The 69223-nt window shown below is 34.8% G+C and overlaps 13 protein-coding genes and 2 pseudogenes across 14 annotated transcripts; 8 read left to right on the top strand and 7 right to left on the bottom strand.

Annotated features, from left to right (window-relative positions):
* Positions 1–4123: 4123 nt before the first annotated feature.
* LOC106302588 (dof zinc finger protein DOF4.4-like) lies at positions 4124–4858 on the top strand. Its single transcript, XM_013739063.1, has one exon. The coding sequence runs from the start codon at positions 4124–4126 to the stop codon at positions 4856–4858; it is 735 nt and encodes a 244-aa protein (XP_013594517.1).
* A 2701-nt stretch (positions 4859–7559) lies between these two features.
* On the top strand, positions 7560–8231 carry LOC106302844 (dof zinc finger protein DOF4.4-like). The gene has a single exon (XM_013739257.1). The coding sequence runs from the start codon at positions 7560–7562 to the stop codon at positions 8229–8231; it is 672 nt and encodes a 223-aa protein (XP_013594711.1).
* A 13571-nt stretch (positions 8232–21802) lies between these two features.
* LOC106330654 (zinc-finger homeodomain protein 9-like) lies at positions 21803–22204 on the bottom strand. Its single transcript, XM_013769093.1, has one exon. The coding sequence runs from the start codon at positions 22202–22204 to the stop codon at positions 21803–21805; it is 402 nt and encodes a 133-aa protein (XP_013624547.1).
* Positions 22205–23467: 1263 nt separating this feature from the next.
* On the bottom strand, positions 23468–24888 carry LOC106330660 (probable protein phosphatase 2C 54). Its single transcript, XM_013769098.1, has 2 exons — positions 24693–24888; positions 23468–24021 (listed from the first exon to the last, which is right to left on the bottom strand). Exons 1-2 carry the CDS (start codon positions 24829–24831, stop codon positions 23468–23470), a joined length of 693 nt encoding a protein of 230 aa, XP_013624552.1. The 5' UTR covers positions 24832–24888.
* Positions 24889–29437: 4549 nt separating this feature from the next.
* Positions 29438–29839, bottom strand: LOC106330667 (zinc-finger homeodomain protein 9-like). Its single transcript, XM_013769102.1, has one exon. It carries the CDS (start codon positions 29837–29839, stop codon positions 29438–29440), a length of 402 nt encoding a protein of 133 aa, XP_013624556.1.
* Positions 29840–33560: 3721 nt separating this feature from the next.
* Positions 33561–34292, top strand: LOC106330674 (annotated as a pseudogene).
* Positions 34293–35184: 892 nt separating this feature from the next.
* Positions 35185–38370, top strand: LOC106309285 (probable beta-1,3-galactosyltransferase 20). The gene is made up of 7 exons (XM_013746332.1): positions 35185–36486; positions 36566–36807; positions 36891–37181; positions 37287–37415; positions 37513–37686; positions 37794–37901; positions 37989–38370. Exons 1-7 carry the CDS (start codon positions 35562–35564, stop codon positions 38196–38198), a joined length of 2079 nt encoding a protein of 692 aa, XP_013601786.1. The 5' UTR covers positions 35185–35561; the 3' UTR covers positions 38199–38370.
* Positions 38371–38546: 176 nt separating this feature from the next.
* On the top strand, positions 38547–41043 carry LOC106309295 (pentatricopeptide repeat-containing protein At4g21065). Its single transcript, XM_013746338.1, has one exon. The coding sequence runs from the start codon at positions 39197–39199 to the stop codon at positions 40943–40945; it is 1749 nt and encodes a 582-aa protein (XP_013601792.1). The 5' UTR covers positions 38547–39196; the 3' UTR covers positions 40946–41043.
* A 2006-nt stretch (positions 41044–43049) lies between these two features.
* On the top strand, positions 43050–47425 carry LOC106324492 (protein BREAST CANCER SUSCEPTIBILITY 1 homolog). The gene is given in 15 exon segments (XM_013762456.1): positions 43050–43220; positions 43369–43422; positions 43504–43574; positions 43669–43776; positions 44032–44483; positions 44687–44797; positions 44899–45645; positions 45714–45814; positions 45902–46088; positions 46170–46270; positions 46351–46477; positions 46562–46641; positions 46643–46716; positions 46812–46930; positions 47009–47425. Coding segments are annotated over 15 exon segments (2694 nt in total). The 5' UTR covers positions 43050–43164; the 3' UTR covers positions 47315–47425.
* A 142-nt stretch (positions 47426–47567) lies between these two features.
* On the bottom strand, positions 47568–49366 carry LOC106324498 (adrenodoxin-like protein 2, mitochondrial). The gene is made up of 8 exons (XM_013762461.1): positions 49207–49366; positions 49011–49094; positions 48850–48917; positions 48439–48536; positions 48257–48363; positions 48094–48143; positions 47912–47994; positions 47568–47818 (listed from the first exon to the last, which is right to left on the bottom strand). Exons 2-8 carry the CDS (start codon positions 49066–49068, stop codon positions 47704–47706), a joined length of 579 nt encoding a protein of 192 aa, XP_013617915.1. The 5' UTR covers positions 49069–49094; positions 49207–49366; the 3' UTR covers positions 47568–47703.
* Positions 49367–51139: 1773 nt separating this feature from the next.
* On the top strand, positions 51140–52281 carry LOC106295319. 2 transcript variants are annotated; one of them, XM_013731189.1, is made up of 3 exons: positions 51140–51226; positions 51564–51726; positions 51993–52281. In XM_013731189.1, the coding sequence occupies exons 2-3, from the start codon at positions 51568–51570 to the stop codon at positions 52038–52040; spliced, it is 207 nt and encodes a 68-aa protein (XP_013586643.1). In that variant the 5' UTR covers positions 51140–51226; positions 51564–51567; the 3' UTR covers positions 52041–52281. The 2 variants fall into 2 exon arrangements, with proteins under 2 accessions (XP_013586643.1, XP_013586652.1); XM_013731198.1 differs by lacking the exon at positions 51140–51226 and adding an exon at positions 51261–51285 and having other exon boundaries at positions 51993–52274.
* Positions 52282–52556: 275 nt separating this feature from the next.
* On the bottom strand, positions 52557–54342 carry LOC106295574 (cannabidiolic acid synthase-like). Its single transcript, XM_013731510.1, has one exon. It carries the CDS (start codon positions 54227–54229, stop codon positions 52661–52663), a length of 1569 nt encoding a protein of 522 aa, XP_013586964.1. The 5' UTR covers positions 54230–54342; the 3' UTR covers positions 52557–52660.
* Positions 54343–59427: 5085 nt separating this feature from the next.
* LOC106345074 (protein BUD31 homolog 1) lies at positions 59428–60616 on the top strand. The gene is made up of 4 exons (XM_013784341.1): positions 59428–59522; positions 59694–59792; positions 59866–60053; positions 60269–60616. The coding sequence occupies exons 2-4, from the start codon at positions 59699–59701 to the stop codon at positions 60422–60424; spliced, it is 438 nt and encodes a 145-aa protein (XP_013639795.1). The 5' UTR covers positions 59428–59522; positions 59694–59698; the 3' UTR covers positions 60425–60616.
* Positions 60617–63952: 3336 nt separating this feature from the next.
* Positions 63953–64861, bottom strand: LOC106343262. Its single transcript, XM_013782431.1, has one exon. The coding sequence runs from the start codon at positions 64815–64817 to the stop codon at positions 64095–64097; it is 723 nt and encodes a 240-aa protein (XP_013637885.1). The 5' UTR covers positions 64818–64861; the 3' UTR covers positions 63953–64094.
* Positions 64862–68386: 3525 nt separating this feature from the next.
* The window catches only part of LOC106330679, a 9329-nt pseudogene continuing 8492 nt past the window's right edge, over positions 68387–69223 (bottom strand).

Below are 69223 nucleotides of genomic sequence, written 5' to 3' on the forward strand. Positions count from 1 at the left end.
ACGAGGAAGGAAGGACGATACAATTGTGTTTTCTTATAAAACTTTTATTCCTTTTATAAAATTAATTTTTTTTTATGGTAACTACATGTTAAAGAAAATGACAAAATAGGGTATTCACTATTGTTTATTCTATAGGGACAAAGATTTATGATTTAATACTAAAGGGACAAATCTATAGTTGTTTTGTTCTATATTGCCAATTTTCCCTTTGTTTTTCGAACGTCATAAATTCACTTATGATGTTGGATTTGGTACTTCGGTTAATTTCTTTTTTTTGACTTATTGACCGTTTCTAATTTTTGACTTCTCATTTTAGCTTTTTTTTTAGTTATCAAACCATTCCCTTAATTTAATTTGAATAACATAATAAATTAATAACTATTTCAAATGGCGCGAACCATTTGAAATAATACTAGACATTTTTAAACATCTATCTATAATAATAATTTAGAGTTTTCTCTCACCTCCTTGCGCCACGTCACCATAGAGGGAGGGGCAAATCGCACCACGTGTCAGCTCATCATTCTTCAACTCTTTTTTCCATTTTTAACAAAACCTATATGGGCCAGCGTATATTGTTCACGTTTATAACCGAAAAATGTCCTCTGTTTGGGCCGTCCTGCAGTCATATTATTCAGGCCCAGTGTAGAGTTTCATCATCGTAGTAATAGAACTCTGCCGCAGCTCTGGTTTTCATTTATGTACTCTTTAAATATGTGCATTAACGTGATTTGACCACTTGCCCACCATCTAGCATTGAATCGACCTCTTCATCTTTCACGGTAACGGGCGGAAGCTCTCCTATATATTTGCAAGATCCCCAGTGAAGTATTTGCTACATTGTTTTCTTTTTTTTTTTGTTTCATCTCTTCTTGAGATTATTAGGCATTGGATACGATGATTTAGTCGACAATGATAGGAATTTAGTAAAGATTGTGCTTGATCATCGGGCCGTCGACGCTGTGCTCTATGATTGAGAACGTCGCTTTGATAAAGGCAAGCTTCCTCATCTTCTTCACGATAAAGGTAATTAAATCCCAACTTATGAACCCTAACCTCCTTAAATTTTCAACTAATCGTAACGGGCACACTGGTTTTGGACCAAATAGGAAATCTTTATTTATGTAATTGTGAATACAGTCCTTCGTCTATGGCTTCAGTCGGTTGGTTTGGAACTGTAGACCTTAAAGAGGGCTAGGGCCGCTGTCCCATCAAAGTGTGTTGATTCTTCTGCTAACTTGCATTCTCATTTAATTTCTTCTTCTTTTTTTTTTTTTAAATTCGCAGGGATCGACAGATAGAACGAAGCTTATGGTACAAAATTCAGAAATTCAATAATTATACGTTTCTGGCTTTACTTTTCAAGTCCTTTTCATATTCCTCTATTCTTCCGTTCAAATGTGAGATTTTTTTAGTGGGTTTATTACAGAATCGCATGTTGAAATGGAGTTACAGTGACGAATATGCTTATTACTTATCGATATGTCATATGGACGGCGTAGCGTTGACAACCAAGGTAGTAAAATCAGCTATAAAGAGAATACTTGGCCACTCTGAATTTGGAATACCAGTTTCATGACTATTTAGTATTTACCCTCTCTTTATGTGCAAGAGTTAACTCACATATTGGAACCATGAGATTTAGAAACAAATGAATAATATATGGTTGAATTGTTTTCTTCCGGTCGTACTGATATCTTATCTTAATTATTTCGTATGTTTACAAGATTCTAAATTGATTTAAACTTCGTGATTGTTTAAGAGATGCAGGGAAAACATTTTGTAGGAAGTTAAACAGAGAAAGTCAACAACAGGTCCGAGCTTGGCAGATGAGTTGGTAGCTTGAAGAAGACTTTTCTCTTGGAATATTTGCATTTTAGGAGTTGTTTATCATAAGTAAAGGAGTTGTTTATCATAAGTAAGAGTGCTGAAGGGCTTTGGGAATTCCGACTGAGGGTCGTAATCATAAACAAAGCAAAACGTAGGTCCTGAGGTGTTCTTAGATCGCAATTGAGAGTTCAACAGATATTCAAGTGATATTTGATTTGTAGATTTTTTTATTCAGATTCGGTTATCCAGTGTACGCTGGTTCTATTTTGCAAGTCGTCTTCTTACATTGAATAAGAAATTACCGAGATCTGAAGGTAGGATTGAGAGTTGTTATTGAAAGTTTGTAGCTTGTCTTATCAAACGGTTATGCTACTAATTTAGCAGTTAAATTTTGGACATCTCGAGGACTGTGCAGCTGATTGTAAAGCTCGATCAGTATGAGTCTATGAGACAATGCTATGAACACTTTTTAAGGTAATCTATCCACTATTAGTAGATAAAATGTTAGTCTACCGGTTCGAGAAATACACCAAAAATTGCTCATCTGATGCTTGATGTGGAACAAAATTGTTGTTGCTTTCTTTTGTGATGAGACATGTGTTTCCAACTTATAAACTATTTGTATGGAGCTCCGACTTATTAGTTACATATGTTTTTCCTTTAAAATTATATATTCTAATCACGAGACATTAAACTAATCTTTAGTTTTCCCTATTATATGTCACAACGATGGAAAAAGCAGAACGTTGAACACAAATCTGTGGTGCATTTTCTTATATGCTTGAGCAACAAAAGAAGTTAGTTTAAAATGATGTGCTGATCTTTTAATTAAAGCATCACAGATATTGAGCGTATATTTTTCTGTTAATGATTATACTAATTATGTCTTTTTTCTCCGGCATTTTTTTGTTTGTTTTAGATTATGAATCGGTTTCCTTTCTGTTAAACATCTTCTCGCCATTTGAATTACCAATATTAGAACACTCCTGTTTTATAAAATAAGTTTTGGAAAAAAAAATATACAAAATTTTCAAGTGAATTCTAACCAAAAACTCAGTATTTTTTATTAGGCTAACAAATCTAAAAAATAAAATATACAAACCCGGCGCGTAACGCCGGAATACCACTAGTAATATAATAAACTTTGTGTATCTGTTTTTTCCCGCATTTTACAACACTCTGACATTTGAGATCCCCCGCCCCCATATTTTTTAAGATTAGAGTAACATTTGTTACACCCCTTAAATAGTGATATATGGAGGTGAGGAGGTGATTGTGGTTTTGGAGAGAGGTTGCTTGATAACGTGTTTACCAAGTTTGTCTTGAAAAATAAGATTACTCGATATATAAACCCTTTTTATTATGAGACTCTTTCTTTCTGGATACTCATTATTGCTCGCTACCTAGGCCTTTTAGTTCTCACTATTGTGTCCATTTCTCATATGGTCAATTCTATACATATATATAAATTAGTTTCTCACAAACACACTTTCTTGCCTCGTGGTATTTGGCTTTGCAGTCTATTCTCACAAGACGTATCCTACATTTAATACATGAAACTCCTAAGCATATCTTTACATCAACAGTCTTATGATGAGCCAGTAAAACCTGTATGAACCCACATAATACTCACACACATTGTATTTGGAATAACTCACAACTTAACTGTTAATTAAGTCTGATCTCTCAAAAAATCCACTAATAAATCCGTAGAAAGTAAATTGTCTAAGTGTTTTGTCGATTTCGAAAAATAGGGATTTCATATTAATGTTTTACTACTTTTTTTTTTCATACCGGGTATTGTTCAACGTTTTTATCTATTTAAAGATGACAAATCTTGTGAAGATTTTCCTATTGAAAATATTATATTCCTCGCCAATGAGACTGCGCGTGAGCTTTCACGCTCGCAGATATTCTCTTTCGTAATAAACGCCTACAAGTTACGATTGCTTTGACTTTAACTGCCATTATACTCTCAATGCCTCATAGATATTTTTCTGTTTATATGACAACTCATTTGATAACACTATGATTCTCTAATTTTCATATACATCCAAGAATTAAGAGTAAGAGAGCCTTGGTTTTTGACTAATCTTAGCTTAAGGTTTATTGTGTGAAGAGATCTTCAGATTTTATTGATACACAACCTCTGACACGTTTTGCTCATAATCTCAGTCTTTTAAAAACAAAATGTATCTCTTCTTCAGTTTCCACTCCCCAAGAATTTATATAAGAACCCCCTTCACAACACCAAAGATCACAACAACAAAACCTAGTAGAGCTCTTGAGGGAAATGGATAAGTTGAGTGTTATCGTTAAGGGAGACCATCAAGTGAATGAAGAGAAGCCTCCACCACGAGTGTGTCCAAGGTGTAGCTCAGACAACACCAAGTTCTGTTACTACAACAACTACAGTGTGTCTCAACCTCGCTACAACTGCAGGAACTGTCGCCGATTCTGGACCCATGGTGGAGCTTTAAGGGACATACCAATTGGTGGAAGGGCCCGTAAAATCAAGCGTACAAGTATAGATCAGCCATCTGTTTCTCAGGTACTTTCTGTTGTCCAACAGGTTAATCATCACCAACCTTTCTTACATGCTCAAGAAACCAACGAGTTTCTTGGAACTTTTGGTGGTGCTGTTGGGAACCATTTCAGTTCTTCGCCTGAAATTCATGGTGAAATGGTGCTTCCAATTCAAAGTATTCCACCAATGGATCGCTTTGATCTCTTTGATGTTACGTTTAACCAAGGTTATTACGGTGTTGGATTCAATGATTTGGTTGGTAATCCTTTGATGAACCAATCAATCGGTGGACATGTTGATAACTATAACAGTTATCGCATGAATCAAGAGGATCCAAACAATCGAAACCAAAGCTTCAACAACAGCATCAACATGAATCATAATACCAGCACTAGTGGAAGCAGAGGATATCCAGGCACTGATCACATGACCGACAACAACAAAGACAGGAACAAGTGTGTGTTTAGTTCCTCCTATCACTTGGAGAAGTATGGTCCTTGAATCATAACCGTTTTACCCGTTATCTCTTTTTATTAAGCTAATAATGGTTCAGTTTTTCTTTTATGTTTTCTGTTGGGTCTTCTTGTTTTATCAGTTCTGTTGGGTCTTTTATTTCAATCTTATATAGTCTAAAAGTTTGCATCTTTGTTTACTTAAGATCAGACATAAGTTATATGTCTGGTCTTTTTATAAAATAAATAGTTAATCATCTATGTGTTTTCAAGTGTTTTATGTATTGCTCTGTTTTAGTATATTCTATGTTTTTAAATTACGCCTAAGCACATAATGTGAGAAGCATTAATATAAGGTTAATCTATGGTTATGTCTGAGAATTAAACTTGTATTTTGTGACCGTTTAGAGTTTACAAAACTTGTATTTTGTGACCGTCTGAAATATTAAACTTGTATATTCTATGTTTTTAAATATTAAACTTGTATTTTAAATTATGCCTAAGCACAAAAGTTTTGTTGTTCGATGGTCTTAAAATTCAATTAAGCAGTGTAGGGATAAATGATTTTGTGACCGTTTAGAGTTTCACTATTGAGCTCCTAATTTGTAAATCATTTTTATTTAATATGATAACAGAATAACGGCTATGTTGTGGCGCCAACTCTTTCAAATGGTATGGGTACTGTAGTACTTTGTATTTCTTTTGTTCATCTACAATTTATAAAAATAGAATTTTGAGTTTCTGTTCTTCCCTTTTACTTTTCCTGTTTTTAAGTTATAAAGTGATTTTTGGAGATGTTTTAAAATAGGTTACTCGATATATGAACATTTTTCTTTGGTGTGGTCAACCATACAAACTTTACTCTTATAGTCGAGTTTCATTTCATGTCTTCTCGGCATTGATACTTTGATAAGTATTGTCAACTAATGTCTTTACAATTTATACCACTTTTTCTACCTGTATTAACTATTAAGTAGGGGAATCTTGTAACATATCTCTCGCTCTTTAAGAAAACTTATTTTCGCATTATGTACGAACTTTCTCATTATCAGTATTTATTTCGGTATCTATTACATTTAAATGTTTTTTGTTCTGTTTTGACTTCTTTGTATTCACTATTTTTGTTTATTTATCTTTTTAAAATTTCAAAATTTAAATTTATTTTATAGATATTATATTCTAAATTTTGTAATATTTTTTATATTCCATAAAGCAATATATACATGTACATATTTTGCTTGAAAAACCAATTCTTCTTATACAATTTTAAATATATAGAAAAATCATTTTTCGTTTTGTTAGGATTAGAGCAATTATTGATTTTTAATTAAATAATTTATTTTTGAAAAATTCAAATTTTATATTTTTGTTAATTTATATATTATAAAAGTCTCTATTAATTTTTTTATTTGATACCTTTTTGATATATTTTCTTTAATTGAAATTGTATATTACATAATTTTTATCTTACAAAACTTTTATTTTTCAAATAGTTTATGTATTCATATAATTTATCTAATACTTACAAAATAAAACTTAGATGTATGAAACACATGATGAATTTCTTATATATATATATATATATATATATATATATTAAATATCTATTAAATTTTATTAATCTAAGAGTTTGCCACTTTTAGTTAAATAATTTTATTTTGTGGTTGCAATTTGTTATGTTAAATATTGCTATTAAATAATCAAATATATATATATATATAGAGATATATATATATATATATATATATATATATATTGATAATATGTTTTTAATGAGACTATAAAAACACTTGTTAACACATTTAGTTTTTTTAAAGAAAATTTAGCACATTTTTTAATCAAGAGAATAGTACTAATGATTAACGAATTTTCCAAGAAAACGGCATCAGTAATAACTTAATTTCTAACTGAATTCAAACATGATACTGATAATCGAGTTGATTCCATGATTATAAGTTATTCTATACCGGACCAGACTAACATTGTTTGCTTATTTCGTAGCTTTTATAAATGTTTTAGATTTATAATTACATAAAATCTGGTCGAGGTTGAAACCTACACATAAAGAAAACTCTTAATATGCATTATATTTCTCAACAAATCATTATTGAATTAATCTCTAGTAAAGTTTTTTTTACCCAGGTAGTTTTCTCAAATTTCAGAAAATGATTTAATTAATTGATTTTCAATTCTCAGAAAATATATTAATTGATTTAAAAATCATGTTATGGCTTAATTCTTTTTTTATTGGTGTTATTGCCTAATACGTTATATCCTCACCAGTTTTATACATGTTAAATACAATAAATCATATATATATATATATATATATGTTTACAGTTTACACATACTAATAGTTCTGTTTTAAATTGTCACTATTCACTCAATGTCTCCAGATTTTGTTTATGTGAATACGACTCACGACTCATTTAGCCACATCTTCTTGATTCTCCATTAATCATATAAGGACAAGAGTTAAGAATAAGAGAGTCTTGGTTTTTAACTAGGCACCCTAAATTTAGCAAAAAAAAAAAACTAGGCACCCTAAGGATTATGGTGTGTACAGATCTTCTGATTTTATTGTTACACAACTTTTGACACGTTGTTCTTATAATCTCACTCTTCTAAACCCGAAACGTATCTCGTCTTCATTTTTCACGCCCTAATAGCCTATATAAGTAGACACCCTCAAAAAAATCAAACCAACAACAACCATTATCATATAATTTAAGACTTGTATTTAGAGAGATATGGATTACTCTGGTCTTTTTGTTGAAGATGACAACCAAGTGAATGAAGAGAAGCCTCCAGCGCGAGTGTGTCCAAGGTGTAACTCAGACAACACCAAGTTCTGTTACTACAACAACTATAGCGCGTCTCAACCTCGCTATAAATGCAAGAACTGTCGTAGATACTGGACTCATGGTGGGACATTAAGGAACGTACCGATTGGTGGAAGTGGCCGTAAAATCAAACGTAACAGGTTAGACCAGCCTTCTTTTTCTCAGGTGATTTCTGTTGAGAACCAACAGGTTAATCATCACCAACCTTTATTACATGATCAAGAAACCAACGAGTTTGTTGGTTCTTCTTCTTCTTCTGCTGCTGTTGTTGGTGGGAACCATTTCGGTTCTTTGCCTGAGTTTCATGGTGATATGGTAACAAATGTGCCTCCATTTGGAAGTTTTCCACCAATGGAGGCCTTACATATCACTGATGTATCACTCCAACAAGGTTATTACGACGCTGGATCCAGTGATTTGATTGGAAACCCTTTGGTAAAACAATTAACTGGTGGATCTGTTGTTGTGAGCTCTGATCAAGAGGATCCAAACATGTGGAACCAGAGCTTCAACAACACTACAAACATGAACCACAATGCTAGTACGAGTGGAGGCAAGAGACATATATCCAAGCACTGATAACCTGAACGGAAGCAGAAACAAGTGCGTGTTTAGGACCCTCCTATCATTTGAACCTTCAGTATCAACCGTTATTCCCGTTTTTCTTATTCTTAAGCTAATAATGTTTCAGTTTTTATATTTTTGTGTTGGGTTTTTTTCTTAGTTATGAAAGTTTCATATTTGTGTCCAAAAAGATCCAGACATAAGATGTTTGTCTGATCTTTTTATATAATTATCTAGTCGTGATCATTTCGTTAATTTGCAATCTGTCTCGTAAGTCTTGATATCATATGCGAATGCGTTTTAGTCAAAAACAAAACAAAAAACTTGTAAGTGAAATGTTGACCCGATCGTAAACTACTTTTCAGGATCGTTAGCTAACATGCAAAATTTTTGTATGTTTTACAGGCTTCACAATCTTAATCTTATGGCCTTATATATATATCTCTAATAGTCCAATATAAATGAAACTCATGTAATTTCGACATAATATAAGTGAAGCTCATTCATGCCACTTAGTTAGTTTTTAAAAAATTTGGATACTCTTGTAACTATGAAAGACCTTTTTGGCAGATATAATTTAATTTCCTTATACATTTAATTCCAGTTTTTCTTCTTTTTTCTAATGACTTCGTAGATATTGAATCATTTACATATCAATATTCTATATGACTATCAAACAAGTAATAAAATGAGGATATAAGTCTTAGATAGAGTGTCCACGTAAGCGAAAATATCGGCCAATGAGAAACTATATTTTTGTCATGTCACCTTCTCTATTTGTTTTTACAAAATGATCCTTTACTTTTTACTTAAACAATTATAACCGAAAATATTTTTTTAGTGAAATATATTATTTATATAAATATAATTATATTTTTTATTTACATAATAGTTTGTAAAGAAATATTTAGTGTAAATAATATCATAATTTTATAAAATACTAAACTAAATTGAGTTGATTTTCAACTTTCACAAATAAAAAATATTATTTGTAAACTTAGAAAAGAATATATCAAGAATATTCTTTTACAGGAGAGAAAATAGAAAAATACATCGGAGATAAATCCATCTCTATTATGAAATTCTTCTATTTTACAGAAAAAATAGAGGAATACATTGGAGATGGTCTAAGGCATGGCCGACGTAAATAATCGTTAGACCATGGCCGACGTAAATAATCGACGTTGAGATTTCAGCTTTTCTGATTCTTACAATTATAATGGTTCAATATAATTTGAATATTCTCTTTGCTTTATAATATAATGGTTTAAAAATATTTTTTGTTTCACTATATAAATTGTTTTTATATTTAAATGTAACTTTATACTTATTGGATATTGTGTGGCCAATTAAATTATGTAAATTACTGTGTAATTGATTAAATTTATATACTAAATGACAGTTTTCTAAAGTAATAACTTTTAAATATTACAGATTTTAATTAAAACTGGAGGATATAAACCTCAGATAGAGTGTCCACGTAGGCGAAAATAATCGGCCAATGAGAAACTATATTTTTGCCATGTCACTTTCTCTATTTTTTTTTACAAAATGATCCTTTAACCTTTTACTTAAACAATTATAACCGAAAATATTTTTTTAGTGAAATATATTATTTATATAAATATAATTATATTTTTTATTTTCATAATAGTTTGTAGAGAAATATTTAGTGTAAATAATGTCATAATTTTATAAAATACTAAAATAAATTGGGCTGGTTTTCAACTTTCACAAATAAAAAATATTATTTGTAAACTTAGAAAAGAATATATCAAGAATATTCTTTTACAGGAGAGAAAATAGAAAAATACATCGGAGATAAATCCATCTCTATTATGAAATTCTTCTATTTTACAGAAAAAATAGAGGAATACATTGGAGATGGTCTAAAGCATGATCGACGTAAATGATCGACATTGAGATTTCAGCTTTTCTGATTCTTACTATTATAATGTTTCAATATAATTTGAATATTCTCTTTGTTTTATAATATAATGGTTTAAAAGTATTTTTTGTTTCACTATATAAATTGTTTTTATATTTCTACGTAATTTTATATTTATTGGATATTGTGTGGTCAATTAAATTATGTATATTACTGTGTAATTGATTAAATTTATATATTAAATGACAATTTTCTAAAGTAATAACTTTTAAATATTACGGATTTTAATTAAAACTGATTACATTTTGAAACAAATAGAGTAATCTATAAACTAACTCTATATAGATATGAAGACAAAATTGTAAAGTGGTCTCACCTTAAATTTCTCTCATTCTATGCATTCCTAATTGGAAGGAGATAATCAACATCTAATATTATGTTACTCACAGTATATTAGAAATGGTCGTACCGTAAACCAATTAAGGATGATATAAGGAAGACATAAAAATGTATTTCCAGTTATCACAAATATAGAATCAATTGACAACAACTTAATTATGTCCAGCATAGGACAACAGTGAAGAGTTTCCATACCTTTTAATATTATAATATCTCACTATATTAGTGGCTAAATCAATTTTCTCTAGCACAAATACTCACTTCATTCTTGGAGTTTAAACTTTTCTATCTGATGATATTAGTAGTTTGATCCCAAAAAAAAGAAACGGTCGAACTGTACATTGTAATTGGAGAAATAAAACAAACAAAAATCAACCGAAGATTTTTAAGGTATATGAAACAAAAATTGGAAATAACAATTCTCTGCAATTAAATAATAAGATAATAAAATTGTAAAAATACAAAATAAAACAAAAAATATACACAGAAAGAAAGATAATATAATTTTTATAATTGATAGTGCTCAGTTACACTAAAAATACTAAATTTACAACATACACAGTTTTATTTACATCTTTAAACCTATTATCTAATTAAAATGATTTTAAAAAAAGTGACAGCATGAAGGGTTAGAAAATATACGATAAAATATAATACATAACGTTAAAAATACAGTATCACTGATCACTAAAAAATCATGTTAGTAGTAATAAAAATGAAATGACAACACATTTATTAAAACCATAGAACGACATGCAACAAAGTGTTATTAAATATATAAACTACAAAATAAATATGCTCAACGTAAACACACATAAAAATGAGACATCATATTTGAATATATTTAAATAAATAATTTTAAATATATTATATTCTTGATAATTTTAAAATTACTTAAAAAGAAACTAAATTATTAAAAAATTAATATACAAATAAAACTAAAGCAATATTTTGGAACGTCAAAATAATAAATGAATAAAAAATATATTATGTTAATAAAATAGATTTTAGATTTTAAAGACTTTTTTTTTTGTCAGCAACAAACAGACTCATATAGATTCTGTAAACCAAACTGCTAGCTCCGCATCCATATGGACAACAAAAGAGGGTTGCTTTCTTGCACTGCGTGCTAGATTGTCCGCCCTTGAATTATGCGTCCTTGGTATATGGATGAGTTCTGAGCTGTGGAAACTGCTTTGTAGGACCTTGATGTCTTCCAGATAACTTGCAAATGCAGGCCATTCTTCAGGTTCATAAACCATCTTCACCAATTGAGAACAATCTTTCGCAAAAGTAAATGTAAACTGTCTTAAATTCTTCATACATTTCATCCCCAAATAAGTGCCTCTATTTCCGAATGAAGGGGTGATTGACTCACTCTAGTGTTCTTCGCTCCCATCAAACCAGCAAAACCTTCCAAAGTACTGTACCACCCTTGTCCTGAGTACTATCATTTTCTTTCGATGATCCATCTGTATAACATCATCTACCAGGAATAGTTGGTACAATCGTATTCACTACTGATCTTGCCTAAGCAGCTCGCTGTGTATGGGCAATTTGCGCCTCGGCCCAAAGCACCGACTTTGTTTCTGCCAACTTAATGGTATCTCGGGGATCAATATCCAAATTACTAAATAACTTATTGTTCCTTCCTTTCCATATATACCATAGAATCCATGCAAAATGATGATCTTCCATTGCCGGAGAAACTCTCCAAAATAAATGATCCATATTTGCAAAAAATTATTGACATGGAAAAATATCTGGATTTGACGGGATCCGTGAGAGCGCCCAGACCTGAATTGCCGGTGGACATTCAAAGAAGACATGGTTTATGGATTCTTCAGGTGCTCCACATCATGCACAAGTCATGTCCCCTTGGATTCCTCGTGATCATAGATTTTTCTTTACCGCTATGCAACATGTTACCAGTTGCCAAAGAAAATGTTTTAACTTAGGTGGGCATTGCACTTTCCAGCAGTATGCTTTCAACAACGAAACTGAAGGACCATACTCTGGCAGTGTCCTCTCTCTATCTGGATACACTCGCTCCACCTCATAACCAGTTTTAACCGTGTATCTCCTATTTTTCGTGAAATGTCATCCATCCCGATCTGCTGTCCGAATTCGGCTTAGAGGTATACTCTCAATAATTTGCACATCTTGCGGGTCCACCAACGTCCTAATAACCTGTGAATTCCATGTTCTTGATGTTTCATCAATAAGAGAATCCACTGTAAGATCCGGGTAAAGTTTATGTTGATTTTTGTTTGCTGGTCTCGGGCGAGTGGATGGGATCCAGGGGTCATTCCATACTGAAATAGATGATCATGATCCTACCATTTTGATTAGTCCTTTGCTAACCAGAGATCTAGCTGAGACAATACTACGCCAGCCATAAGATGACGAGTACGATCTAATAGGTTCCAGGGGTGATGCATTCCTGAAATATCGTCCTTTGAACACTCAGGCAAATAAAGTGTTTGATTTCTCAATTAATCTCCATAATTGTTTCCCAAGCATAGCCGTGTTGAAGTCTGTGAGGTCTTTAAAACCCAACCCTCCTTCATCCTTAGGTGCACAGAGTTTATCCCATGATTTCCAATGCATTCCTCTAGTGCTCCCCCCCCGAACTCCACCAAAACTGTGCTACTGCACTCGTCAGTTTTTTCATAATTGTTTTCGGAATCCGGAAACAACTCATTACATGGTTTGGCAGAGCTGTTACCACCGATTTTATAATCACCTCTTTACCCCCTTTAGTGAAAAACTTGAAAGTCTAGCCATTGACTCTATTATTCAATCTCTCTTGAACAAAACCAAATACTTGTACCTTTGAACCTCTCAAACTCTCAGGTATTCCTAAATATGATCTCATGCCACATAGGTTCTGTATTCCCAGAATATCCCGCATATCTTGTCTTAAGTCTTCCTCAATCTTATGTCCAAATTGGATCGATGATTTTTCAAAATTTATCTGTTGACCTGATGTCACTTCATATTCCTAAAGAATCCTAAGAATAGTCTGACATTCCTCTCTTTTAGCTTTACAGAAAAAAGCTATCATCTGCAAAGAGTAAATGAGATATCGGGGGACAAGCCCTAGCAACTTTTATAACCGTCAGATGTTTCTCCCTCTCCGCCTTTTTAATATTCGTTACCAACGCTTCCGTACACATAATAAATAGATAAGGAGATAAAGGATCCCCCTGACGACGCCCCCGCTGCGGAATAATATTTCCTTTTGGTTGCCCATTTAATAACACTCTATACTGGACTGAAGAAATGCATTCCATCATCAGTTTTATCCAATGATTATCAAAACCCATCTTAGAAAGAAGTTGTTGAATAAAGATTCATTCAACTCTATCATAAGTTTTACTCATGTCTGTTTTTATAGCCATAAATTTATCTTGACACGCTTTACTCATGTCTGTTTTTAAAGACTTCTAATTCTTGTAATGTTACAAAATTCAAAATTTGTTTATTACAATTAATATTTTACCATTAGATATATTAAAATAATATTCTAGATCGATATTTAATTGTTAGTTTTTAACTATTATACGTAAAAAAATATTATTAAGTACGTTTTTTTTTTTGAAAAGGGGGTTTTATATTTTAAGTAGGTTATTGGAGTACTTTTTATTTTCGTGAATTTATTCGAGATGAGATTCCGATCTTTTAAACTAAGATAATTTATGTTCTATACATAATTATATTTTTTTTACATAACTCGAAAATCTCAGACTTGATTCTTCATATTTTATTAATTAATTGTGTTACTATTAATACTTACTTCAAACTAAAAATAAAAATAAAAATCAAATTTAAAAATTAGTTATATATAATTTAATATACAAAAATTCACATACAAATAAAAATGATAAATGTAACAAATTTAAATATATGAGAAAGGATCTTGTAATGATAAAAACAAAGCAGGGTTAATATCTGAAACTACCATAATAATATCTTATTATATATTAAATATTAAATAAAATAAGTCAATTTACAAAAAAAAATTACATATACATCAAGAAGACTACAAAAGTCAATAAGTCCAATTAAATTGTATGTTTTCTTAAATTGATTACGAATCAATGATGTAATAAAATAAAATAATAAAAAAAATATTTTTTTATATAATATTATTCAGTTCAATATAACTCACGCGTAGCCTGAAACAACACATGTGTCTAAAGCTAGTGAATATCATATCTCCAATTTCTAATGGTTGTTAAAAATGTGTATGAATAATTAACTATAAATATAACATAATTTTTGCCAAATAAATATAACAGAAATAGATAAAAGTAACATATATAGACCAAATTGTTCTCTCAGATTTCCTAGAGCCAAAGGCCATTTATATGATATTTAAAAAAAATCTTTTATGAAAAATATGAAAAAATCTTAATGTTGACAAAAAAATGATATTTAAGAAAATCTAAAACTATACCAAGGACATAAGAAAACTCCCAGATTTTGCTGACAGACACGTGGATACGACCACTTACAGTTTACCACAAGTTTAGACGCGGAAAAGCCTTCTTTTGTCAGTCATCGATTCCGACAAAGAAAGATATGACAGGTTTCCACAGTTCATTTGACACGTGCATATTAACTCTTTTACTAAATTTATTTATTTATTTTTGTTAATATTTTCTCTTTTTGGGTGTATTGAATCTGAAATTTGAAGTAATTTGATTTTTAATGAATATGTAGCTGATTGCAGGAGAATTAGAGAATTTGGTGTGATTTTTGTTAAAACATTCTAGAATCTCAACTAAAACAGTGAGATTTGAATTTTTATTTTTATAACTAAGAAACTCTCCTCAAACACTCTAGAAACAATTAAAATACTCTAAAATCTCCAACTTAAATTTTGTTCAATAACATTGGATTTCAGAGTGTTTTATGAAATGACAAGTTCAATAACATTGGATTTTAAAGTGTTTTTTTTAAATACATTTTTTTTTTTTACTAACCGAGTATCCTGGCCCCACCGAGGTGGTCCAGACTAGAGACCGAAGTGAGCATGGACGCTGTCAGGGCGTCACCATGTGGCTCACCGTGTAACGGTCTTCGGTCTCGGATGCTGCAGTCCACATGTAAATTATGCGGCCAAGGCTCGAACCCAGGGGCGGACACTCCAGCTGGAGCTCTTATACCACTAGACCAAAGCAACTTGGTTGTTTTTTTTAATACATATTTAAATAATAGTGAATTTATCATTTTAATACAAATCACTTGAAGCTCTTAGTTGAATACACTCCCCTTTCTTAACTTCATTTTCTATCCCTATATATATATTGAGAAGTTGGCAAACGCATCACTATTTTCTCTCTTAGTTACAATTTTCTTACTTGTTATCTCATTGTTTTATTGCATGTAATTCGTGAGTAAGCAGTTAGTCACACCTTATGAACGTTTTGTTCAAGAAGAGGTTATAGAGAAATCCAGGAGTATTAATTTTAATGTTTTAAAAAATTTTGAAACGTAAACTAAAAATTACTCTTTAAAAGAAGTAAACTAAAATCACTCGTGACAAAATCAATTAAGACGTATAATACACGTGTCCATTGCATTTAATAACAAAACCTATTGACGGTACAAAACGTCAAAACAGATGCCCTTGGACGTAGGCGATACACACCATCATCTACATATCTTATATAATAAAGTTAACTTACCTCCCTCCTCATGCGTCCACGTCATCTGAGAGGTAGGGGCTTTTTTCGCCACGTCAGCTGCTCATTTAAAATGAAATTGTTCGTGAAAAACGCCAGTGATTTGGGCTGCGTAACTTTTATTTGCCCGATTTTTCAGGTCCACGTTAGAGTTACTCTTTCGTTGCATTAGATCTTCACTTCGACGGAGGCGGTCACGCTTCCCTTTCATCTTCCCAATCACGTTAGGCTCACCTGAAATGTCAATCAATAACGTTATCTCATTACACTACTACATCGTCTCCAATTCTTCTTTAATTTCTCATTTAGTCTTGCGGATGCATATATATACAAACCAAAACAGAGACGAAATCCTATTCATTTCGACTGTGGCGTCTTCTCAAGTTCATTTCTTGGAGCGTAAGGCCAGCCGTTGCAAGCAGATGGTTCACACCAGACTCCTGCGATTTTAGGAAAACCGGAATGTGAAGAAAGATGGGGAGATGATGGGAGTTGACATGTTCCTTATAGATGTGAAGGTATGTCTTCTGTTTCTTACAATTATTAGTTTAGGATTTCGACCTTTTCATGTTTTTGATAACTGATTCATTATTTCCCTTTTTAGGCAACGCTCATTCAGTCCTCAATCAATTATCATAGACTTAACACATTCAAACACCTTTTGAATGAATGCTCACTTTATGAGCTCATTGTTTTGTGATGCTCTTGTCGCTGTTAGATTCACTGAATAAACATGAGGAACACATTCTCTCGAAAGTCCAGACTTCATGGCCACCTCTCACCAGGTACTATCTCCTTGATGAACATGTACCTTTATATTAAACTTCCACACACAAAATCAGTCTCTTCTCTTTGTGAGAAAACGTTCTGGTATAAAACCAAGACATCTTCTAAAAAATCAACAAATCGATTTGCTGTCATTCAAAAACGCCACGGCCTCTTTATTTCTTTTATTACTATTTACAAAATGTTCTCTTTTGATTTTTGTTTTCCTGCTACTTCCATTCTACCGCCGCTACTCTGACCAATGTGGATGTTCCATCTCTATCTCTATATATTTGTCACTTTATGATGATGATCTGATAATGGTTTCTCTTGCTTGTTTACATGCTACCTCTTACTGGTTTACCGGCACCGAAGAAAGAAAAAGTCCCACTACCATTGGATAAATAGTTATAATCTTTATTATCAGTTACTGTTTTTCTTCGGCGGGTTTGAATATCAATTATCAGTTATTAGTAATGTTTTGTAGCCTAACGTTTTCAACTTTTCCCTCGCGAAGCTTATATGGTGTGCTTAGTTTAAAAAAAAAACAAAACACTGGATTGGTATTAACTCGATGGGTTTCAGTAACATATTATTATCTTTGCATCATTCTAGCTTGTGACTAAATGATATTACTTTCAATTCGTTGGCACACAGATGTTGTAGTAGGAAATTAATAAGCGTTTGGTCTCGTGCGTTTTCATTCAAAAGAGTACCATGATTAGCTACTCCGTTGTGTCGTGGGCGTGTACGGCATGGTCAAACGGCTTAAATATCCCATGGTAAAGACATTGCTACTCTCTATCTGTTTAGATGTGACATGGTAGCGAATTGGGTGGAGCATGCAGGAAGCTCAAGTGGCAGGGTGTCATTCTACATCTTCAGCAGACACGTATCTAGGGAGGAAGAGGAAGCGAGAGAACGAAGGGAAATGGGGTGTAGACCTGCTAAGCAAGAAACTTCAAGGAATGGGTATGATTTGGACCTGATTAGGTTTATAGAGTCGCACTGCAGTATGAAATCTTTTAGTGTTTGAGATACTAAATACGTAGAACAAACATGAGTTTTGTTTTGTACTGAAAGAAGAGTTGTTTGTTTGTTAGTTTCCTTTACTTTTCGGTTTGCTATGTTGACCGACTTTCGTTTGGTTCATTATTTGTCTTATGTTACTTTTTGTTTTAAACTTGATGAGTATCTTATGTCATGTGTTTACTTAATGAATTTACGAATAAAAAGTTACATACAAATAATAAAATCTTCCAATAAATGAAAATTTCTATTTTAAATTAAAATATATTTTGTGTGCTCCCTGGAAAACCACTAAACTGTCATAAACATTTTAAACAAACCTAAAAATAAATAAAAATATGCATCTTATATAATAAAATTCAGCGTTGAAGCAAGAATGTCATTATAACATATTCACCACTTAGATCATAGCATCTGAACACCTAAGTGTTACAAAAGGCTTGGCTTAATAAATCTATAAATTGCTTAACAACATAACCATGAACTAACAATCCTTAAATAGATATCGGCCATGTCCGTTTCAGTAACACTGCAGTTACGACCACTGACTGATATTTTTCGCAGTTTTGGTTGCTCAGTGAACAAAAGAAAAATATATCAAAACCTAAAGAAATCGGCAAACGCATGTGTCGTCAAACTTAACCACAATCTTTTATTTTCTTTCTCTGTTTTCTACATCTTTTTGTGAAAGAAAAGTAGTGATTTCTGTCAAAAAGATTCCTCTTCCATTGTGTCGCCAACAATTAACAAGCAATTCCCAGAACAAAATGACCATTTTATATAACCAAAAAAACAATATCCCATGCGTTACTTAATATAAAAAACATGAAAGAAAATCAAAGGGAAAATCGAAGCACATATATCAAACAAGCATAGATGAGGGAATCAAATGCAATGACAATACTCATGCTGAGTAGTTCTATGCGGATTCTTAGTAACAAAGAGAGGTGTCGAGGAAACATTACAATATTTGTCCCTCTTTGTTATGGTTTATGTTATATAATTCATTTTGGCTTCCATATACCAATGAAATAAATCATATTTTCACCCTGCACTTAATATATATTTATATGATCTTTACTCGGCCAACATATTCATAGATAAAACTGTTTTTCTATCATCTCCTAAGAAGATTTCAAAGCACAAAGACAACTGTTTTCTGAGTAGTTCTAAGGCACGTGTAACTGAAGAAAACTCACTTCTACCTACAGTTTTTGATGCAACAAGTGGATACGTTTTATTTATGAAACATTTACACTTTGAGACACATTTCCACTTCTTTATTACACTTTAAGACACATATCACTCCTCACACACAATTTTTACTCCCGCACGGAAACTTTTTAATCCAAGTGTTTTTTTTTCTCCACGCACTTGGATTAACATATTATCGTCTAAGGATGTGAAATTTTTTATTGTCCATGTAATATTTTTTATATGTTGGTATCTTTGATCTGTTTAGCAACAATAATCACGCTTAAAAATCCTATAATGGCATGGGTTTAGGCCCGGTGGGTTAGTCGATCGCGCTTAGCGGTCGGATACTGGATTATCAAAAAAAATATAATTCATTTTGGCTTCCATATACCAATGAAATAAATCATATTTTACCCCTTTCACATAACACTATTTAAACATAAAACTGTCATAGATAACATAAAACATCACAGCGCAATCTATAGCAAAAACAACTAACAACCACCCCGCACTTAATATATATTTATATGATCTTTACTCGCCAACATATTCATAGATAAAACTGTTTTTCTATCATCTCCTAAGAAGATTTCAAAGTACAAAGACAACTGTTTTCTGAGTAGTTCTAAGGCACGTGTAATTGAAGAAAACTCACTTCTACCTACAGTCTTTGATGCAACAAGTGGATACGTTTTATTTATGAAACATTTACACTTTGAGTCACATTTCCACTTCTTTATTACACTTTAAGACACATATCACTCCTCACACACAATTTTTACTCCCGCACGGAAACTTTTTAATCCAAGTGTTTTTTTTTCTCCATGCACTTGGATTAACATATTATCTTCTAAGGATGTGAATTTTTTTATTGTCCATTTAATATTTTTTATATGTTGGTATCTTTGATCTGTCTAGCAACAATAATCTATTGTGCAGATCATAAGATCATTTGGCTGACTCAACATTGAGAACTGAAACTTCACATAAGATCATTTTTACCTGATTAATTTGTTTACACGAAGCAAAATATGCTGGTGTACAGTACAGTAAATCTTCTTATAATGAGGGTGAGCCTCTACATATACGTAACATTATCAACAAGAGGAAACGCTGAGCTTGGAGCTTCAGGGACATTGCCTTTCCTCACTCACTTCCTTCTTTCTCAATACATGTTAGTGAACAAAGTTCATGGTCTACAATGATTTTTTATGAAGCGTGGGCTATGTCGTCATTGGTTTGCAACAAATTGTGTTAGTGGGCTTCATACTTCCTCAAGTTTGATCACGTTTTAATCTGAATGCATTTGGGTGAGACATGTTTGTTTTTGGACAACATGTTTTGTTATATGTTTTGTTGTAATCTTTGTGTACTGCCCCTCTTTTTAATGTTAAGAATGAAATATATAGTTTCTAGGATTACTTCCTTGAATATGAAGAAATACTTGGAGATAGATCTTTCAGCTTGGTTACTGATCAAACTACTGCTAAAAATGTGTCAAAACAGACTATGGTGTTAGGTTTTTGTCTTCTATCTAACGACCTCATGTGGATCAGGACCCATGAGTTGAGTTTTGTTTCCAGTGAGTGTGAATATAGTAGTACACAAAACATGTCTTTTGAATTACATTAAAATAATTTCAGGCCAACAAAACTTTCCCTTAAGCATTACTAGAATCTGAAATCGAAAATCTAATTATAATTATATATACCCTTACATATATAATTATATGATCTTTACTCGGCCAATATATTCATAGATAAAAACTGTTTTTTTAATCATCTCCTAAGAAAATTTTAAACACACAAAAACTGCTAAATACGTAATGCATACCTACTATTTTTTAAAAAGTTTTAACGCTACCAAATTCAATTCTAACGTTTCGGTTCATTAACTATTTTTAGAAAAACAAATCACTACTGCTTAGGTTAGGAACTAAACTGCAACTACAAAAAAAAACAAATGTACCCCATCATTACGATACATGCACTAGGGCAACGAAATTCGTAAACGTTCCAAATAGACCAAGCAGGCTTAAACTAATTCATATATCAATAGGAAAAATGGTAAACAACCCGCCCGTAGGGCGGGCATACCACTAGTCTTATATAATAAAGTAGGGTATACTCTTTCCTCCTCCTGCCACGTCACCCTGGAGAGAAGGGCATTTCGCGACATGTGGCGCCTTCCCAGACCATTTGCGCTTTTTGTTTCAAGCCGGTTCTCGACGTACCCTTATTTGAATTGGGCTTTTATTTTAATGTGGTTCTTGACATGCACTTATTTGACCGGGACTTTATTACATTTACAGCTTCTGCGTTTAAGACTTGACTCTTGGAATCTCGAAAGCTACACAAAGCCTCTATAACGTCTTCAGCTTTGGTCAAGCAGATCCATTTTTCCAAGCATAAACGTCGATCCATAGGTAACGGTCCAAATCTTCGACTATAAATGTATTCCGTCCATGGGATGAACAACCTCAGTGCAACCAAATCTCAAAGGTCAATCACTATTAAACATCTCTACCAGTGGAGAATTCTTACAATCCTCTTGTCGATTTGAAGACTGGTTGATGTTCAAACTCCGCCTTCTGAGGTTCTGGGAAGCAAGGTATATCAATTGACGGTGTGAGGCTGGTACTCTATTTCAGCGATGGTGGAAGATGTAAGCAGAGATGGTGGAGCCGCGGCGGAAGTGAGTGAGGAATCGTCTGGGTCACGGCGGTAGAAGTTATGGTGGCAACCGCACGCGGCACACTTGAGGGAAGTTGGATCAGAAGATGTGAAGGTAGGAGACGGCATGAATTCGCTGCAAACGTCGAGCGCGTGACCTCCAATCGCAGCTGCGCGGTTCTGTAGTGACGGTGGTTGAGTGGTGGTGGATGTGGTGGCGGCGTTTGATGACTCCGTTGCTGAAGGAGATTGGTTTAGCTGGTTGAATCTGGGCCGGAGTTTCGGATTTTTGGGATATTTAGGGGGATATTTAGAAGTCATATCCATTGCTCCAACTTCAAGCATCTATGGTTTTTTTATTTTCAAGCATCTATGTTTAGCTCTTGAGAGTACCGTAGCTTAGGGAGATCTCGTGTAGATCTGATAAAATATGATTAGTTTCTGGTGTATAATAGTAAATGACTTATCTTTACTGTTAGAATTGTTACCGGTATCATCGTCTTGTTGCAGCCATGTTTTTGATGATCATGTCTTAAAAGTTCCAAATTTGTAGGATTCTCTCATGCTTCAAGCTGAACCCGTTTGAGCATCTTAACTTATTTTTAAACTGCAGTACACAAAAGTATTTTTCAGTTTTGTCACACTGTGAAGACATTTTAATTTTACTAATGATTTCTTCTGGTGATTTTAGTTACTATGCCACTAATTGAGAATACACTGAAAATTTTGTGACTAATTTGAATTAGATTTTTTTCGAAAAAGACTAAGTTGAATGTTTACCAGATATCTTTGATGGTTCATCCTGACAAATGCAAGCATCCGCAAGCACAAGAGGCTTTTGGAGGTTAGTAGTCTTGAAAGTATTGGTTTTGTTTGGATGAATTTGTCATGTTAATATGGGTTTTAATGGAATGAAACAAGAATTACTAAACCACTGGTTTCTTGGGCTTCGTTGGTTTGAATGAAGTGTCCCGAAAAACTCTACTTCGGTCTGGCTGTTCGTTCTTAATCGAAATCCCACTCTGGATCGTGTCCAAAGATGAGGTTTAGATGTTGAAACTACTTGTCTGCTCTGTGTGCCTCAACCTGAATCAAGAGACCATTTTTACTTCAAGTTCTACTTCTCTTCCACATTCTGGAGCCGTGCTCTGTTGAAGTTAAACTTCTCTCAACTCCACATGACTGGGATTTAATATTGCTGTGGTTACCTACTGCTTCTCCCTCCCCTGTTTCCTCTAGAGCTCTGATTCAACTTTGGCATGGTACCATTTATGGTTTACGGACGGAAGGAAATAAACGCTTCAATCTTGGTCTCTCTAGGGACGAAGCAACAATTCTGAGCATCATTGTACGGATGATCAAAAACAAATCAACTGCCCTTAGAAATCTAGAGTGTAGATTTGGTGATGATACCGTCTCTCTTTGGTCAGGTATCTAGCTTAATACCTCACACTGTTTCGAGTGTCCAATTTTTAGAATTTCTGAATCTTTGTGACCTCCTTCCTTCATTCTTCTAAAGTATCTCCCTCTCTAGCTTTCTTCTCTGTTTTTAAATTTTCATATATTTGTATCGAAAAAACTAGCACGGATTAAAATCTAGGTACTAAATTAAATACAAGCCACAATTAAGGTGGTGCAAAAATAAAATATTATCAAAAGGCAAAGCGGCAAAGCTATTACATGGTGACGGTGGATGTCGCAAAGAGGCAAAGAGATTCCGCCTTGAGAGTAAAGAACCGCCCTAGCGCCGCCACGGCAAAGCACAATTACCTCCTCTCTTCCGACAATAGTAACCACCGCTTTCGCTGCAGTAGACCTCACAGTCCCCACCGCTTCCGAAAAACATGATCTCGTCACTTCACTCCAGTCTGCGGCAACTCCACGGCCGTGGCATGCCGTTACCTCCTCCTTCACGAGCCGACACAGCCTCTCCTCTAATAATTTAGCAAGCCTAAGACCATCGAAAATTCCAAAAATATCATAAGAAGGGATCTCGTCGACGACAGTGGAAACGGCGGTCGTCATAGCTCTCTGCCGTCCCATGACTGAGACTACCCCGTGGCCGGCGTTTGTTTTTCCGTCTAGATCGTTAGTCGCCACGTCAGCCATTATTGAATCGACAGGGACCTGGGTTGCCTCCGATGTTGACCCTACTACATCTCCTAAGATATATATATAGAGGAAAAAATGTATTAGTCATCAACGTAAGAACTGTTAGCATAATTTTGGTATGTTTTATTTTAAGAAAAAAATTTAAAAACAATTAAGTAAATAAATTTTATTTTGAAATAAAAATTTGAATGAACGCTATTTAAAAGTGTCTCAGTCACCGAAGTTCGAACAGACGAACACGTTATCACATTCATAAACTCACCCGAATGTTTAGTTTCAAACGCATTGATTTTTTTTTTTGTCAACAAAATACACAAATTCAGATAGATTCTACACTTGTTTTAAACTATAACAAGTACATTCACCAGATTTGCTTTTTTATACGGATTAGTTTTTTTTGTAGTAAAACACAATAATTTTCACATTTAAAAAGTATATAGATTGCTAGTTTTAATTATTCGTTCAGTAAAAAAGGCTATTAAGTATTAACCAAAAAAACATTACCTTGATTGCTTACAAACTGCTCTAAAAATGACACATGATATAATATCTCTCCCTTCTAAAGAGTTATTTTAATCCTTATCTCAATATTTTTTTGATTTTAGTAACGATAGTTTTGTGCTAAATTAAATGATCACTCAACTACTCTCTTGATATTCGAAACATATGGAATTTAAAAAGAAAAATAGAAAACTAGTGAGTTTCATCGTGGAATCATTACCGTTGTCTTTGATTTTGGGTAATTTAACAGGTCTGCCCTCTCCGCCGACGGTAGATTCTGGATCAGCCATTCTTACTCGCTTCCTATCGCCAGAGACGCAATCTCCTGCTAGAATGGGCAGAGTAATATCCTTTTCCATGACGACGACTCTGCTTGAAGGGTTCGACGACTAACCCATCTTTGAGGTGGGCAAAAGTATATTATATACATATCAAAAAGTATATTAAATACGTCACCTATGCTTATGTGATATATATACATACATTTCTTGTCATGTCTTTTATATGCTATTATTATTAAAAGGATAGAAAGAAAGTGGAAGACGTTGGACTGCCACATCTATCAAAATAAGTTTATTTATGGAACAAGAAAATGACTTAAAATTTAGTAAAAATAAGACTTAAAATTAAGTAAAAAAAAGACTTAAATTAAGTTAATAAAAGACTAATATATAAAACGTAATGTAGACAACTTGGTCGACCAAAGTGTTTGTAAGTAGCTGACTATTTTAATATCTTGGGATATCAGTTCCTATAACTCTTTTGTTGTAGTTTACTATAACTCTTTTGTTGTAATTTTTTTGTAACCCAGTAATTTATAATTTTCTTATTGAACTGAAGAAACATTCGAGAGGAGAATTTAAACTGATCCGTACGTAAGAATTTTTAAAGACATATACAAGTATCGTTCTCTATATAAAAGGATTCTAAAATTTTGAGTATACCGATATTTTGGTTAAACTTTTAGGTATTGCATTGAATGACTTCTTGAACATTTTTATCTTGTAAATGATGTCTATCATTTTGCAAAAAAAAAAACATGTATATTCTTAAAAAAAGGTAGGACAATACCTTTATTCTAAATAATATACTAAAAAACATAGGTGGTAACTAGTACTCTACAATATTTTTATTTGTCAATTTTTTTTTAACTTTGTAGAATAGTTCAAATGCGTCAAACATTTTTTAAAAAAATGTTAATTTAATTTTGATCTACATTTTTCAAAAAATAATTATTTTTAGATTATAATTTATATTTAAATTTGTGTATATGCTTTATTTAAATTATTTTTATTTGTTTATTTATCTTATCTCACATTTTTTTAGTTTTAGACTATTTATTTGCTATTCTAATAAAACCTTAATAATAATTAATATATACTTATCGGTCATTTATATTTAAAATAAAAAATATTATTGGTAATAATCTTGAAAATGTATGAGTATTTTGTAGGTATTTAATTTTAAAAAGTTCAAATATTTTCTGTTTTGTGACTATATTAACATGAAAATATTATTGTTAATGAAATTTTAAAGATATTATAAAACTTTAATGACGAAACCCGTAATATATCATGTGATATCACAGCTAATTCCATATAATACTTTAATTTTAATACATTAGGTAGATTTTTTTTTTTGGCAAATGATTTTTTTCGTAGCTGATAAAGAAAAGATCCAAATGTTGTAAGGGAAAAAAAAACAAAACAAGAACATTTCTTTCTTTTGTCAAAAAAAAACATTTCTTTCTAAAAAAAAAAGAACATCATTTTTCTTGCAAAGGGAGGTCCAAAGGGAGGTCCGTCCACTAACGGACACATATTATGAGTTAACGACACACGTCTGTTTCATAACTTGCATGCATTTTTGTTCGTCAACTTGCATGCATATGTAATATGTTATGTTTCAAATATCTCAAATTAACTGAAAGTGAAAAGAAATGGGGACAACAATCCTTAGTTTAAGGATAAATACATGATTTTCTACATGAAAAAGCAGGGGTACTCAATGATCCACCGAAAAAATCCAGAGTTGGTTTCTTCTGTGTTCGTTGGTTAACTTTTTGTGCTATATTCACACACATATATTTAAACTTATGTGCTATAATCACACCGAACGAGATTCACAATTGCATTACTAAATTGATCGGCCAGTCCAGTTTATTGTAAAAACCAAAGTTTTGATCACATGATGTGTGTTGTAACGGTTACATATGTAAGTTGACAAAGTGAAACCGTTGTTTATAATTGCTGAGTGACCTCGGTGATGACAGGTCACCTTTTCCTCTCAAGAGAGTTTTCCTCTCGAGAGAGGTCTCCTTCTCGTAAACTCTATTGTCTATTATTGAACCAACAAAAAGTCTTTCTTTGTCAGTGGTATATATACTGTGAATTTTCTATTCATTTGGTTTTCATGCGAATTCTCTCATCAACTAACAAAATGTTTTAATTTTTTTCCTCAAAAGAAACTTACAAATGTTTATTAATAATAATAGTGGAGTCGACAAAAAAAAAAGGATTTAAAAGAACTCGTTATACTAGATTTGGGAAAATTGCCAAATAAATCTCAAATTCCATTCAGGCCAAATAAATCCCCATTTTCATAAAAGGCCAATTTAATCTTTTTTTTTTTAATATATCTCATTATTATTTGCAAAATGATTTTATTTGCTCAGAAGAAGAGAGGACTCTCCACCGGACGCTGCCGTCAAGTTAAACTCAATGTTTTTTCATATTTCCTTAGTAAAAAACAACATGCATTTTGTTTCTAAACAACATGTAATTCGTCAAAAAAAGATATGTTTTTTCTCTTCTTATTGAAATGTTTAAACGAGAAAATATCTTGTTGAGTAATTTTCATAACGCCTAACCTCTAAGATCTTCGCTAGATTTCCGTCAAAGTGCGCACGTGCTACAGCAGTTACAGAAAATGGCTCGTCTTCTCCTCTTTAAAATCTCGTATCCTCCTTATTCATTCCATAAATTTTACATCAAGAGAAAAACCAACAAAACCTCCAAGCGTAAGTTTCTTTAGAGAGTGTTTCGTAGTTCTATAGTTCGTAGGGGCTGTTCACGAGTGCCGCGTGATATTCTATCGTGGTTTTATCCTGGGATTTTTATTCATACGGAAACCGTTGCACTTACGAGCGAATATTAAGAGTTAAGGAAATAGATTTATCTTGACTCCACGGTCTGTTTTTCAAAAACGTTTCCGTTTAGTCTTTCCTCGAATCATCGGTTTCTTTAGCATCGTGTTTTGTATTTACGTTTATGTCAATTCGATTTATGGCTTCCTACAATCTCAATTCTTAATCACTTTCGTATCAAAAGTTTTAATCGGATTGATTTATTACCGTTTTATAAATGCTTTCTTTGAGGATTTATAAAATCGGCTTTCGTTTTTATTAAAACGGGTTTGCGATTTGCTTTCAGCACTTCAACGAAACATTTCTTGTTTTTATTTTAGAATGTTACCAAAACGATTCATTTCCCCGAACGCTTCTAAAACGTGTTTATGAAATAACTTAAAGTCTATACAAACAGTTTCTGCCAACGCTTTTAAGCGAGTTTGCAGAACGTTTTTCAGACTTATATTGATATGATTTAGTGATTTGTAACGCTTTTACATTCTACTAAAAACAAAGAAAAATGGCAATGTTGGTGATGAAACCACTCTCCGTACCAAAATATTAGTTTTGTTGTAATATTTAAATTTATGTAATTATTATGTCTATATGTACTTTAAAAAAAAACAATTATGAGTTTCTGTTTTTTTATCTAATTCTAGTTTTAATATATTATAAATATTTTTTAAAATTTATTTAATTTTATGTATAAAACTTGAATTATAAAAACAAATTTAAAATATTTATAAGATATAAAAAAATTAAAGATTACAACGATAAATAAGAAAATATTTAAAAATCATAAATATGGTATGTAATTCCTGAAGAAAGAAAGCACCGAAGCTAACATAGTTCCTCCCTAATCATTAAAATCTTTTTAATATGTATAGTCTGTAGAATCTTCAAATATTTGGGTTTCATTTATGTTTATGTAGAGAATTTTTGAAATAATTTTTATAAGCCAAATAAATTGAGTAAATATAGAATACAGAGAAAGAAGAAATAGGTTGAGAAAGCCATAAGAGTATTTACTAAAATTAAATGAGAAGTAGTTATTTCTGATCAAATAACTCATTCACAAAAAGTAGTCACCTCATCTCATTCATTCAACTCACCTTATTGCGAAATAGGATAGTTACAATAAATCTCCTCATCTCTTTTTTGTTACAACAAAGTGGAAAGTTACACGAATTTAGCCAGATGCCCAATTTTGATTTCTATGCAAACAACATATGATGCTTGACTCTTTACCCTCTTTGCTAGGAGTATCTATATATATATATATCTTATACAATAAAGTAGACTATGTTTTCTTTTCCTTTTTCCACGTCACCATGGAAAGAAGGTCATTTGGCGACACGTGGTGAATTCCCATACCATTTGCGCTTTTTGTTCAAGCCAGTTCTCGACGTACCCTTATTTGAATTGGGCTTTTATTTTAATGTGGTTCTTGACATGCACTTATTTGACCGGGACTTTATTACATTTACAGCTTCTGCGTTTAAGACTTGACTCTTGGAATCTCGAAAGCTACACAAAGCCTCTATAACGTCTTCAGCTTTGGTCAAGCAGATCCATTTTTCCCAAGCATAAACGTCGATCGTACCACTCTGCCCACTCTTTCGCATTAACTCGGCATCATCATCCATAGGTAACGGTCCAAATCTTCGACTATAAATGTATTCCGTCCATGGGATGAACAACCTCAGTGCAACCAAATCTCAAAGGTCAATCACTATTAAACATCTCTACCAGTGGAGAATTCTTACAATCCTCTTGTCGATTTGAAGACTGGTTGATGTTCAAACTCCGCCTTCTGAGGTTCTGGGAAGCAAGGTATATCAATTGACGGTGTGAGGCTGGTACTCTATTTCAGCGATGGTGGAAGATGTAAGCAGAGATGGTGGAGCCGCGGCGGAAGTGAGTGAGGAATCGTCTGGGTCACGGCGGTAGAAGTTATGGTGGCAACCGCACGCGGCACACTTGAGGGAAGTTGGATCAGAAGATGTGAAGGTAGGAGACGGCATGAATTCGCTGCAAACGTCGAGCGCGTGACCTCCAATCGCAGCTGCACGGTTCTGTAGTGACGGTGGTTGAGTGGTGGTGGATGTGGTGGCGGCGTTTGATGACTCCGTTGCTGAAGGAGATTGGTTTAGCTGGTTGGATCTGGGTCGGAGTTTCGGATTTGTGGGATATTTAGCGGGATATTTAGGAGTCATATCCATTGCTCCAACTTCAAGCATCTATGGTTTTTTTATTTTCAAGCATCTATGTTTAGCTCTTGAGAGTACCGTAGCTTAGGGAGATCTCGTGTAGATCTGATAAAATATGATTAGTTTCTGGTGTATAATAGTAAATGACTTATCTTTACTGTTAGAATTGTTACCGGTATCATCGTCTTGTTGCAGCCATGTTTCTGATGATCATATCTTAAAAGTTCCAAATTTGTAGGATTCTCTCATGCTTCATGCTGAACCCGTTTGAGCATCTTAACCTATTTTTAAACGGCAGTACGCAAAAGTATTCTTCAGTTTTGTCACACTGTGAAGACATTTTAATTTTACTAATGATTTCTTCTGGTGATTTTAGTTACTATGCCACTAATTGAGAATACACTGAAAATTTTGTGACTAATTTGAATTAGATTTTTTTCGAAAAAGACTAAGTTGAATGTTTACCAGATATCTTTGATGGTTCATCCTGACAAATGCAAGCATCCGCAAGCACAAGAGGCTTTTGGAGGTTAGTAGTCTTGAAAGTATTGGTTTTGTTTGGATGAATTTGTCATGTTAATATGGGTTTTAATGGAATGAAACAAGAATTACTAAACCACTGGTTTCTTGGGCTTCGTTGGTTTGAATGAAGTGTCCCGAAAAACTCTACTTCGGTCTGGCTGTTCGTTCTTAATCGAAATCCCACTCTGGATCGTGTCCAAAGATGAGGTTTAGATGTTGAAACTACTTGTCTGCTCTGTGTGCCTCAACCTGAATCAAGAGACCATGTGCCTCAACCTGAATCAAGAGACCATTTTTACTTCAAGTTCTACTTCTCTTCCACATTCTGGAGCCGTGCTCTGTTGAAGTTAAACTTCTCTCAACTCCACATGACTGGGATTTAATATTGCTGTGGTTACCTACTGCTTCTCCCTCCCCTGTTTCCTCTAGAGCTCTGATTCAACTTTGGCATGGTACCATTTATAGTTTACGGACGGAAAGAAATAGACGCTTCAATCTTGGTCTCTCTAGGGACGAAGCAACAATTCTGAGCATCATTGTACGGATGATCAAAAACAAATCAACTGCCCTTAGAAATCTAGAGTGTAGATTTGGTGATGATACCGTCTCTCTTTGGTCATGTATCTAGCTTAATACCTCACACTGCTTCGAGTGTCCAATTTTTAGAATTTCTGAATCTTTGTGACCTCCTTCCTTCATTCTTCTAAAGTATCTCCCTCTGTAGCTTTCTTCTCTGTTTTTAAATTTTCATATATTTGTATCATTGTTTCCTTTTTAATATGAAAATCAGTTTTAAAAAAAGAATTACAACTACTGTTGAACGACCAAGATTGGGATTATACTCTCACACAAGTCCATGCTTCGAAATATGAGATTTTAATATTTTATAAATCATCTCATATCCCGGTATTACCTGTTTCGATGAGTCACTTGAGTGTTTTAAGACGCCCAGAGTCTATATACTACACATTGTGCTAGATTATTTAAAAGCTATACCAGAATCTGTAGTTTATGTTTTATTATTCTCTTTCTGTCGTGACAACTTTTTTCCTCCAACTGTGAAATGTAGAATTTAAGACAAAAAAAAGTGAAATGCTGAAGAGCTTAGGATGAAAAGAAAGAAACAAATAAAGAAATACACCGCTTCATATTATTTCAAATGTCTTGCATGAAAATTATTTAAACTGGCATTTCTGTCGATAGCATCCCACTATTTGACTATGTCCCCGTGAACCCCAATAGCAAAATGTGACCAGCATTTTCAATTATACAACACATTGGCAAAAGAATTTCAAATCTGACACCCGCGCGAAGCGCGGAAACACCACTAGTATATATATATGAGCTTCATATCTCAAGCGTTCCATAAATAAACCAAGAGACCTCAATCATTCCTTTAATTTCTTTACACACCGTTCTTGTTAAATACTTATTTGACATCACAAGAAATGGCTACTTCACGTCTAGCAAGGTTTGTATCAGAAGTGGCTCCGCCTCAATTCGTGACGGTGATGAGGAGGCATAGAGCAGCGAAGCAGAAGCTAGACACAATCAAAGAAGAAGAGTATAAAGATGATTGTTTCAGTGGTGGGATGATGATGACGATGATGTCTAATAAGATGGCATCATCTCATCATCATGCTTATTCTTCCTCCTCTACTTCGGTTTCCAGTTCTGGATCTACTTCTAAGAGTTTTCACGTTGACGTTCGAAGATCTTTTTCTGTCTTCGAGAACTAAGATCTTTTATGTACTCTAGAGATATATTTTGTATTGATCGGGTCGATATTTTTGTGTGAACCCGTTTCTTTATATGATTTGCTTAAGATTCGTACCTTCTAATTATATTATCTAAAAGGTTCGAACCTTTGACATTTGTATGACTGTATCTCTTAATGCTCAGTTTACATATTGTAAATTTCAAAACCAAGTTTCAATAAGGAAGAAGAAGATAAATAAAAAGTAGTTGAATTTTTTTTTAGAAGTTTCAATAAGGATGTTATTTTGTAGAAATGAACATCGGTTTTCTTGGTTTATATAATTGGTTGTTGGATAATGATTATACTGTATAGTCATGCATATTCGAATATCTAGATTATAGTATTCAGATTATATTTAAAATTGCTTGTCTTAAACTACAATAGCACCGATCTAAGTACTGAAATTTCCGGTACAGATTACAATAATTGATTTTTTTTTCCACATATATCTACCATTTCTTCTAAACTGGCCACAAATGGAGACCTGGTACATCGAAGCCAGATCAGATACCAGCCAACCATATATTGCTATCTACAATAACACTATTGGCCACAAATAGAGACCCGGTACGTCGAAGCCAGATCAGATACCAGCCAACCATATATTGCTATCCACAATAACACTATTGCCTATCAACCAGACAAATAGTGTTATGTACAATACCACAAGTGCCTATAGACTTAGAAGTATATCTCAATTGTATATCCTCAACCATATACATTATAATTCTCAAATCGCATATTCTCATATACAAATACATATGTGTTCTTCCTTTCTCAAAATTAACCACTATAAGTCTCCAAGAAATTATTTAGATGTTGTTGTCAATTTCAATAATAAAAATTTATTAGATCTATAATAGATTGTTATTTATGTATTTTGTCTATTTCGAAAATGGATTATTTGTTTAAATATGTTTCTATTATGGTTGAACATCTACTATCTAATTATTGGTATTGTTTTATATTAAGTATGGTCATTGATCACAATTTGTATAATTTTAAATTATAGAAAAAAATTAAAACAAAATTTATATAGAGAAAACTTAAAAAGTGCATACGTTTGCGCTCATACTCTCTTTCATAATAAACACTAATAATTTATGTTTATTTTAAATTAGCATATTAAACTAAAATTTTCCTTAATTTTGTTTTGTATATTAGTTAACTCATTTTATCATATCTTCTCTCTTTTCATATACACCCAAGAGTTGAAGAGCCTTGCTTTTTTTTACTATGCTTAGCCTAAGGTTTATGGTGTATAGATAGATAGATATTCTGATTTTATTAGTGCACAATCTTTGACACGAGTTTGACACGTTTGGCTCATAGTCTTACCCTTCTACAATCCAAACTTAACTCTTCTTCAATTTCCAGCTCCCAAGAGCCTATATAAGACACCCTCACGGCCTCACAACACCAACAAAATTACAACAACAACAAGAAAACTAATTGGTAGCTGTTAGAGAAATGGAGAACTTGAATGTTTGCGTGAAAAGACACACTCAATTGAATGAAGAGAAGCTTCCGCTGCGAGTGTGTCCAAGGTGTAACTCAAAGAACACCAAGTTCTGTTACTACAACAACTACAGCGTGTCTCAACCGCGGTACAAATACAATAACTGTCGCCGATACTGGACTGATGGGCGAGCTCTAAGGAACATACCGATTTTTGGAAGTGGCCGTAAAATCAAGCGTACACAAAGAGACCAACCTTCTGTTGAAATCCAACAAGTTAATCATCACCAACCTTTCTCACATGTTCCAAAAAACCAATGAGTTTGTTGGCTGTTGGGAACCAATATGGTTCTTTGCCTTCAATGGTGTTTCCATTTCGAAGTTTCCACCAATAGATCGCTCAGATTTCCATAATGGATCGTTTCAGCTAGATAATTACGACTTGGATCCAATGTTTCTATTGGTAATCCTTTGACCAACCAATCTATTGGTGGATCTGTTGTTGTGAGCTCTTGTCATAACGCTTACCGCAAAGTAGAGGATAAGAACAAGTGGAACCAGAGCTTTAACAACATTCTGAACATGAATCATAATGCTAGCACCAGTGGAAGCAGAGGATCTTGGGGCACTGATCACATGAACAAGAACGACGGCAAAATCATTAATGATGGTCTAACAACCGTGTGTTTAAGTTTTCTTACCATTTGGAGAAGCGTGGTCTATAAATCCTTAGAGCATGATTAACGCTGATAGAGTCTCCACGGTTTCATAGGAAAGTTTTTTGGTTTTTTTTTTCGTCTGATTAAAAAAAAAAAATTAAAAAGCGAACCAATCGCGGACCGGTACGTGTCAGTGGAATCACCGAACAGTGCAAGAAACAAGTGAAGGTCGGTCTTTATATCACAACCTTATGAACCCGATTTTTAAAAATTAGTGGGATCCACCCAATATTTTATTAGTTTTTGCTAAGGACTCTATTGCTAAGAACTCCGTTAATGATGGTCTTAGCCGTATATACCCGTTTTGTTTTTCTTAATAAAGTTTAATATGTTTCAATTTCTTATGTCTTTTACCTCAAATAAAATATTATCGAATCTAAAGTACTAAAATGTCTGATCCATATAACTATAAATTAATATGTTTTTACAGCAATATTGTTTAATTGTCAGACTGCATATAAATATTGATTATTTCCCACATCTAATAATACACATCTTCTACTAAACCGGACACAATTCACTAAACCTCCAAACCAGACCCAGCACCAAAAAATTCTCGAGTAGATGTCCCATATTTTTGACTTTAACCATCATCACTTATATTTGTAAAAAAAAATAAAAAATAAACCGAAATCCATATCATAATAAACCGAGTAAATTGAACTTCTTGTTTGATTTACATGTTTCATTTAACAAAAAAACATAACTATAACCAGATTAGAGAAAAAAAATTATACCATTGATGATTTGGTTTAACACTTTATAAACTCATTAGTTTAAAATATCATAATCACGAAATAAATTACCGAGAAAATAATGACTTAAAATTTTAAATCGTTTCTGTTTTCAAACTGAAATCCACTAAATATACTCATATGAATGTTAGATAAGAAAAAAAAATGAAAGTTTGAATTACTTTTTGAATTTAAAAATGAAAAAGGTTCTTCCTTTTGATTTCTCCTTCATCCTCTTTTAGTGGGTTTCGTTCTCCTCTGTAAGAGTTTGCTTCTATCCCTAGATTCAAGGAGACAAAACCGCTAAAATCAGATTGAAGATTTGCTTTGCTTCATTGGGAGGGTTTAGAGTTGGTGACTTTCTCTCTGTTTCTTCTTCTTCTTCTGCCAAAAGAGGGCTTTTTTTTATTTGAAAGACTGGGTTGATTTGTTTCGGTTTCGTGGACTCTTATCAATCTTCAGATCGTGCAAAGCTTTAACCTTTACTCTAGGGTTTTGGGTCTTTCTCTTTTTACAGGTTATATGAATCTCAGTTTATTGTTTGAATGTAACTTGTTCTTATGAGCCTTGTAACAATGAAACGGGTAAAAAGCGAATCTTTCAGAGGTGTGTATAGTCCCAGCAGGAGGTTCAAGTTGTCACATTTGTTGCTGGCTACAGCAGGTTTTTACTTGGTTTTCTTAGCGTTTAAGTTCCCACGTTTCATCGAGATGGTCGCTATGTTAGGTGGAGACACTGGTTTAGATGGGACGTTAAGGGATACTGCAGATGTTAGTTTAAGCGGGTCATTACGCAGTGACATGTTGGATAGGAAGCTAGAAGATGAGGAGAGTCAACATGGGCCTACTTCTACTGCTCAGAAGTGGCCACCACCAGAAGAGAAGAAGATGAATGAGTCTAAACCAGTTAAGCAGGTTCCGTTTCGGTACGGTAGAATATCAGGAGAGATCATGAGACGTAGGAACAGAACTAAGCACATGTCTCCTTTTGAAAAAATGGCTGATGAGGCTTGGATGCTTGGATCCAAAGCATGGGAAGATTTGGATACGTTTGAGATGGAGAACATTGAAGAGAGTTCTGTGAACGAAGGAGTGGTGGAATCATCATGCCCTTCTCAGATCTCAATGAGTGGAGATGACTTGAATAAAGCTGATAGGATCATGTTGCTTCCCTGTGGTCTTGTTGTGGGTTCTTCTATTACAATCCTCGGAACTCCACAGTACGCACATGAAGAATCTGTTCCGCAGCGTTCGAGGTTCACAAGAGGTGATGGGATGGTTCTGGTTTCGCAGTTTATGGTTGAGTTGCAAGGGCTGAAGACAGGAGACGGGGAGTATCCTCCTAAGATTCTTCATCTCAACCCGAGGATCAAAGGTGATTGGAGTCACAGGCCGGTCATTGAACATAATACTTGTTATAGAATGCAGTGGGGGGTTGCTCAGAGATGTGATGGGACTCCATCCAAGAAGGACGCAGACATGCTTGGTAAGATCTTTCTTCAGTTGCTGTGTAGTTTAAGTTTCTTTTTTGTTCTCTCTTCATCTAAGTATGTGTATGTTTCCAGTTGACGGATTCAGAAGATGTGAGAAGTGGACGAAGAATGACAACACTGACATGGTGGACTCAAAGGAGTCCAAGACAACTTCTTGGTTCAAACGGTTTATAGGACGTGAACAGAAACCAGAAGTCACTTGGTCATTCCCTTTTGCGGAAGGAAGAGTCTTTGTCCTAACTCTGAGAGCTGGAATCGACGGTTTTCACATAAATGTTGGAGGAAGGCATGTGACATCATTCCCTTATCGACCGGTATGTTTCATCAGATGAGCATTCTACATGTTGTATGCTTTATTAACGAATTGATGTATATATTGTGACTTCTGGCTTCTCAGGGATTCACTATAGAGGATGCCACAGGGCTGGCGATAACAGGAGATGTTGATATTCATTCTGTTCATGCTACTTCTCTTTCAACATCACATCCAAGTCTCTCGCCTCAGAAAGCAATAGAATTTTCTCCAGAGTGGAAAGCTCCTCCATTGCCCGGCACTCCTTTTCGCCTTTTCATCGGTGTTCTATCAGCAACTAAGCATTTTTCGGAGCGCATGGCAGTGAGAAAGACATGGATGCAGCATCCTTCTATCAAGTCTTCACATGTAGTAGCCAGATTCTTTGTTGCACTTGTAAGTTCTTACCACCTCTTCTTATTGTGAGAAATTTTACACAGCAGACATCATTGGAACACTGAAGAAACTGAGCGGTTTATCTTTTTTTATTCTATTTTGTAGCATCCAAGAAAGGAAGTTAATGCAATGCTGAAGAAAGAGGCTGAATATTTTGGAGATATTGTGATTCTTCCCTTTATGGATCGCTACGAGCTAGTGGTCCTCAAGACAATTGCTATTTGTGAATTTGGGGTATAGATACTATACTCTGCTATGGATCAGTACATTAACAGCTTCTCTCACTGTAGTTATGTTACTTGTTTAGCTGATTATGATGGTCTCTTCTCAGGTCCAGAATGTGACAGCTCCTTACATAATGAAATGTGACGATGACACATTCATCAGAGTGGAATCAATCTTGAAACAAATCGATGGAGTCCTTCTGGAACAATCTCTCTATATGGGCAATCTAAATCTTCGGCATCGTCCTCTTAGAACTGGCAAGTGGGCAGTTACATGGGAGGTACAGTGGCTTGTTGTTCTTTGCCTTTGTACACTCTTGTTTGTATGTTTCAGAAGCCAGAAGCTGCTTTAGATGCTAAATGCTGTCTGCTTATTTTACTGTAACAGGAGTGGCCAGAATCTATATATCCTCCTTACGCCAATGGACCTGGATACATAATTTCAAGCAACATTGCTAAATATATAGTTTCTCAGAATTCGAAACAAAAGCTTAGGGTCAGACTCTATCTTATATGCTTACTCTCATCTCCATTTCTTCTTGAAATGACTTTGAGGTAAACTATTTGGATATTGTTGTCACAGTTGTTCAAGATGGAAGATGTGAGCATGGGAATGTGGGTGGAGCAATTCAACGCCACGATGCAGCCTGTGGAGTATTCACACAGTTGGAAGTTTTGTCAATACGGGTGCACTCTGAACTACTACACTGCACATTACCAGTCTCCTAGTCAGATGATCTGCCTGTGGAATAATTTGTTGAAAGGACGAGCTCAATGCTGCAATTTCAGATGACCAAAAGATTCCACTAGTCAGGAGATTTTACATGATTACAGATTTGAAACCTCTTTTTGTATTTTTCCTCGTTGGTGCTAATTGTGGTACACTTGCACAATCGGGATAACTGTTTGTTGTTGTACATTTGGTGTCAAGTAATCTCAGAAAGAGTTAAAGGCATTAAACCTAAGGTCACTGTACTAGTACTAATCTGCTGGTCTCTTTGTGTTTAGCTTTAGATGTGATTATCGAGATTTGGCTTCCATCAAACTGCATTGGCTTGATCATCTGACGATCATTGGAACAGATCTCTACGTACTGCTGAATTGTCTTCTTGATTTCACATGTCCATAGAGATAAAAAGAAGGCTTGGTTATTTAGCATACAAGAGTCATGAATTGCTTAGGATCCTGAGCAACATTCATGAGTGCTTGAGTAAACAAATCATAAAACAGAGAAACGTTAAGAAGGGTTGTGCAGGTCATTAGCAGAAGCTCTTTCTAAAGAAACTCAAAACTCATATTGCTTATAACAAGAAAATTGTAGCGCAAATACTGACCAACTCATCTTTTCATGATCGAATGGGTTTAGACAAATGCACTTTTTGTTTTATGTGTCACCGTGTTTAATCCTCACGCCAAAACCTCATGGTCGTGAAGTTCTGATACACGGTGAGAATCAATCAAGCTGAGCAACACAGAGAAAGTAGTTCCGTTGAGAATGAGACTGGGAAGCAAAAAAAAAACAGAGCAATGAGAAGCATGAGAGCTTAACAAATAATGAATCAGCAACAAAAAAAAAAAATTCTGATTGATTAATCTATAAAGGATGCATCTTTCTTCGGACAGAACATAGCGGCGGCTGTCGAAGTTTTGCTTGGAGACGCATCAATAAGGGTTCTGGAAAGTTAACATCTTTTTATATGATAAAATACAACCTCCTCGATAATAGTGCAATTTGACGACAATGCCCACACGAAACAGAGCTCAGAAACCTCTGTTCTTCTACCAGTTCCAATGTTAGACAAATGCATAACCCTCTTGCAAAGCTACGGCCTTTCATCGCTCAAGAAACTCAAACAAGTCCACGCCTTTTCAATCCGCCATGGAGTCTCAATCACCAACCCCGAGATGGGTAAACACCTCATCTTCTACCTCGTCTCTCTCCCTCCTCTACCTCCCATGTCCTACGCGCATAAGATCTTCTCCGAGATAGAGAAACCATTCAACGTCTTTATCTGGAACACGTTGATCAGAGGCTACGCCGAGACTGGCGACTCCGTCTCCGCTCTTTCTCTCTTCCGTGAGATGCGAGCCTCTGGTTTGGTGGAGCCGGATACTCACACTTACCCGTTTCTCCTCAAGGCCGTGGCGAAGATGGCGGATGTTCGGTTGGGGGAGACGATTCATTCGGTTGTGATACGAAGTGGGTTTGGTTCGTTGATATTCGCTCAGAACTCTCTGCTTCATTTGTATGGTAACTGTGGTGATGTGGATAGTGCCTACAAGGTGTTCGATGAAATGCCTGTGAAGGATCTCGTGGCTTGGAACTCTGTGATTAACGGGTTTGCGGAGAACGGTAAACCGAACGAAGCTTTGGGGCTTTATAGTGAGATGGGTTCTAAGGGGATTAAGCCTGATGGGTTCACTATTGTTGGCTTGTTGTCTGCTTGTGCAAAGATTGGTGCTTTGGCATTGGGTAAGAGAGTCCATGTCTATATGATCAAAGTGGGTTTGACAGGAAACTTACATTCATGCAATGTTCTCTTAGACTTGTACGCGAGATGTGGGAGAGTGGAAGAAGCTAAAACGCTTTTTAGTGAAATGGTGGAGAAGAACAGTGTCTCCTGGACTACACTGATCGTTGGTTTAGCTGTTAACGGTTTCGGAAAAGAAGCCATTGAGCTTTTCAAGGATATGGAGTCGGAGGAAGGGTTGTTACCGTGTGAGATCACTTTCGTGGGGATCTTATACGCTTGTAGCCATTGCGGGATGGTGGATGAAGGTTTTGAGTATTTCAGGAGGATGAGAGATGAGTTTAAGATTGAGCCTAGGATCGAACATTTTGGTTGTATGGTGGATCTGTTAGCTAGAGCTGGAGAAGTGAAGAAAGCGTATGAATACATTATGACAATGCCAATGCAGCCTAATGTTGTTATATGGAGAACATTGTTAGGAGCTTGTACTGTTCACGGTGATTCTGACTTAGCAGAGTTAGCTAGGATCAAGATCTTACAGCTAGAACCAAACCACAGCGGCGACTACGTCCTCTTGTCGAATATGTATGCGTCTGAGCAGCGTTGGTCAGACGTGCAGAAGATAAGGAAACAAATGTTAGAAGACGGTGTAAGAAAAGTTCCCGGTCACAGCTTAGTAGAAGTAGGAAACAGAGTTCATGAGTTTCTTATGGGTGATAAGTCTCATCCACAAAGCGAGTTGATATACGCTAAGCTTAAAGAGATGAGTGATAGACTGAGAGTAGAAGGTTACGTGCCGCAGATATCGAACGTGTATGTTGATGTTGAGGAGGAAGAGAAGGAGAATGCTCTTGTGTATCATAGTGAGAAGATTGCTATTGCTTTCATGCTTATAAGTACACCGGAGAGATCACCGATTCGTGTGGTGAAGAATCTTAGAGTTTGTGCAGATTGTCATCTGGCGATTAAGCTTGTGTCTAAGGTTTATGATCGAGAGATTGTTGTAAGAGATCGTAGCAGGTTTCACCATTTTAAAGATGGTTCTTGTTCTTGTCAAGATTACTGGTAATCTAGAAAATAATAATTGTTTTCTACACAAATGTTGTTTAATGTAGGAATTAGATTTGTACAATCTCCTATCATTGATGTCCCAACTATAGCAATTGGCAGGCTTCAGCATTTTTGTGACTAAATTCAGTTTTTGATACATGAATTCGAAATAAGTTTGGATCCAATAAATTTTGTACAGTTACAAATTATACTCAAACCCGAACTATTATTAGTTGAATGAGGCTTTTATGAAGCTAAACCCCCAATCCGAACCCGAATGGTTCTTGAATGGCCAAGCATAGCAATCGGGTTCTTGTGATAGAACTTTTCGGGCAAGATGTTCTTAACTCATGATTTGACTTTTTTTTTTTTTTACACTTTTCGGCCAAGAGACGGTTCTTAGGGCATGATTAACCAGGGCCGGCCCTGAGATTTAGGGGGCTGTAGGCGGTTTTTAAAAAATTCCAGCTAAAAATATTTTTTGGTAAATTTGGAGGCCTAAAACGAAAATTTTGGGGGTTTTGTTCTATATAATTTTTTCCAAAATTTTTGGGGGCCTAAGGCCAATGTTTCGTTAGACTTTGCCCAGGACCGGCCCTGAATAGAACTATATTCGAATACTCATCAAACAAATATATAACAAAAGGACGCCATCTTAGTTCAATTTTTTTTTTGTTTTTATAATTTTCGGCTAAGAGACGGCTCTTGTATCTCTTATTTGAGATACAGTTTTAACTAAGAAAAGCTAAGAACCTCTGAGGTTAATGATGGTCTTAGAGCATCTCCAATGGTGTTACCACCATTGGAGTCCTTAGCATTATTTTAGTAATTCCTTAGCATTATTTTAGTAATTTTTTTTTTTTGAATAGTTAAGAATTCTAATAAAAAATGTTTGTCCAATGGTATATCTAATTAGGAGTCCTTAGGTATAATTTTGTCCCATGTTTCCTTCACCTGAAAAAGATTTACAAGATAGAAATTAGACATCAAAAGTAATCAACTTGTTCTCCTATACAATCGAACTTGTTCTCCTATACATTCACAACATTAAAGAATCTGACTTATAAACAATATGAAAAGAATCTGAAACCGTAAAGAATTCACAACATTAAAAAATTCACAGAGCACCCAGTAGTAATACTAATTTATGAGAAGAAGATAGTGCTTCTGGGTAAACAATCTGAAGAACACAACACTCCAATCGTAATGAATCACAGAGTCGAAATCTTAACAACACAACACAACCCTCTTTGAACTACAAACAAAAATCGTTTTCAAACACTAACTACAAACGAAGACTTTCCCAAATCAATTCAAACACAAATCGTTTTGAAACCCTAATAGATTGACTCTTTCAAAATAAGAGAAGAAGATAATCCCAAATCGCATGAAACCAAGATCGTTTTCAAACCCTAAGTAGAAAGAAAACTTTCCCAATTCGAGTGAAAACCCTTACCCGAAATCTTAACGCGAAGAAAACAATATGCAATCTAGTCTAAATCCATAAATCAACAAGATTAAGGCTTCGATTTACCTTGATTATACGATGAGATCAAATAGCCTCAAGGGTCGACGACAGCTCTTTTTTTTCGCGTCTTCGAGCGAATGAGTTTTTTTTTTCCAATGCGGTTTACATATTTCGACCGACCCAATCATACCGCGCCACGTCACTAAGGACTCAATCCTTAAACCCCTTCATTACGGACCGATTCTTGCCAATTGCAGCCGAGATTATAATTTTTTAATCAAATCACCCTAGGTTAACGCGCTAAGGATCCCTTAACTATCTCCATTGTGGATGGTCTTATATCTCTTATTTAAGAGACAGTTCTTAGCTTTTCGTAGTTAAAATCTAAGAAAAACCGTCTCTTATTCGAATCTAAGAACCCCAGTTATGAAACTGAGGTTAATGATGGTCTGAGGTGGTAATTTGTAAATTTACGAAGCGCATATGGGTAAAATAGAGTAAAAACAAAAGAAAATGGGCTCAAATCCAGAAAGCAATAAACTTTAGGGGGTAAAACCAAAAACCTATGACCGCGTTTTACACCTATTTATTTTTGGCGGGACTACAAATTTTTGAAGTAAAAAAAAAAAAAAAGTTGGCGGCTTTCTGATGAAACGTTTTACCCTCTAAAGCTCTTCCCATGAGAGAAGCTCCTCGAAGGAGACGCAGAAAGAGAATCGCATTCACTGCTTATCAGATTGATTCGTTTCACTTAAAATCGAAAGCAGAAGATGGGAGACGTAAGTCACCTGGAGAAGATGGGAAGAGAACTCAAGTGCCCTATTTGGTATATCTCTTTCTACTCTCTACATTACTCAACGTGTGCGTTTGCCTTGCTGGGTTCGGATTCGAAATCGAGTCTTTATGTTGCCTGAGTAATGGGTCTCGGTTTCTTATTCTTAGCTCGTAATGGATTCAACTTTGTTTCGTTGCAGCTTGAGTCTATTTAGTTCTGCAGCTTCACTTTCGTGCAACCATGTGTTCTGCAAGTAAGATCCTCTCTCTCTTTTTTGTTTTTCGTTTTAATCTGGTCAGTATTTTAATCACATGTCTTGATCTCTTAATTTCAGTGGATGCATAGTGAAGTCCATGAAAGTGGATGCTACTTGTCCAGTTTGTAAAATCCCATTCCATCGTAGAGGTACTACTTCCCCTTGCTTTTTAAAATTGATCTTTCCTTATCGCTAAAACAAAGCTTTGCAATTGACTTAGAAACTACTTATGATGTTTGGTAGAGATTCGAGGTGCTCCTCATATGGATAGCTTGGTGAGCATTTACAAGAACATGGAAGATGCTTCTGGTGTCCACATGTTTGTTAGCCTGAATATACCATCACCTTCAGGTACTTACTGTTGCCTGTAAGGATGGATGCTTCAGCATTTTGATTATCTTGAATGAAACTGAAGGATCATTTACTTATCAATAGTACTAACTGGACGTTATTGTTTCATTTGATTTTCTGTTTTTTTTTGTTTCCTCTAAGCTGATGCTTAAGAGAGACCGTGGGATATGCTTGTTTTGATTCAAATTCTCGGATTTAATGTGAATGAAGAGATAAGTACGTTCTTAATGTGTGTTCTGCGATTTGTGTCTACAGAAAAAGAAAAGCATGTGGGAGATGCTTCCATTGAAAAGGCTAATGATAAGAAACATCAGGGTTCTAGTAAGAGCCGAATATCCAAGAAGAGAGGGTTTACAAAAAACAAGGAAAAAGATCTTGATCCCCCTGGACCTATTGTTATGAAACCTTCATCCCAAACCAAGAAAAGGGTTCAGTTGTTGCAGAATCAATCTTCTGAAAACTCAACAGAATCTGTTGAGTCAGCTGAGAAACTCAAGGATTCAACTGAAGAAACTGTGATTCGCTTGAATGAGCATACGAGTCTGAATAAAGAAGAAAATATGGCACCCTTCTTTTGGTTGAGAGATGAAAATGATGAGGAGAACTTAAGTCAGCCAGCAGAAAGTGATCCGTTTCTAGACGTTACACCTGTTGATGTTCCTTCTTTCAGCGATTTGAAGGACTCAGATCATGACAGCCCGTCGAAAGTAAGTACTTTTAAACCCAACAGCTTATTTCAATGCTCTCTTCCAGTGCTTCTATTGCACTGAGTTTATAGAGAAAGTGTTTGACCATCTTAGTTCCGGTGGAGATTTTCTTTTGTTCATAATGAATACTGCAACCTCAAGCTTAACATCATCGTACCCTTTGATGTTTGATCCCAGTTCTTCTTTTGTGGTGAGTGTTTCAGGCAGTTGAGCAAGAAAGGCCCAATCCAAAAGACATGTTTGACAGTGAAATGTTTGAGTGGACTCAAAGGCCCTCTTCTCCAGAGATTCTACCTAGTCCTGTGAAGGCCAAGGTATAGGCAGTTCTTTACTCAGATACAGTCAGATGTTTGTTTTCTTTTATAGTTTCTTAACGTCGGTTGAAATTAACTGAAAGATTCAAATCAATTTACAGGCCCTAGGTAAAGATGCGACTCAAATGAATCTACCTAAAGGAGCATCATCCAATAAAAAACGCAAAGCCGGAACTGCAAGAAACACAGTTGCTAAACGACTCGATGGGGTTTCCAAGGAGGACTACGTGGAACCGTCGTTAGGAGCAAGTATTAGTGAGAAACAAGAGACCGGTGGGACTTCTGGCACATCTACCAGGAAGGATGAAAATGTGAAAGCTAAACGAGCTACAAGAAACAAGGGCCAGACTTCACGAGTTCAGGCTGGTGTAAATACACATGTGGAAGCAGAGGCAAAGCAGGGGACAAAGAGGAAACGATCTAGCGTTAAAGTCTCTCCGGATCCCCCAGTTTCTGAATCTAATGAGCTCTCACTTGGAACAGAAGATGTTGGAAAGGGGGATCAGGAACTAACCCATGGTTCAGCTGGTACACAACCCACCGAGAAGTACTCTCTGAGAAAGAGAAGAAAATCAAGTGCATCTTCCTTTCCAAAATATTCTTCTGCTACACAACCGCGTGGCAAGAAAATCCTTAGCGAAGAGTTGAATCAAGTGGAAGATAGACAAGATTTAACTAACCAAAAGAAACCGTCTGTGGATAATGGCACTCATACCATGCAAGTTTCAGAGAAAAGCTCAACGATGAACAAGCCCTCACTTGGAGATAATGCGCTTTTGCGACGATGTGATGGACCTCCAATAAATAAATCCACATGCGCCTTTTGTCAGTCTTCAGAAGACACAGAGGTACTCTTCGCTATCTCACATTGTAGTCCCTGAGGTAGACCTTTTAAATTGGAATGTTATATTGACAGGCATCAGGAGAAATGGCTCACTACCACAGAGGTGAACCTGTCTCTGCAGATTTTAGTGGTGGGTCTAAGGTCATACATGCTCACAAAAACTGTGCTGAATGGTAAGAAATCTGAATAGTAGTAAATGCGTATACATATTCTTTTGATACTCGACTGACTGAATATAAGAAACTTTATTACATTTTCAGGGCTCCGAATGTGTACTTCAACAACCTTACGGCAGTCAACCTTGATGCGGAGCTGACAAGAAGCCGGAGGATAACTTGCAGTAGCTGTGGACTCAAAGGCGCAGCACTTGGCTGTTACAATGCGAGTTGCAAGAGTAGCTTTCATGTGACGTGTGCAAAGCTGATACCAGAATGCAGATGGGACAATGTAAGTGTTGCATATATCATATAGAAGCTCTATATGATAGTCCCTTATACGGTTCTTTTAAACATATGTTTTTGTCAACAGGAAAACTTTGTAATGCTATGCCCTTCGGATGCATCCTCTAAGTTGCCCTGTGAAGAGACTAGTCCTAAAGAAAGAAAACGCAAGCGTACTCCTCCTAAAAGGTATTGTCATTTATTGATTCTAATATTTTGAAAATAGAGTGCTGACAATAACACTCTTTGTATCTATGTATATGCTTTAGGCCACAGCACTCTCAGCCTAATCAAGTATCTGAGAAACCTGACATTAGTGAGCTCCAGAGCAAGCCTTTTCACGGAGTATCCAAGAAACTGGTTCTATGCTGTTCAGGACTTACAGATGAAGAGAAGGTATGGATCTTTTTTCCTCTTTTACTTCATGAAAACCTCTCTACTTCAAAAACTTAAAATTACAAAAATGGCTTTGGGTTGCAGAGTGTGATTTCGGAATTTGCTGAAGTGTCTGGAGTTACCATCTCGAGAAAATGGGAGCCAAGAGTTACACATATCATTGCATAATGGAGCCTGCAAAAGAACCCTCAAATTCATGATGGGGGTCTTGGAGGGGAAATGGATTCTAAGCATTGATTGTAAGTATTATCATTCTATCAGGAAGGAAACATGTATGTTTGAGATTTGATCAAATCAACAATTTGTTAAACTGTCTGTATATCTTTTCTTGCAGGGATCAAGGCCTGTATGAATAACAGAGAATATGTAACCGAGGAGCCATATGAGATTTCGACAGATGTTCATGGAACACGACAAGGACCTTATATTGGAAGACAAAGAGCTTTGAAGAAGGTTAGCTTTGTCTCTCTCTATAAGTAAATGAGATTTCCATATACTTACATCTAAATGGTTTCAATAACAAATATGCAGGAACCAAAACTTTTTAATGGGCTGAAGTTTTACATAATGGGAGATTTCGAGGTTGCTTACAAAGGGTATCTTCAAGATATGATTGTAGCAGCAGGTGGGACTATTCTGCGCAGGCGACCCATTTCTAATGATGATAGTGAAGCTTCGACGATCATAGTGTTTAGTGTTGAGCCAAGCAAGAAGAAAACTCTGACACAAAGAAGATTTGATGCTGAAGCCCTGGCTAAGTCTTCTAGAGCAAGAGCTGCAAGCAGTTCATGGGTCTTGGATTCTATTGCAGGTTGCCAAATTCTAGACTTGATATAGTAAAATTGTGAGACCCCATCTTGGGATCGTTTACTTCCGTACAAATTGAGGAAATCGTTTACTTCCGTACCAAATTCTAGACTTGATATAATAAAATTCTAAAACTTTTTATTTGAGGAAATCTTCCTTGAACATATGCTTTTACTATTTTTGTGTATAAAAGAGAACTTCATATTTGTAACAAAATCAAAACATACAACAAGAATGTTGCCAAAAAGAGATGAGATAAAATTGTGAAATCTCTCAGCTTCTGAGTTACAACTCCCAAAGGCTTTATTGTAATATGCTGTTTCTGATTCTAAACAAGTGTGTAAGCTCAGAAAACTCTTACAACTCAAGTTACTCAACTAATAGAATACTCATCCTCTGTGAGAACACTTTGAAGTGGCTTAGTGAGGTTTTGGAACGAAACCATCAACTGCGAAATTTCTAGTGGCTGAAGGAATGGCTAAGCGTATTCCATCTAGCTCTGGTTTTGCTATGACTTGACATCCCAATCTTGACCTAAGAAAACACCATTTTTGATGGAAGATATCAACAACATTTTCAATGCAACCCAAATGAAACCATTAAAAGAGTAAGAGAGAATGAACTCACGTTTCTGTTAACCCAAAAGCAAGATCCAGCATATCATTCTCTTCATCTGTTGGTTCTTCGAGTTTGTTGTAGTATTCCGTGTCCTAATTTTCAATCACAGTTGTTAACTATTTGGTGAAACACAATGCATGATCAATTTATGTAGGTGAGTGACTGCAGAGTAAAGTAAGAGAAACTTTTACCATAACAATCACATGGCACGTGGAACAGGCTAGAGAACATTCACAAGCCCCTGAAAATTTAGAAAAACCAAGTAGTTACTATCTTCGTTTAAGCGAAAAAAGTATATGATTAGACAAAACAAAACAAAACAAAAAGAAAGATGAAATGAAGAGAGAATCGTACCTTCAAGTTCTATATCATTTTCGTGAGCAGCTTCAAGGATGTTCATTCCAACTGGGACCTTTATATGAATCTCCTCTCCATCTTTATCAACAAAGATAACGTTTATCCTGTATACAAATTCTCGTGTCAACATTTGATGTTGTCAAGAGTTGAAATGTTTTATGAGATGAATCTGAACTTACTTTTCCGTTTCAGAGATAGTGCTGAACAACGTACAAAGATTATAGTTACTTGAGAAAAAGGCTTGCTGAAACGTCCTAGACTGCCTCTGAGTTACAGCCTTGTCAACAAAGAATGAAAGAAAGAGCGGAGATATCAAAAATCAAGATAAACTTTCGTCAGAGAAAACTATGGAGCCAAAACACGTAAGAGGCATAAGATACATATCAAGCCTTTGGTCAGCTCGTGGGAGCCAAAACAAAACTCTCTATTGATTGCATAACTCTAGTTAGCTATAATCAATATCCACGAAATCCGAAAAGATCTATAGTCTTTTCATAGTTAGCTAGACTACAAAGCCAACATTAGTTTCAACAGAGCTTGTCTGATCAAAGAAACAAGTAAGATGCATACAGGACAGAGCTCAGACTAACCGAAGATTGCAGATATTGGCTATAAGACCCTTGTAAAACCCGCATCCCAGATACTGAGAAATGCCTCTCTGCCCAAAGCATTAGTAAACAGAGTTAAATGTCACAGTGAATATTAGCTTTGCGTTCATGACCAAAAAGCAAAAGAGAAGAAAGGTAAATACCTCTAGGAAGCTCTTTAACAATGCGAGAACCTAATCTTGATAGCCTATGGAAGAGCATGATTCCTTCCGTGACAAAAATCTCAGCTAAATAAATAGAAAAATTAACATAAATGAGTGCAAGCAAGAATCTAAACATCTGGAAAGAGAATCAAACTGCGTAACAGAGGAACGCAGAGAAGAAAGAAAAGGTTACTACTTTTATAGATGATTCGACGAAAGAAAGAGCCTTTTCCTTTTCAGTGATTGAAGATTGATGGAGGATATGGCTCAACGAGAGGACTTAGGGTTCGTTCGTGGACAAGGACAAACTCAGTTTCCCCAGCTTTCCACTGGTTTATTCCTTTTTCATATTTTCTTAAAACCGAACAGAACCAAACCGGGTCAGACCAGTTAGTAACCATTTAATCTCAATAACACTTGCTGTCTTGCTCCATACGACTTTGATACCTGCGCTAAATTTATACGAAAATTATTTAAAAAATATCGTACGAAAAAAAATTTATATTATTGATCGAATTAATATATTTGGCCCTTAAACATTTTTTTTTTAAAAATTCGTTAATTATATAATTTGTTTAATAATGAACTGATCTCATTTTAAAAAATATTTTAGGTCAAAAAATTATTTATCACATAAAAACCTAACGTTTAGGTCGAAGAATCTCACGCCTATTATTTCGTTACAATGAAACTATGTCAACTCGGTTTTATATCATGATTTAGCAATTTTAAAGCAAATTATGTTTATGAGAATTTTACGTTCGTTTTACGTTCACTTGCCAATCCTATCTATCTTCGATATTTTTTTTCTTTTTGTGTCATTTTGGTTATTGCTCGATATAAATATTGATTTTTGAGCTTATTCTCATTTCTTTCTTTTATTTTGGCATGAGATTTAGAAAATGTTTAAGATTCAAAATTATAAAGAGATACATACTTAGGTTAAGATCTGGCCTTGTGCAGAATAAATACTTATTTTATATTTTTCTGCATAATATGAAATAATAAAATAATAATTATATATTAAATAACTAAGAAATCAGTTACTATTATGTAATAAATTGGGTTGCACATATAAATCAAATGACCGCTCTTGTTTATTCGCAACCATTTTTGAATAAATAAATCAAAACAATCAATTTTATCTATCGTATATGATGTATAATTAAATTTAAACAATATGAAGTATATATATATATATATATTAACATAAATACCTATTAAAATAAAATTATTTATTTGTATGATTTTATTATCATTGTATCTTATTATAGAAAAAAATTTAAACATTGATCACAAAAGTTTATGTGAGACTTTTAACAGTTTTAGTAATTTATACTCGTTTTGAAAAATTCAAAATACAACATATTCAAAAAAATCTAAATTTTTAATATATGATTGATATAATTGTGTAATTTATTTTAATAGTAAATAGTTAAACAAAAATGATAGAAAGCATACAGATTATTAGTAAATCTTCATTATTTAAAATCATTAATTACTATATATATCATAATCACATTGGGTAATTCCATAGGTTTTATTTAATGAAATAATGTATAATAAATAGCCACCTTGCTTTAGTTAATATCATATGATATCATATAGTTGGTATTAAATGTTTCTAGTGAGATATAAAAATCGAATTGGACCAACATGTTTTTCAATTTCAATGTGAGGCTGATACGTATGATTAATTAACTATCTAATTAATTGACACATAAGTAATGAGTTTTTTAAATTATTACAAAATTGATGTTACGTCTTTTCAAATGTTTCTCTTTTCAAATGTTCCTGAGTTAATATAGAGGTGATAAGAAAATGTACCAAAACCAATAAGACACATAAGCTTCTTCTATGAAACTCCTCAAGTTTTCACGGAGAACAACTCTTTAACAAGAAGGGGTGGTTCGAAACACAAACAAAAATTAGAAGGACTGTCCGGTTTGGTTTTATAATTGTGAACTGCTTCTTGGGTCAATTTGGGCCGGTTTGAAACACAAATTGAAATTAGAAGGACTGTCCGGTTTGATTTGTATAATTGAAATTGGATTGATTCTCTGATAAGTTTGGGCCATTGATATTATGACCGGCCCAAGCGATAACACTCAATAAACCCAACCCAAACTAATAATTATTCAACGCCATAGTCTTCTTCTTCAGTCTCCATCTCTCCCTCGAACACCCTTCTCATATCGTCGATTAATTCCTCTCAGGTAAGATTTATTGATTTTCCTCTTAGATCACTCGTGAATTTCGCAACGGTCCTTGAATCGTATGTAAACATCAGTTTTCTCTGTTTTTTTTTTTGTCGATCTCAAATGACAGATCTAGCCCTGAATTTGAGGCTCTATCATAGCCTTTTTGACGAAGGGCCTCAAAGATATTGGATTCGAAATGACGCCTTAGGCGGAGTTTAGATGTAGGGCCGTGTTATCAATTTAGTGTTTTGATTTGAATACTAGTCTATCGATTTGATTGTTTTGATCAGGATGTTTAATGTATTGTCATCTCATTGAGTCTTAATAGTCTTTTTTTGTGTGGATTTTGCAGTATCATGTTGACGGAAACACCATTTAGGCCAAGAGAGAAGCTTCTGGAGAAGCAGAGGTTGTTCCAGAGCATCCATAGGCACACTTACCTCAAAGGACCCATGGACAAGATCACCTCCGTTGCCATTCCTCTTGCCTTGGCTGCCTCTTCCCTCTACATGATTGTAAGCTTCTCTTCTCAGTTGATTCATTTCAGAGCTGTGTATTAGTGCTCATATTGTTGCCATGTTTTTTTTAATCAATTATGTTGAGTGTTTTTAATTAGCTTGAAGTGGAGAAGTGTCACAGTTTAAAACTTGTTACTTCCAGTCGATAGTTTTTTTTGCTAAAAGTCTGAATGCCCTAATGGTTTTTTTTAAAGATGTATTGCCTCTGCTTTCTTATATATGTTCATCATCTAACTATGGAAGATTTGTGTGGATGGATACAGGGAACAGGAATCTACAACATGTCCAATGGAATCGGGAAGAAGGAATAAGCACAGTTTCTCCTCCTTTCTTTCTTTCTTTCTTTTTATCCGTTTTTTTTTAACTCTTTGGGAGGTTTCTCTATGTATATCCAGTGGCTGCCGTATGCGGTTGCACTGGTCTTCTTATTCTTCTTCTCGTTGCAGTGTATTGCGTTTTTTTTGCCAAATAATTGCTTAGTTGCAGACAATGTGAAAAGCTGAAAGATGTTTGATGTTATAAAGTCCCAATGGTTTGTACGTTTTTATCTGCTTTTATGACATTTCAATTCTTTTCTTCCGAGTTCTACTTAACTTAGTAAGCATATGTGATCTACTCGCATTATTTGGGCTGAAAAGGATCATGGCTTGTACTTCGTCACTGCAGCTCGGCTCGTATCCATGCCATCAATCGTGGGTGACAATGTTATAGTATGGGATGCAATTTTGTCTAAAGCAGAATTTGCTAATAACCATGCCATCGATCGGAGTACATGATGTTGTCCTTTCCGCCGTGTGTATGGAATTATTAGTTCCATAGATGCCGGTTTATTTTCTATTCAATTTCGCCTTTGAATCAACTGTTATTGGGTACATATCTACTAGAAGAAAAAAATACATTAACAATACATTTGGTTTTGTCTTTTGAGAAATCAAAACAGAGGTGGAACACTCTGTTCGTTCCTGAAGAAGTTGGTTGGATCAATCTTCCCTTTAACCAAACCCAACTTCTTGAAGTTACCTCTGTAATACTTCTCACCCCATACCCTAGCATCTTCAAAGCTAGTCTTGCTTCCTGTGTTGTTTCCCAAATCAAGATCTCTGTAGTTCAAATAAGCTCCTCTAGGCGATGAAGAGACATAAGGAGTCATGTAGTCGTAAAGCATTCTCATCCACGTGACATGCATGTTCATCTCCTCGACTGTATTCACTCTCCACTTCACCATGTACTGTATGTTGTAAATGTTCCCTCTCCTGTGTGGATATGGAGACTCGCTTTCTGATATCTCGTTTATCTTCCCACCCAATGGCTCTAGAATCATGAGTGGAGTCTCTTTCTCGAGAAACCTTTTGGTCACTTCTTCGAAAACGTTTTCAGGAATTGGGTTTTGAACAAAGTCTGACTTTGCTTTGATGTAAAGATCCTCGTATCTTAGGTCCCTGTTGAGCAGTGTCTCTAACGGTTGTCCTGACTTCCAGATGAAGAACATTACCGATTCGATCCAGCTCATTTCCTTGCAGTCTTGAGCTTGTACTCCGAGTTCAGGAAACTTCTGGTTCATCAGAGGAATCAATCTATCGATTCCACCAAGAAACAAAGCTTGGAAAGCAGTTTGCACTCTTCTTTGACCTCCTCCTTTAGTGTTGTCGATTATGACTCTGATGAAGAGATCTTCGTCTACCTCTGCTCCTATGTACTGCCACCGATGAACGAGCTTGTTCATGCTTGCTCCCATTGGATGATGACTTATGAAGCAAGTTACCTTCTCAGGAACCCTAGCGAGCTTAACTTTCCATGACAACACTACACCAAAACTCGCTGCTCCTCCTCCTCTTAGAGCCCAAAACACGTCCTCTCCCATCGTTCTCCTGTTGAGGATTCTCCCGTTCACGTCCATCAAACGCGCGTCCACAACGCTGTCAGACGCTAAACCGTGTTTTCTCATCATTGCACCGAGTCCACCGCCGCTGAAATGCCCACCAACTCCGACACTTGGACATGTCCCTGCGGCGAAGGCGTGGACCTTGCTGGTTTTGGCGATTTTGTAGTAGAGTTCGCCGAGTGTTGCTCCGGACTGGATCCATGCAGTTTCTTCCGTGAGGTTGATGGTGATGGAGCGGAGGTTAACGAGGTTGAGGATTATGAAGGGTGATAGTGAGAGGTAAGAGAGGCCTTCGTAGTCGTGACCACTACTTAGGGTTCTTACTTGCACGCCAAGTTTCTTGCTGCATAGTATTGATTTCTTGATTTCTGATTCGGATTTTGGTTTGAGGGTCAGGATCGGCTTCAGGCTTGTGAAATTCAAGTTGAGGAAACTTGAGTCTGGAGATGAAGACTCCGAAAAGGCGGTGTCGATTCTGGAACCTGATGTGTAGTTAGTGAGATTTAGAGGGTTTTTGGAGATTGTTGACAAGCAGCTTTCAAACTGTTCTTTTGTCGGAACAGAATTGACACGTTCAGCTAAGAAGAATAGAAACAGACACAAAGCTACGTCTCTCATGTTTGTTTGTTTCTTGTGTTTGAAGTCTCAGACAAAGAAGAAGTAGTGTACTTGATCTTTGTCTGGTTTAGAGAGTTTCTTGAGACTTGTGTTGACAGACTGGATGAGTTGCAATAAAGGAGGCTCTAGCAGAATACAGAGATTTCAGTTTCAAGGGTGTTTATTTGAATTGAATATTTAATAGACGTCATTCGAAATATAATATGATTATCTTGACGAGTCGCTAAAACAAACGTTTAAGCTAAGAGTCAAAAATGTAGGCATTTTCAAAGTTGTGATCTGGAATAGTAACAACCAATATATGTGAACTACGCGTTCTATCAAATTATTGCAGTTTTCTAAACGTGGAGTTAAGTACGTACTTCCTCTTCTCGTCCCATTTTTACAGAAAGTTTTGACCAAAAGAACCTGTGAAGGTTAAAGAATTATAAATATTTTTTTCACAAAATAATTGCTATGTAACATTTACACAAAATAAAACAATAAATTCTGTAACATTATGCATAATGAGACGACAAGGAATATTACTCTAGTCGATAATCATTAGAGACGGTCACCGATCCAAGTGATTTGAGACGGTTATCGTCTATTGGCCAGCAACAATCTCAAGCTTCCAAAGCCGTACCCAATAGTGATATAAAGAGGTTTTGAAAGCTTGGATTTGAGTTAAGAATTGATTGTAGTATATAGTAAGGGAGATTTCAAGGGGTAAAAAAACTCACATCATACAAGGCTTGATGTCAACTCTACACCATACTGAAAATGTGTCACCGGTCTTACTATCTGGAAGTCTGAGGTGATTAGGGATGTTAACTACAGGGTTAGAGCTCAATCCTCTTTTGTTTATTATAAACCCAGTCTTATTTTAATAAAGCCATATTTTAACTGTATTATAATCAATGGTTAGGGCTGGTACCAGGGTTAACTCATTTAATTGAAAAAAATATTTTATTTATTTTTGTTATTAAATTTTAAAGATAAAACCAGAAAAATTAAGATATGATATGATTCTTTCCTCCAATTTGTTGAGCATCAAAATCAAAAAATTTCCTCCCAAAATCGTAAAATCGAGTTTTTGCTCCACAACTAAAAATAAAGTTTTTCCGTCAAAAAACAAAAATTGTGTTTTTTTCCGCCAAAACCTAATTTGAGTTTTTCCACCAAAACCACAAAATCAAGTTTTCCCGCCAAAACCGCAAAATCGAATTTTCCCGCAAAAACCGCAAAATCGAGTTTTCCTGTCAAAACTGGCAAATTGAGTATTCCCGCCAAAACTGTAAAATCGCGTTTTCCCGCCGAAACAGCAAAATCAAGTTTTTCGCCGAAACCGGCAAATCGGGTTTTCCCACCGAAACCGCAAAATCTAGTTTTCCCCTCAAAACCGCAAAATCGAGTTTTCCCGCCAAAACCGCAAAAACGAGTTTTCCCGCCAAAACCGGCAAATCGAATTTTCCCGCCGAAACTACAAAATCGTGTTTTCCTGCCGAAACAGCAAAAACGAGTTTTCCGCCGAAACCGGCAAATCGGGTTTTCCCGCCGAAATCGTAAAATCGAGTTTTTTCCGCCGAAACCGCAAAATCGAGTTTTCCCGCCGAAACCGGCAAATCGAATTTTCCCGCCGAAACTACAAAATCGTGTTTTCCTGCCGAAACAGCAAAAACGAGTTTTCCGCCGAAACCGGCAAATCGAATTTTCCCGCCGAAACTACAAAATCGTGTTTTCCTGCCGAAACAGCAAAAACGAGTTTTCCGCCGAAACCGGCAAATCGAATTTTCCCGCCGAAACTACAAAATCGTGTTTTCCTGCCGAAACAGCAAAAACGAGTTTTCCGCCGAAACCGGCAAATCGGGTTTTCCCGCCGAAATCGTAAAATCGAGTTTTTTCCGCCGAAACCGCAAAATCGAGTTTTTGCGCCAAAACTAAAACCGCAAAATCGAGTTTTCCCGCCAAAACCGCAAAATCGAGTTTTCCCGCCGAAACCGGCAAATCGAATTTTCCCGCCAAAACTACAAAATCCCGTTTTTCCGCCGAAACAGCAAAAACGAGTTTTCCGCCGAAATCGACAAATTGGGCTTTCCCGCCAAAACCGCAAAATCGAGTTTTTCCGCCAAAACCGCAAAATCGAGTTTTTGCGCCAAAACTAAAACCGCAATATCGAGTTTTCCTTCCAAAGCCAGCAAATCGAGTTTTCTGCCAAAACCGTGAAATTGAGTTTTACGGGTTTTCCAGAAAAACTTAATTTTACGTTTTCACGGGAAAATTCGATTTTGAGGTTTTGGCGAAAAACTCGATTTTGATTTTTTGGCAGGAAAACTCGATTTTGAAGTTTTGACGAAAACTCAATTTTGCATTTTTGGAGGAAAAACTCGATTTTTTTTGTTTTAGTTGAAAACTCGATTATGCGGTTTTGACGGAAAATTTTGCTGTTTAGTTTTTGGCGAGAAAACTCGACTTTAAGTTTTTTTGTGAAAAACATTATTAAATATTGTATAATAGTTGTGTGAATCAAAATAAAAGGATTAGAATTTAAACTCTGGTCCTATTAAGACCAAACCTGTTTAAACCATGTTTAAAAAATGAGGATTAAGATTACAAATGGGTTTGCAGTGTTAGGTTGAGCCCATATTAATATCCCTAGCGGTGATGCGTTGAACTGAATGATTAGTGTTAAAATTGGGTTCCTCGTCGTTGTCACAACAGCTTGTACAAAATCATAATCAATATTCGTACCTGTTTGGATATATATATTATATATATGAGAAGATATCATGAAAAGATACTTTCCACTAGAGGCACTTCCCAAATTGATATTTTGTCTCTTGTTTTACGTATAAAACTAGGAGTTTTCCCGGACGCAAAAACAATAATTTTAATATAATTTTTTTTATTTTAAAAAAATAAGTTACGTTTGAACATTATTATTTTTATTTTTAAATTTCAAAATTTTGAAAGCATAAACGTATTTTTTGTCATATTTCTTTGATTTGATTTAACTATTTCAATTTATTTTTATTTAAATTTTAATAAATTTAAAATTAAAATTATAAAAATAAAAATTTAAAATATATTGTAGTATATTATATTTAATAATTATTTATTTTAAATATATCTTATCTCACCTATTTATATATATTTAAAATAAATTTTGAATTTTTATTTGTTTTAGTTAAAATATGTTAAATTGGGAAAATCATTTTGTTAACTAACCTAATGAACTGATAAATTTAAATAAATTTTAATCATTTACCTATCAATTTTTGTTATTAGTGTTCCTTTAATTTTTTTTTATGCAAACTTACTTACAATTAATTTTAGTAAGATATTATATATTTATACAAAATATGGTATATAAGTTCGCATAAAAAATTATATTCATATCTATATTTTTTATTTAGCTTATTTTTATTAATGTGATATTTCCTAAGCTTTATTTGTGAAGTGATATGCTTATGTGTCATCGTCACATCCAATTTCAACGAAAAAAGATAACATGGTTTTGGAAAATTGTATATGTCACAATTAGGTTAGTGTCATGTCATATTTAATCAAAACCATGTCATTTAAAAAAAAAAAAATTTGAATGTGGTGATGATATATATATATATACAGATGACTTCACTAATAATGTCTAAGAGATATATGGTTCTTTTGTAAACTCCAAATTTGTTTTTCTAGTTGAAATCTAAACATTCTTTCCATAGAGTTAGATTTCATTTTTATGTAGTTCCCGAGAATTTTTAAAACGAATAGACCTTATTTCACTTGTTTTTTGATGATGTGATAACACCACCTTAAACCTATTTTAGTGTAGCCACTTATCCTCTCCATTAGCCACTTATCCTCTCCATTTCTGTAGTCAACATCTATACACTATTTGTAACAGGTTGGACCTCCCCTTATGTGTTTTTCAGTCTTGTGTTATTAAAATTGGTTTCTATTTAATCGCTCTCTCTTTACACATGATTCAACCTAGGTCAACACTGCTTGGATATTTCCGCCGAGTAGAGTTTCGAAGATGATGGAAAATGGATGTTCTTTATTGACAAAAAGCACATATCACACTTTGTTCTTGTTTCCTTGGGAACAACTCTGCCCGAAGTCCTCAATTTTGTCATAAAAGAGTTTTTCAGAGACGTTTCAAACTGTCAACTTCTACTTCTCTAAGCTATAGGACACTCCCATATACAGAATCTCACGGACACCACTACACAGTGGCGAGCCACCTTATAGAGAGAGTGTGCACATGCACCCATAATGTTCGTAAACCTTAGTGTATTTCTTAGCAAAATTTATATAAATCTTCTTACAATTTGTAACTTTACATCTATTAGTATATTTGTGCACCCGCTAAAAATGACTCCTGGATTCCCTCCCGCCACTACATTGACACCATCCCATATACATTGTCCAATGAATATCACCATGTGGACACTCCCCCTATGTGATATCCATTGGATGGTATCCATGGAGAGGTAGACACTACGACAACAACACTTATCTCAGCAAAATCAGCTTTCGGACCAAGCCAATGAATTCCACGCTTCTAGCCTTTATTTAATAAATTTAATTTCGGCGACATTTTGACAAAATTGTCTTTAATCTAGTGGTGGAGTATATAAGGACACAATCCCTTCCATACAATCAGGGTGCAAATCCCACCTTTTTGTAGCCACATCATTATTTTTTGCTTCTACTCTATCAATTTTCAGGACATGTTCGTTCATCCACAACCACAACGTCAATTGTCTATTCACAACATTTTAATCAACAAAATCGTCCGAAGTAGATTAGCACAACCATCACAACACACGAATTGGAACTTTATCATTCGCTCTGAGTTAGTAAGCATCCATATAGACCGACTATAACAAACCCATTTATGCGTAATGGATAGACACAAGTTCGTGGTCATGAATCGTACAAGGCAAATTACTGAACATTTTAACATGTGTCACTCATCAGTTAGATCAGTTCGGCTGACCGCTTGAGATAGTATAAGCTAACTTTAGAAAACTTTGATTTGAAAAACGATGGTATGAGTCATACATGTGAATATGACGACTATGAATATGATAATGTATTATTATTGGATTACAAATTCGGGAAAAATAACAATAAACACGTGTATTTGGATTTTCGTAAGACCGACCCATTTATTCTAAAGCCCAGCCCAAAGTTAAAAGAGGCTTATACGAACGACGTTGGTTCGTTCTTTCATCATCGTCCTTCTCCTGAGCCCCGATCTCTCCTCCTCAAACTCCATCGTCGCCTCTGTCGATTAGTTTCTCCGAAGGTAAGTTTTTTTTTCGATTACCTCTTACGCTGTTCCAGTCATGTGGTGTCGTTACTAAACCCTAAATTGTCTCCCTATTTGTAAAATTCCTGTGGATCTCAAAATCACAGTGACACTGATAGACTCCAATTGATCGGGGTTCTCTAACGTTTTAGAGTTTTAAAACTGTAGAGAAGATGCCGAAGATTAAGACTAACCGAGTCAAGTACCCAGAAGGGTGGGAGTTGATCGAGCCTACTCTTCGTGAGCTTGACGCCAAGATGAGAGAAGGTTTGTTATTCAGATGCTAAAAGTCTTTACCTTTTTATTGTCCTCTTAACTATTTATTTCTTTTTTGGTGCAGCTGAGATGGATGAACATGATGGCAAGAGAAAGTGTGAAGCTTTATGGCCAATCTTCAAACTCTCTCATCAGAGGAGTCGCTATGTTTATGATCTTTATTACAGGAGGAAGGAGATATCTAAAGAGCTCTATGAGTTCTGCTTGGACCAGGGCTATGCTGATCGTAACCTCATTGCCAAATGGAAGAAGGTATGTGCCTTACTAATTCATACAGCGATCTATAACTAATTAGTTGTCTGAGGCCAAATTAATGCACAATGGGTCTTGAAGCTGTTTCTCTAAAATCAATAGTTCTAGTAATTGCATTTGTTTGAACTGATCTTACTAATTTTTTGTCAGGCATACATGTCTCTTTAGTTTGTTACTAAACTGTATATGATCTCTCTGTGCTTTGTGGATTGCAGTCAGGGTATGAGCGTCTATGCTGCTTGCGCTGCATACAGCCAAGAGACCACAACTATGGAACAACATGTGTATGTCGTGTTCCCAAACACTTGCGTGAAGAGAAAGCCATTGAATGTGTTCACTGCGGTTGTCAAGGATGTGCCAGTGGCGATTAATCTCACCCGACATCTTCACCAGTATCACTCTCGATGTATTCTATATATTTGTCAAATCTGGATTATGTACCCCTGATACCCTGACTTATTTATTTCCCTTTGCAGAGCTTCTAATTGTCAACTCTTGTGTTGTTGAAATTAGAAAGACAGGTTTGGTATATAAATGAATTATGAGAATGCTTCTCGGTTCGATTTGGGTTGACTATTGACGACCAACCCAATCTTATTCAATGGGTGAATAAGTTATTTGATGAGCTAAAGAAAATGCGAGTAATTATTAGTTATCACTTATCATTCACTCTGTTGTAGTGTTCAAGAAATCATTCCAGGCGGTCGTCTATGCGGTGTTTAAACATGTTAGGATTTATAAGAATTTTACTCTTTACTGTTAGACATTTACAATACTGTAATAATATAAAGCCGTGGCGAGTATTCTCTAAACTGCTCGATAATTACAATACTGTAATAATTAGTTAACACTGCAACTAAATACACCAACTGAATGTTCAGTATCTTCTTTACAAAACAGCCTAACAGTAGATTATGGCAACAGTCTGAATGCAAAAACTTATAATTGTTTTTATGGCTCACCAACACAGCATTAAAGTTAGAACATAAATGGAACAAAATAAACTCATTCTAGACTTAATTAACACCTCCAGGGATCAAATGGTCTGTTGTCGAAATCTTCTCTGTCTTCAGCTATGTCAGGGCAATACCTTTGAGACAAAACCTCAACTTGTTCAGCAAACGTTTTGGTTCCAGCCGATATGACGCACCATCTGGTTCCACCGACTCCTACAAGCATCTCCATCTCGATTATCCAGAAGATCATCCCAATCAACGTCGTCAACACAAGCAGCATCCAGGTTCACAAGCTCGTCCAAGAGCCTATAGTCATCTACGTTAGCCCATAACCCCTTGGACACCATTGATGATGTCAACTGATGAAACCATTTCTGGCAGCAGACGGTATGGTCCCTTGTCCCGAGCTGGTCGCTTATGGCCGTCCAAGGGATGTTATCTCGAAGCATCCCATGTTGTGAACGTTTCTCTTGGGCTGCTTTGATTCAAAGATCTTTGTTGACAAGATCAAACAAGTTTTGGTACTCTTCCCTGGACCAACGCCCTGTCTTCTTCTTGGACGCAAATTTGATTCTCCTCCAAGCGTTGCTCACATTCCTACGGTGTTTTGATACTCTAGGACGAGTTCCAAATCCTCTTTACTCCATACCCCCTTTGAGCCTTCTTCAAATAAAGTATGCGCACGCTTGTACACACCACAATGTGGCCTCCAAGGCAAAGCCTGTGTAATTTCTTTCCAACAGCCTTTAACTTTAGGGTGTGATCTGCAGTTCATAACCATGTTTATCCCTTGGTCTCCTAAAAAATTGGCTTCTACGTATTCTAATACACCTTTCTTGATTAACTCGTCTTCTTCCTTTGTAAACCGCTTGCCCCTCACCAGCTCACTTAGCTTCTTCCTTTTCTTCTTTGAAACCACAATTAGTTTCTTCTTCTTCTTCTTCTTGGACTTTTCTTCAGCTCCCAAGTCACAATCATCATCACGCTTTCTCTTTCCCGTTTCTCCCTTAGCATCATCATCAGTGTTCAATAGTGCTTTCTCATCGCCACGCTTCTTCTTAGATTTCTTATCACCACCATTATCAGCTTCGAAAATAATGACACTCTCCTCCAATTTCTCTCCTTCACGCGCAGCTATCACCCCAGCAAACGCATCCTTATTTCCTCGGCTCTTCTTCATAGATTCAATTACTAATCTCACTCTTCGTCCTCTCCGAATCTAACCAGATAACTCGCGGGTGACTGGAATCTGAGGCTGATGCTCGAATCCTAGAACCCTAATACAGATCCAACACTCTTCGTAATACGAAGTTCGTATCAACACTCTTCACTCTTTTTATTTTTATTTTGAGGTTAATTAACTGAGTAATTAAAAGTTTCACTCCATTTTACCGTTCATTTTGTTTAACCTCGCTCCATATTTTATTTTCCGAGTAATCCATTTATTTTTATGTTCATTATTTTATTTTTCGCTTGCAAATAAAAATTAGAGCAAATCATTCTCTATTATAAAATTAAACCATTTTAAAAGGGTACATATGAAGTTTTACGGCATTTACGTAGGGAAAAATTTCACAAAAATACCCCAACTAAATTTTGTTAAACATTTAATGCCCAATTTTTTTTCCTACCTAATTTAATACTCAAACTATGCTAATTTTAGTCAAAATATTAATAAATTTCTAACAAAATAAAAAAAAACCTTTAAATTTTATTTTAAGTTTTAAGAATAAAAGTAACTAAATTTTGTATAATATTTTAAAATTCAGAAAAACTTAACTATGAATACAATAAATAAATTACTTTAAGACTTCAGAAAATAAACTAAATTTTAATTAAAACTAAAAATAATACTATAAAATTTTCAGATTATCCAAAAATTAGTTATTTTATTATTAGAAGATAAAATGAAATTTGAAATTTTGAAGATTTTTTTTATTTTTAGGGATTTTGTAAGTTTTGTTTCAAACTTATTATTAACGCATATTTTGGATATTAAAATGAGCACATTTAAAAAAAAATGTGTATTAAAATGAATAAAATAATTAGTTTGACTATTAAACTGGATAGTAAAAAGGTCTGGCTATTAAAAAGTTTAACGAAATTTAATTGGATTGTTTTTATGAAATTTTCTTTTCAGGTAAAGAACCATTGAAATTAAGAAATCATGCTTTTTATACTAACTGCTTTTTTGTCTTTCTTACTTATGCTTAGGTATCATCTACTAGTTGTGTTTATTTATAACAAATATCTTACTTGTGTTAAGTATTTGTTTATTCCAATATACACAATAGAACTAAAAATTAGTAACTGGACAGAAGTTTCTGTAAAATTATAAATTTTGTGATCCAAGATCAGATACACAAACTTGATTAGTTTACCAAAGACAAAGGAAAAAAATATATATAGAAAAGGAGATGCCAGTAGATAAATTTTAGCCATTAGCTAGACTAGTCTACGTCAGCTCTCAAACTATGATTTTCCGTGGAGAATCGTGGTCTTTAGCTTTAGGACTCTTGCCATTGCACTCTACGGGGTAAGAAGCTGCAGAAAAGAGAATTTGTAGAGCTTTAAGAAAATTACTTAAAACAACGCATTTGGATATGGCACTGCAAGCAGAAACAAGATATCATCATCTCCTAGATACAATTCTGCAAAACTTCAGTTAAACTATATTTCTCATATCACAAACCCCAATTCTCATATGAATTAAGCAAGTGTAATATTGGTATAGTGATTGTTAGTCTATATTGCTAATCACAGATCACTTATAATCTTGAGAAGTTACACAAACTAGACCAAGGAAGGAGATATAAAAGAGTTAGTCTCAAACAAGAGGGTGATTCCAATTAGGACCAGCGACTTTCAAACTAAACAAAAACTTGATTACTCAGAAGGTTGATATGAAGTAACTCAAGCCTCAATCTCAAACAGACAAAAGTCGAAAAAGATTTAAACTTTATAAGCTTCAACTAGTGTTCTACCATAGAGTGTAGTAAATACACTATGGCCATTTGATTTCAGAAGGATCAACAAAGTAAAGACAAAAGTTCAAAGTTGTTCTTTTGATCAAAACCCAATTAGATCATCTCAGCTTCTCTTTACTCGAGCTCTTCTTATTAGCTGCATTCATGATCCTCTCCAGATACCCTTCAACAGGAGGCAACACCGTAGCCGCTCCCCGAATCACCGGAAACGGCGTCGTCGTATCACGCTCCAAAGCCGCCTTCTTCAGCTCCTCCGGCAACGCCTCGAACGCAGCTTTCCTCATCTTCATCAGACCAATCTCCGCCGCACGCTTCTCCCTATGCTCCTTCATAAGCACTCTGCTGTACTCCTTCGCCAGTCTCTTCCCGTCCTCCACCGTCACCTTGTACTTGGGCAACTCGTCTTCAGTAAAAATCCCCAACGCGACGTAATCCAATCCCGCGACCCCGATCCTGATCGGCTCGTCGGTGGCCCTGGCCGTGGTGAAAGGTCCGAGCTTTTTCTGGATGTCGATCTCTCGTTGCCTCGCCTTGCTGATCAGGCCTAGCTTCTCTCGCTGGGCCTCTCGATCTCTCTCCTTGGGTCTGAGGTAGCGAACGGGGTGAGGTGGGTTTATGCAGTGATCGGAGATTGCTCCTTTCCCCTTACTCGCATCCTCTCCGCCGCCTCCACCTCTTTTGGTGGTGGCTTTGTGGCGCTTCAAGGCTTGGATTGTCTTGAGCTTGGATTTTCCCTTGGGGGTTCCGCTCGCGTGGCATTTCTGGAGGAGGTCGTGACTCAGTGAGCCGAGTATGGGTTTTGTTCTTGCGAATCGGATCATGGCTGAGGTTTTGATTCCGTCGAGACCTCTCCGATTGAATGAAAAATGAAGGTTGAAATGATTGGGAAGGGGTTAGGGTTTTCTGCAGTGTTTTTAAAACCGGACCGATCCGATGGTTGAACCGGGTTCGACCATGAACCGATTACATAACCGGGTTGATTCTAAAATTGATTCGACCATGAACCGATCACGTAGCCAGATTGGATCTCAAGATTATTAAACCGATAAAAACTACTTAAATTATCAAAAGTTTTTAAACCATCTATTTGAACATAAAACTAGTTCATATTTAAAATATTTTATGTTCGAAATTCATTTTTACTTTAATTGTGTATCATATTTACTAATATTACTTTTAGATTTATGTACTAAAAACATATTAAACCAGGTTTGGTCCGGTCGAACCATATTGGACCGTGATCCAAAAATTATCCGGTTCAGCTTTCGGTTCGGTTTTAAAAACACTGATTAACACAAATCTCTGAAAATTATGATCGTTGATATGAGATTCTGAATAGTCAGAAACTTTCAGAGATTAGTATTCTAAATGTTATACAATAAGATTCTCTAAACAAAAATAATCAAAATTTCAAGATTCAAATTAAAAGAAAATAAAAAATAATCAAAATTTTTAATCTATAGAAAAAAATATTATGGTTAACTTTGAAAAATTTATGTTATCCAATATATCCAAATAATTACTAAACATATGAGATATTATATGTCCGAAATCATATGTAAATTAGAATGACATAATATTTTTTAAAATAAATTTTACATATTAATTACAATATAATTATAAAAATTATTTAAAATTAAAATAAAATAATAATAAATTATTATAATATATTTATTTTATAAATTTTTATATCGTGCATAAGTACGGGAAATCACCTAATATATATGTATATATATATATATGGCTGACAGAAGAAAATATGTATATATATATATATATATATCTTTTTGCAAGTATCATGTTTACTTGGTGGCTTAACTAGTTTATACCCAACTAGTAAAAACGTGAAATTCATGATTGTGACAATATAATATTTATTGTTTCCACCAAATATAAAAGACAAGACAATACAGCATTATGTTGACAAAAAAGGACAATACAACATTATCTCCTAATTATCTTCTAAACATTATTTGTCAAGTGATTTTTTGAAAGTTCTGTTCAACTACAACGTCATTCTCAAGAAGAACTAGTTATGCTTCAAATAAACTAATCGAAGCCATGAATTTAAGAGTTTTGATATTGTGTAGAGAAGATAACATAAGAAATAATTTGAATTTAAGCTAAAAGAAAAAAATTGATTTATATACACATGATATGTAATGCAACAACAAGCGAAGTAAGTCCACGTTTTCACTGCATCTATATAACTAGAGGCTTCACCTTTTAATTCATATTGAAGGTTTCGTTTCAAACAGCTCGTCTGTATTTAAATAGCCATGTGGAACGTCTGATCAAAGAATCGTCGATAGGACGAGCTGGATTGTGATTAAAACTTCTTGACTATGAAGTAACTTGGATGAAGATATCTTGCTAAGAAATAAATACTAGGGGTTGATGTGTTGATGAGGAGCTAGTAAAATTGAAATGTTTTCGACTTGCTTTGTCGACACTTTAGCATTTGTTACGAGCTTTCCTCGCATGACCATATATACTTAGGCGTGAAAGTGGTACATTTGCTAATCTGTTATTTTTTTGCTTAAATACATTTGCGAATCTTCACTTTTAGTATTATTGTTACTAGGGTCGGCCCGTCCTACGGGCGGGATTTGACTTTAAAAATAGTTTCGAAAGTTATTGTATACGTTTAATAAACATTATTTTTTTAAAGAATTTATATTATTTTTAACATTTTTTTTATACAGTTAATATGATCGAATTCTTAATATTGTTTCTGATTTAATTCAGAGTTGTCAGATTTTACAATGTTTGTAGTATTATAACACTATAAAATACATAAACAATCGAAATCGATGAAAAGAGAATGAAAATTTTCAAATACCATTGTATCTTTTTGTGAAGGTTTATAAAATAGCGGAGATGAAATTAAATAATATTTATTTACCAAATTTTAAATAATTAACCTTAAAAATATGAATATGTAAATATATTATTACTCCCAAATTTAGTAATCCTATTAGTTTTAATAAATAATGTTTCTTTTTGTTTATGGTATATAATAACAAATAATCTTTTTCATATCTTTTATGATCACTTAAATTGCTTAAAAATAAAAAAATTATATTTATTTCAAACTTATTTGTATCAATATCAATAAATAATGAAATTAATAAGAATGATCTAACATATATATAATGATGCTTTTTCCTTGTTTAATATTTGTTTTTATTGTGAAATTTATTACACAAATGAGCAAATGATCATACTAACAATTACTTTTGAATAGTACTCCACATGGAGTGGATGAAAGCGCACACCAAAAAAGTATAAAATGCAACCGGTTTTGGTTTTGGTGTATAAAATGCAACCGGTTTCGGTTTTGGTATATGCACATCCCATTACCATATACACATAATCTAATCATATTCCATATATTTATCTTTATTTTTCATCATTGTCATGAAGGAAAAGAAGTGCAAAAACCAAAAATTCATAAGAGAATACTCTAGTGCCACTTTCTTGAAACATCAAATATTTGGTCACTGGATGGGAAAGACGTTTTCTTCTGAAACAATTTGATAACATATTCAATTTGATAACATATTAAGATGAACTCATTTAATGACTCATAGACCAAAAGAGTCCAACGTATTAGGAAAATACACGAACGAAGGAATTAAGAAAGAAAGACAGAAGGACTCTCTTTTTACGAAAAAAAACGGAGCATGTACGAAAGGATTAATCTTTCCCTACTCAAATCGTCTCTTAAGTCATTTCCAGAACTTTTATTACTATCTTCTTGACGAAGGCAATATTCTGATTTCAAGCCTGGAGTTTTCCTGTGAGGATACTTCTCCCAACACACTAACACAGAAACAATATAGTTAAGATCTTTAAGGCCTCTTTGGCACACCAAAAACCACTCTTCTTAATAAAAAACAATTAAGAAATCCAATTTTTTTTTTGATTAATTAACAAAAAAAAGACTATATCATCAAACTAATATTCTTACTTTTAGGGTGTCTATTCAGAAAATATTATGTCGTTAAGCACAAACAAAGACATAAAGATTAATTAGCATATTGATCAGAAGTCATTATCTGAGAGACAAACCTTATCACAGTCTGGGACCAGTTCCTGTAGCAGCTTCATCCGTGCACTAGTCTTCTCCCTTCTTTCTTATAATCTGAAAATTAGTAGTGAATTAGCAATTAATCAACTGATTAAGATAAAAAAAAGAGTTGTGCAAATATGTGAGATGCTAAGTTCCTCGAGCTCTAACATAAACATATGAAAGCTTCTCATTCTATTCCAAGCTTTTATTCTTCTTCTTTGTTGAGCTTTTAGCCTATAGATAATGTTAGTGATATGTGTCAAGGATTCATCAATCACTGGCTTGATCACATGCCAACAAAACATAATTTGTATCTCACAACTTGTGTCTCAACTTTTTGTCGAGTTCTTTTATCTTGCGAGACCGATTGTTCTGGCTAGCTCCCGCGCTCAGAAACCAAACGCTGAGATGAATCTGTCTCACCAGGCTCGGTTTCGAGACTTTCCAGATAAGAGTTGGAGTTAGAAGGTACCAATCTGCGCCACCGAGTACTTGGCCACTATCAAAATTCATTTTTACAGAAATCAAAACATGTCTAAGAACAAACAATCCCAAACCACTACATATACAATCCCAAACCACTACATATAGATTGGGAAGAAGAAGAAGAAGAGAAGCACAAGCCATCTGTATTATTCTGTCTAAGTTTATTACAGAGGTTGTTAACCGTCTCTGTAGCATCGGTGTGATGCTCTTTGAGCTCGCAGACAGACATAGCCTTCTCCGCCGCCGATAAGATGATCGTAAGAGAAAGAATGCTCACCTATTTATACTCTCATATTCACTGACTCCTAATCAAAGTAGACATTCAAGGCTACATCGTGGTGATTGAATTAAGGGGGAGTAAACACGGAGAAGAAAGAAACGGATGCATTCGACGAAGATGAAAAGTCTATGTACAATGAAGTAGAAGACGACAACATCAAAATTTTAGGTTTTTTTTTATCAGGTTACGGACCGATATTAAATAAAACGTACCCCAACACTTTTCCAGCCCATCATACAAAAACAAATACAGATACGGCTGTATTAATGAAACGCAGACCACAAGTTAAAGTGGACACGTGTCAGTCTGTCAGAGAGTGACTTTCCACGTGGATAGCTTAGGAGTGAGACCAACATATATATATATATATATATATATATATATAT

Source organism: Brassica oleracea, chromosome C1 (genome assembly GCF_000695525.1).
Source record: "Brassica oleracea var. oleracea cultivar TO1000 chromosome C1, BOL, whole genome shotgun sequence".
NCBI lineage: Eukaryota > Viridiplantae > Streptophyta > Magnoliopsida > Brassicales > Brassicaceae > Brassica > Brassica oleracea.

What these genes read in the sequence shown, in the direction of transcription:
- LOC106302844 (XM_013739257.1), top strand. Translation starts at nt 7,560, where the DNA reads ATGGATTACTCTGGTCTTTTTGTTGAAGATGACAACCAAGTGAATGAA.
- LOC106295319 (XM_013731189.1), top strand. Translation starts at nt 51,568, where the DNA reads ATGTTGACGGAAACACCATTTAGGCCAAGAGAGAAGCTTCTGGAGAAG. An exon ending in CCTCTTCCCTCTACATGATT is followed by an intron (nt 51,727 to 51,992) that starts GTAAGCTTCTCT and finishes GGATGGATACAG; the next exon opens with GGAACAGGAATCTACAACAT.
- LOC106324498 (XM_013762461.1), bottom strand. Translation starts at nt 49,068, where the DNA reads ATGCTCTTCCATAGGCTATCAAGATTAGGTTCTCGCATTGTTAAAGAG. An exon ending in GCCAATATCTGCAATCTTCG is followed by an intron (nt 48,537 to 48,849) that starts GTTAGTCTGAGC and finishes TTTGTTGACAAG; the next exon opens with GCTGTAACTCAGAGGCAGTC. An exon ending in CGTGCCATGTGATTGTTATG is followed by an intron (nt 47,995 to 48,093) that starts GTAAAAGTTTCT and finishes ATTGAAAATTAG; the next exon opens with GACACGGAATACTACAACAA.
- LOC106343262 (XM_013782431.1), bottom strand. Translation starts at nt 64,817, where the DNA reads ATGATCCGATTCGCAAGAACAAAACCCATACTCGGCTCACTGAGTCAC.
- LOC106309285 (XM_013746332.1), top strand. Translation starts at nt 35,562, where the DNA reads ATGAGCCTTGTAACAATGAAACGGGTAAAAAGCGAATCTTTCAGAGGT. An exon ending in CCAGATTCTTTGTTGCACTT is followed by an intron (nt 37,182 to 37,286) that starts GTAAGTTCTTAC and finishes TCTATTTTGTAG; the next exon opens with CATCCAAGAAAGGAAGTTAA. An exon ending in TTGCTATTTGTGAATTTGGG is followed by an intron (nt 37,416 to 37,512) that starts GTATAGATACTA and finishes GTCTCTTCTCAG; the next exon opens with GTCCAGAATGTGACAGCTCC.
- LOC106295574 (XM_013731510.1), bottom strand. Translation starts at nt 54,229, where the DNA reads ATGAGAGACGTAGCTTTGTGTCTGTTTCTATTCTTCTTAGCTGAACGT.
- LOC106302588 (XM_013739063.1), top strand. Translation starts at nt 4,124, where the DNA reads ATGGATAAGTTGAGTGTTATCGTTAAGGGAGACCATCAAGTGAATGAA.
- LOC106345074 (XM_013784341.1), top strand. Translation starts at nt 59,699, where the DNA reads ATGCCGAAGATTAAGACTAACCGAGTCAAGTACCCAGAAGGGTGGGAG. An exon ending in TGACGCCAAGATGAGAGAAG is followed by an intron (nt 59,793 to 59,865) that starts GTTTGTTATTCA and finishes TTTTTGGTGCAG; the next exon opens with CTGAGATGGATGAACATGAT. An exon ending in TCATTGCCAAATGGAAGAAG is followed by an intron (nt 60,054 to 60,268) that starts GTATGTGCCTTA and finishes TGTGGATTGCAG; the next exon opens with TCAGGGTATGAGCGTCTATG.
- LOC106330660 (XM_013769098.1), bottom strand. Translation starts at nt 24,831, where the DNA reads ATGGAAAAGGATATTACTCTGCCCATTCTAGCAGGAGATTGCGTCTCT. An exon ending in ACCCAAAATCAAAGACAACG is followed by an intron (nt 24,022 to 24,692) that starts GTAATGATTCCA and finishes TATATATCTTAG; the next exon opens with GAGATGTAGTAGGGTCAACA.
- LOC106330667 (XM_013769102.1), bottom strand. Translation starts at nt 29,839, where the DNA reads ATGCTTGAAGTTGGAGCAATGGATATGACTCCTAAATATCCCGCTAAA.
- LOC106330654 (XM_013769093.1), bottom strand. Translation starts at nt 22,204, where the DNA reads ATGCTTGAAGTTGGAGCAATGGATATGACTTCTAAATATCCCCCTAAA.
- LOC106309295 (XM_013746338.1), top strand. Translation starts at nt 39,197, where the DNA reads ATGTTAGACAAATGCATAACCCTCTTGCAAAGCTACGGCCTTTCATCG.